The following is a 72,089-nucleotide window of genomic DNA, read 5'->3' as shown; positions in this document are numbered from 1 at the left end:
TGACGCCATGTCCAATGTGCTGGTAGACACTGGGTCATCGTTGAATGTATTGCCAAAGACCACTCTTGCAAAGTTATCATATCAGGGGCCTCCCATGAGGCAGAGTGGAGTAGTTGTGAAGGATTTCGATGGGTCTCGCAAAACTGTGATTGGTGAAGTTGATCTCCCAGTCAAAATCGGACCAAGTGATTTCCAGATTACCTTCCAGGTTATGGATATTCACCCATCGTATAGCTGTCTCCTAGGCAGACCGTGGATTCACGAGGCTGGCGCCGTGACATCCACCCTAAACCAAAAATTGAAATTTGTAAAGAATAAGAAGCTGGTGGTAGTAGGGGGAGAAAAGGCTCTCCTGGTAAGCCATTTGTCTTCCTTCTCTTATATAGATGCTGAGGATGAAGTTGGAACTCCGTTCCAAGCTTTATCAATTGCTGAACCTGTTGAGAAGAGAACTCCTTCATTTGCTTCCTACAAAGATGCAAAGTTGGCCATTGAGCATGGTGTAACTGCCGGTTTGGGGCAAATGATCAAGTTGGAACACAACAAGTCCCGGGCTGGCATAGGCTACTCTTTTGGGGTCTTCAACAAGCAAGGATTGTTCAAGAGTGGTGGATTTATCCACACCGGTCAAGACGAAGAGGCTGCTGACATTTTGGAAGAAGACGAAGAGGATTCTGGCAATTTCATCATCCCTAGAGGGGTCTGCAATAATTGGGTCGCTGTTGATATTCCGACAGTTATCCCTAAGTCAAAGTAATGTTCATTGTGTTTAAAAACCCTTCTCCCATGCCAGAAGGAGAAGTGATGACATTGTTGGCACATAAATACAATGATGTTTTCATTCAATAAATTCATGTTAAATGTTTGTTTTTCCAATTATGTTCCCTTTTTGCTTTTGCATGAAATTGGTGATCACATAAAACCCTAAAAATAAGAATAAAATCAATCTTTTCATCTACATAATGATTTTCCTTGTTTGAATTCTAAAGTTTCTTTTATATCCAAAATCATTATGCAGGTTAATCAAACCCATTGAACATAATGATCCAACACCATCTCCCAACTTTGAATTCCCTGTATTTGAGGCGGAAGAAGATGATGTTGAAGAGATTCCTGACGAGATTACCTGTCTACTTGAGCATGAAGAGAAGATCATTCAGCCGCATCTTGAGAATCTGGAAACAGTCAACTTGGGGTCTGAAGATTGTGTGCGAGAAGTGAAGATTGGGGCACTCCTGGAAGAGTCTGTTAAGAAGGGATCGATTGAGTTGCTACGAGAATATGTTGATGTTTTTGCCTGGTCATATGAAGACATGCATGGTCTAGATACAGATATTGTGCAACATTTCCTACCTTTGAAGCCCGAGTACGTGCCTGTGAAGCAGAAGCTCAGAAGAACTCATCCCGATATGGCAGTAAAGATCAAAGAGGAAGTTCAGAAGCAAATTGATGCGGGGTTTCTGGTGACTTCTACATATCCTCAATGGGTGGCCAATATTGTGCCCATGCCTAAGAAAGATGGAAAAGTCCGGATGTGTGTGGACTATAGAGACTTGAATAAAGCTAGCCCGAGAGATGATTTCCCTCTACCACATATTGATATGTTAGTAGATAATACAACTAAATTCAAGGTCTTCTCATTTATGGACGGATTTTTCGGATATAATCAAATCAAAATGGCACCCGAGGATATGGAGAAGACAACATTCATCACACCTTGGGGAACATTCTGTTATTGAGTGATGCCCTTCGGTTTGAAGAACGCCGGAGCCACGTATCAATGAGCTATGACTACCTTGTTTCATGATATGATGCACAAGGAGATCGAGGTATATGTTGATGATATGATTGCTAAGTCAAGAACGGAGGTTGAACATGTAGAGCACCTGTTGAAGCTTTTTCGGCGTTTAAGGAAGTACAAGCTTCGTCTAAATCCCAACAAGTGTACATTTGGGGTCCGTTCTGGCAAGCTTTTGGGCTTTATTGTCAGCGAAAGAGGTATTGAGGTTGATCCTGCCAAGGTCAAAGCAATACAAGAGATGCCTGCGCCCAAAATTGAGAAGTAAGTCCGAGGTTTTCTTGGCCGCTTGAATTATATTTCCAAGTTCATATCTCACATGACTTCCACATGTGCACCAATATTCAAGCTCCTCCGGAAAGATCAGTCTCATGATTGGACCGAGGATTGCCAAAAAGCTTTTGACAACATTAAAGAGTATTTGTCTGAACCTCCGATTCTGACCCCGCCTGTTGAAGGAAGACCATTGATTATGTATCTGACAGTCCTTGAAGACTCAATGGGTTGTGTCCTTGGTCAGCAAGATGAACCAGGAAAGAAAGAATCTACTATCTACTACCTGAGTAAGAAGTTTACTGATTGTGAGTCTCGATACTCAATGCTTGAGAAGACATGTTGTGCTTTGGCTTGGGCTGCTAAGCACTTACGCAAGTATATGTTGAATCATACGACTTGGTTGATATCCAAAATGGATCCAATCAAGTATATCTTCGAGAAGCCTGCTTTAACTAGAAGAATTGCCCGTTGGCAGATGTTGTTATCTGAGTATGACATCGAGTATCGAGCTTAGAAGGCGATAAAAGGTAGCATCTTGGCTGACCACTTGGCACATCAACCAATTGAGGATTATCAGTCAGTTCAGTATGACTTCCCAGATGAGGAGATTCTGTATTTGAAAATGAAAGATTGCGATGAGCCTACGCTCGATGAAGGGCCAGAGCCTGGTTCCAGATGGAGTATGGTGTTTGATGGCGCTGTAAATCAGTATGGAAATGGTATTGGAGCAGTGATTATCACTCCTTAGGACACATATTTTCCTTTTACAGCATGGCTAACTTTTAAATGCACGAATAATATGGCTGAGTATGAGGCCTGTATTATGGGATTCGAAGAATGTATTGATCTTAGGATCAAACATCTTGATGTTTATGGTGATTCGGCCCTCCTTGTTAATCAGATTAAGGGTGAATGGGAAACGAATCAGCCTGGCCTCATTCCATATAGGGATTATGCGAGGAGGATTTCAACGTTCTTTACTGAGGTTGACTTCCATCATATTCCTCGAGATGAGAATCGGATGGCAGACGCTCTCGCTACACTTGCTTCAATGATTGTGGTCAGACTTTGGAATGAAGTCCCCAATATCACTGTGATGCGCTTGGATAGACCAACTCATGTATTTGCAGTAGAGGAGGTGCAAGATGATAAGCTGTGGTATTATGATATCAAATGTTTCCTTCAGAGCCAGATTTACCCGCCTGGGGCATCTGTGAAAGATAGGAAGACTTTGAGGAGATTGTCAGACAGTTTCTACCTCAATGGCGATGTGCTTTATAAGAGAAACCTTAACATGGTGCTGCTCATATGCGTGGATAGACACAAAGCAGACCTGTTAATGACTGAGGTCCATGAGGGTTCATTTGGTACACATTCCAATGGACATGCCATGGCTAGAAAGATGTTGAGAGCAGACTATTATTGGCTGACAATGGAGTTTGACTGTTGCAAATATGTGAAGAAATGCCATAAGTGTCAGATCTATGCGGATAAGATTCATATTCCTCCGACACTTCTGAATGTGATTTCCTCACCATGGCCCTTCTCCATGTGGGGAATCGACATGATTGGCATGATAGAACCAAAAACGTCCAACGACCACAGATTTATTCTCGTAGCAATTGATTACTTCACCAAATGGGTCGAAGCGGCGTCGTATGCAAACGTGACCAGGCAGGTGGTCGTGAAATTTATCAAGAATCAACTCATATACCGGTATGGTGTGCCAGATAAGATCATTACTGATAATGGATCAAACTTGAACAACAGAATGATGAAAGAGCTGTGTAGCGAGTTCAAGATCGCACATCATAATTCTTCTCCTTACAGACCCAAGATGAATGGGGCTATTGAAGTTGCTAATAAGAATATCAAGAAAATTATCCAGAAGATGGTTGTTACGTACAAAGATTGGCATGCGATGCTGCCATTTGCTTTGCATGGCTATCGTACATCTGTCCGCACTTCAACAGGGGCAACCCCTTTCTCCCTTGTTTATGGCATGGAGGCTGTGCTCCCAGTAGAGGTGGAGATCCCATCAATGAGAGTTTTGATGGAAGCCAAGTTGACTGATGCTGAATGGGTTCAGAGTCGCTATGACCAGCTGAATTTGAAAGAAGAGAAGAGATTGACTGCCATGTGCCATGGTCAGTTATGTCAGCAAAGGATGAAGAAAGCTTTTGATAAGAAGGTCAAGCCTCGCGTGTTCCGAGAGGGGGACCTTGTGCTCAAGAAAGTCTTGTCTTTTGCGCCCGATTCTAGGGGCAAGTGGACTCCAAACTATGAAGGTCCATATGTTGTTAAGAGAGCTTTTTCAGGAGGTGCTTTGATACTTACAACTATGGATGGGGAGGATTTCACTCGTCTTGTGAATTCAGATGCAGTCAAGAAATACTTCGCCTAAAGATAAAAACAGAATAGCTCGCTAAGTTGAAAACCCGAAAGGGCAGCTTAGGCAAAAAATGAGCGTCTCGGTGGGTTGAAAACCCGAAAGGGAGATCCAGGTAAAAATTAGAGACATAAAAAAAAATTGTATCCCGCTAGATTGAGTACCTCACCCTGGGGCAATCTAGGCAAAAAAAGGGATTTGGCAAGTAACTGCACCCTGACAAGACTTTGTTCTACAAGCTGTCATCCGTCAGAGATTCTCGCTCAGTCATCATCAACTAAAACTTCAAATAAATCAGATTCAGAATTGGTGGAGAAATGGTCATTATGTTCAATGTAGCCATTTTCCAATATATATCACCAATTTCAAAATTGTAAAGATCTATGGAGTCTTGCCATTTGCAGACTACCATTCCATCAAATAAATTTTGAGCCTTTATCCAATTATTTACACTCTTGTTTGTTTCTATTCAACAAATGTTTTGCATGTTTTAATTGAGAAATATCATTGTTTAAAGTTTTCATAATTTGCTTTTAAACAAAGTGAACATTCACAATGATGAAGGGATACTGGGGATGTCTTCAGTGCTCTCCCAAGGATGGTAAGATTCTCGACAGGGAAAGACATTTGTTCATACTCCTGGCATGTTGGTATCCTCTTCCTTCGAAACTTTTTTGTGGTTTCCTCTCCCGAGCAGAAGATATGCAACTCCCTTTCCTCCTCAGCATATGAGACCCTGGGTAGGGATAATATTTGGTTGACCCTTGGAAGCTTCTGGTTGGTGTTTTATCCCCACAAGGATCCATCATCTCCTATAATAGTTTCTTCAGTGAAGTCGCCATGGTCATGTTTTCAACTGGAATGACTGGTGTTCATTCCCCTGCAGAGATCTTTGTTGTCCTGGCATTCTCTCTTGAGATATAGTACCGGATGTTTGTGTATTGTTCGTTGGACCTGTTTGTGTTAGAAATGTCTGTTTGTCAGCAGTCATCATACATAGACCATGCATATATGCATAGTGATAACATTCAAATATTCATGTCGCATTATTTGCCATATATCTTTGGTGATTATCTCTTGTTTGAGGGTATTATGTTTCCCCAAGCAGATGTTGGTGATTGATCTTTCCATATAGAGTCAGCCCCATAAGCAGAAAGTGTTTATCCTTTCCTCCATAGTCCCCATCGAGTTATGACCTCGTGGATGATGGTTGTTTCTGTTTCCTCCCAACACATATATTAGGATGGAATTCCCCATTGAGTTATATCCTCATAGGGACAAGCCTTGTTTCATCGTGCCTATCTAGTTTGATCCTAGATTGGCCTCTTGTGTCTGCTTCCTGCACTTCCCCATGGTCTAGATGAATAGTCGCTCATTAACCAGTAATTATCCATCTTTTCCCCTGCGGAGTCTGTGGCTTTCTACCCTCATACTAGTATTATAAGCCCCATTTCCTTGGTTTTCTACCCTCATACCGGTAGTTGTAAACCCTGTTTTATCCCTTGGCAGAGTTAACCTTTCTGTTCATCCTAACCGATAACGGTTACTTTTCCATGGTTTTCTACCCAGTATCCGGTAGATGTAATCCCTTCCTTGACGGTTATCTTTATCCAATATTCGGTACTGATATTCTTTCACCCCTTTTTTGAGCATATCTCCCAGTAACCGGTGATATGTCTCCTGGATCGTTGTCTTTGTCAATGTATCCCCAGTGAGTCATCTCTCATTTACCCTTTGTTGGTAATGATGGTTTCTCCCCTGGATTGGTCATCATTATATACCTAGTATTCGGTATCCCGATGCCCTTGCTTTTCAGTCGATTTATCCTTTATTAACCCAGTAACCGGTTGTGGATAATCTTCCATGCGAGTATGCTATCTACGTTCTGACGGTAATAGATAGTATATCTCATGCACTCTTTGGTCGAAGTCTTTTGCTCTTCCCTAGTCGAGTAAGATTCGTATCCCTTTTATGGAATCGAATGTCCATCCTATAATCGAGTTTGCTTTTAGCCCTCTTTTGGATGATGAGTGTCTTGGTAATTTTTCCCAATTCACGCTCTGGTCGGTCACCTATTATATGCCCAGTAACCGGTATCCCTGGTGTTCCTTCCTCCCTGCTCCCTATACTGACTTTTTGTCCCTTGCGGAGTCAGATTTTCCTGAGTTGAAGTATACCTTTCTAGGTCTTCCTTAGATGATTTCAGATGTTTGATATCTCTCACCTTTACGCTGGTTTTAGATGTTCATTCTTCCCGAGCATGTTGTTCTCCCACCCTTATACCGGTGTTTAGATCACATGTCTCTTTGAGCTTATTACCCAATAACCGGTAATACCTCATCCCGTTGCTTCCCTAGAGGAGTCTTGTTTGGGTGTTTCCCTAGCAAAGTCCCTTAGTGGATTCTCCCAGCCTGAGTCCGAATTTTTATCCGAAGTATCCATTACGGATAATTTTTGCTGTATCAACATATTCCCCCAATACATGCATCTTTGAGTCAGCTCGAGTCTTTCCATTGATTTATTTCATGGATTTCCTTCGTGTCTCTCAGCAAGTTTCAAGTCGTGACCTGCTCACGCATTTTTATCCCTTTACTCCCCAATAAAGTCCCTAGAGTCTTTGTATGTTACTCCATTGGATTTTCAATTATTCATGATTACGTTCTTTCTTTGTGGACACATATCCCCACAGAGTGTTACCGTTTGCATACATACATTTGCATCATGAGGTCTCTTAGGGACCAAAATTCGTCTCTTTATTATTATTTAAGCCCATTCTACCTCGTCGAGATGAAGATTTTAACCTTCACTTCCCCGGCTAGAATGACCTTAAATAGGGGCATCTGTAAGACCCCAATTTTGGCCCTAAGATCCCTCATGGCATCATAACATTGTCTTTGCCAAGCCTCAAGGATCATGAGCATCTTGGCTTCTTCCCTTTGGGTGGGACCCCTTGTGAGTGGTTTGATATCACCAAGCATGCTTGAATTGTATATCATTGCTTTTCTCATTTTACTTACTAACCAAAAACACAAAAATATGTCACTAACATCTTTTGTTTGTAGCTTGAGCAGTCACAAGATCTAAAAAGCTTCTAGGTGATCCTTTGTGAAATAATATGGCCATAAGAAGATGAAAGCAAGCATGGAAATGGTTCCCAAAGCTCTCATCCATCAAATATGCCTCCCTAGTATCTCAATTCATCATTTTGATCAAAGCAAGTCAAAGGGTTTGAGGTTGTGTCCCAAGGAAACCCTAATTCATCTATGTACCAAGTGTGCCTTGCTCATGAAGCAACCCCAGCCCATGGTAAAAAACAATCAAGGGAAGTTCTTTAATTCATCATTTCATGCATATTTGAACTTATTTGAGTGTCCTCAATCATCAATTCATCAAGATATGAGTTGTGGACTTGAGAAGTTGATCAGTCAATTCATCTTACTATTTTGAAATGCACTGAGACCTAACTTTTTATGTGTTGGTCAAATGGATATGATCCTAAGAGAAACAATGTTCTTAAGGACAATATGAACAACTTTCATGTTCATCAAAATTGGATTAGAAGCATGGAAGGTCATCATCCATTCCAGGATATTATAGGTCATTTTGACTGAAACCCTAATTTTAGGTCAACCTCCCAAGAACATAACTCATTCATTTTTTATGATTTTGAGGTGGAACCAAATGAATTGGAAAGATTATTGTGTCTACGTAAAATGTTATGTTGAAAAGAATTTCAAAATCTCAAAATAAATACATGTGATAATGAAAAACATTATAGGTCACTTTGGGCCAAATGCATTGAAATGTAAAAAAGTCCAACTTCAAGTGCCCATAATGTCTTCATAAAAAATCCAAATGATGTAAAATTTAAATCCAAATTTATTGACTTGAAAAGATCTAAAACTTTGATGTTTGAGGTTTTTCCATTTGAAGCTTGCATCATCAAAACAGAAGGGCTTGAAGTTGGTTCATTTTGACAAATTTCTCAAAGGCATATTTTGTGCATTGAACTTCATGGCCTGTTTTCATAAATTTCCACACTCCAAATGAGTTTTTGTTCAACATAACATTTGTTCCTCATGTCAATAACTTTCCAACCATTACCCACATGCCTATGTTTCAATTTTTCAAGTGGCATTTTCGAAGAGGTGAAGTTTTGTGATCAATTATGCATTTCATGTTAAATTTCCATGCACAAGCCATTGCCTTGCAAACTGCACGTCCATTTCAATTTGTTTGATCATCAACATGCAAATGAAATTGAGTTTGGGCCTCACATATGCCTGTACAGGCCCATGCGTGGAGGACCCAACTTCATGCACATGAGTTTGATCACCCTTGCCTTGCATTTCCATCTATAAATAGAAGCACCATTTCATTCAATTGGAAACCTGAAGGCGCCTGAAATGCTGCAAGATTGAAATCAATAACCATACTCAAAGGAATTTTCACTTTCTTCTTAAAAATTCAGATCTGAATTTCAACTACCTTGGTTGATTTTCAGACCTACAATTCCTTGGCCTCGCTTCATCTTCATCACTAGATCCTACTGCAAGCATTAGTTGAGGAGAATCGTGCTCTCAAGATCTGCATTTCAGAGGTGGATATCAGAACTTATTTGCTTCGAAACTCTTCATTTATAGCTTGTTTCTTGTGCCCTTTTGCTTGGCTGAAGTCCTCTCATCAGAGGCAACTTGACTGTGCTTTTAATTTCACAAATCCATTAAGTTCCAATTGAACACCATATTTTTCAACCTCTGATTTCTCTTACAATGGAGATCTAGAGTGAAAATAGATGGTACAGGGGTGATGTACATCACCCTAGCTTTCCAATGATATGAGGATCGTCCCCTTTGGTTGAGATTTTATGACCTGCAACTTTGGCCGGAAAATAAAAGCTCGCCGGAGAAGACGGTGGTGTACACCACCGTCCGTTTGCCAGGTTGAATATGGGCCCTTGGATCTGATTCCCAGATCTAATCTCCACCCTCCAATGATATGACTTATTTTAATTCAGTGTGTGGTTTCATTGACTTGAGCCTTTGGTACGCGCGTGCTTCATGACCATCAGATTGGACTCGTCAATTAATGAGGTTCCATCCAAGCGCTGTGGTTTTTTCTGATTTTTATAATTTCCATTTTATTTCTTTTATTTCATTTAACTTCAAAAATTCATAACTCTTTCATTTTAATTCCAAAAAATATGGGACCAATTGCATTATTTCTCTTTTTAACTCTAGTTTTTAAAAATGATTTTTAATATTTTTTATTTTATCATTTGATATTTTTGTGAATTTTCTCTTTTCTGGTTATTTTTAATTCATTTTAAATAGTTTTTGATATTCAAAAAATACAAAAATATTTTCCTAACCTCTTTGAATGATGATGGATCTATGAAAATATTCTCATCAATTTTTTAATTGATTTGAGATTTATTTGAGATTTTAGTTCAATTAGGTTATTTTTTATTCATTTTTAATTGATTAAAAATAGTTTTTGACTTTTAAAAATGCTGAAATTTTTTTGTCAAACTTTGTTTGACCTTGTTAAACTTGGGATAATTCACTTGGACTTTTCAAAGTTGATTTGAAGTGAATTTGAAGTTTGACCTTTCTTTAATATTTTAATTCAAGTTTATTTTTAAATATTAAAAATGCCAAAAATATTTTGTTTATTTCTTGACTTCCAATCTTCATCCCAATTCTGTTTTTGATTGTTTGACCATGATCCTCAATGTCTTTGGTCAACTCTTAATAGATTGGTACATTCCATTTCATTTCATGCACTTTTTAATTCTTCATCTCCATTATTCATCTTCTTCTTCTTCTTTTCTTTTGGATCAATGAGTTAAAGGTTGATAAGTTAGCATTAGGGAGGCTTAATCTTCCTTGATTCAAATCCAATTCATCTTGATCAATTGATCAAGTGAATGGTTTTGCATTAAGGATAGATTGCTTCCTAAATCATGCAAAGGACTTAAACCAATACAAGATCATTTCTTTTCTTCTTTTTTGGCATGGCAAGTTGTTGGAACTTGGTTCACTAATCAAGACTTCTAACTTGTGTTGTTGCCTATATTATTATTGACCGGCCTCAGATAGTTGTGACTTTTACATAAGTTCAATTACGATTGCTTAAGATAGCGCTAAATTTGCCTTATGGCACACTAACTACTAACATTAACCATTGAATATTAACATTAAATTCTTGCTCTTTACTTTTATGCAATTTAATATTCTTGCACATATTATTCATTTGCTTTTCCCTTTTCTCACTCGAGCACTTGTTTATGTTAATGCAATTTGCCTTTTGCTCACTTGAGCATATAATTGTGTACATATTATTGTGCTTGCGTTTTGTTTTGGTTGTTGTGAACCAATTGCAAAAATGGACAAAAGGACTTAGATGATTAGGATATTACCCAAGCTAATGGAGTTTGAAGAGTAACTAGGCCTCATGCCTTTAGAGTGCTTAAAATGTCAAAGAGCAACTAGGCCTCATGCCTTTAGAATGCTTAAAGCTTGAAGATGAACATTGAAAGGATTAAATTCTAAACTCCCTCTTGTCCATTCTTTGATTGCATTATGGAACTTTTTAATGTGTGTGTTCTTGTGCTAGGGATTCCAACATTGAGCCAAATTGAGGAACCATTGCCATGAGCCTCTAAGAGAGAGAGATCTAAAAGCCATTGGAAGATTCCTAGGAGCTTGTTGTGATTGTGTGCTTGATGGCTTGAATGTTTTTTTGTCTTGCTTGCATATTCCAAAGGATGGGAGCTACTTGGATCATCACTATGATCTCAAGAGAGAAACCCCATTTGTGGTCTTGTTCTCTTATCCCTTACCTCTTGTATGATTAGGACTTTAGCCATTCTTCTTCTTCCCTCCACTCTAACCCAAGCCAAAACTTTTGTGCAAACATTTAACATTTGTTTTCAAACATTAGAAACCTAAGCCTTATGCTTTTGATTTTCAAATTTTCTTTTCATAACACTTTGTTTGAATTGAACCTTTAAATCAACTTTGACCATATTTTGTAAATACTTTTCATTGGTAAATATAACTCATTCAAATAATTTTGTGGGTTCAACGGCCACTTCCTTAATCAAAACCTTTCATAACCTTTAGCTATTAGGTTTGAGTTATCCTTGAGGTAGATGTAATACTCACCTATATCCTTAGTGATGGACAATGAGTCTTCCATGCTTATTATAGGGTCAACCCCTCACTAGCATGTTGAAGCTATCCTCACATGGTGGATTTGTGGTTTTAGGTTGAGTTTTCTCCCTTGGAAAACAAAAGACCTTAAGGCTTTTGGACCAACCAATCCACCAACTCATTTTGAGATTTTTACCCCGAACTACGAGGTTTTGATCCTAATCTTTTTTAAGATGGTACGTAGGCAATGAGTTTATCCATCCAAACACAAAATGTAAATAAACTTGTATATTCTCTTCTCATCTCTTCAATCATGTTTGCACAAATAAATTTTACAAAATACCAACCTTACAACAAATGTGAAAAGGGCTCCCTAGGAGTACCTAGGATGTTTTGGGTGCTTAAAACCTTCCCATTGCATAACCAACCCCCTTACCCAGATCTCTGACATTTTTACTAGTTTTTGATTCGATACAACTTTTAGGTTTTTGTTCGCTTTCTAACCATTCCTTTGGATAAATAGAAGTGCGGTGGCGACTCGACTTGTATGGTTTACCTTGGATTTAGTCAATGTCTCTAATGGTAACGAATACCCCGCTACAGATCCTCTTCATACCTTTAAGATGCAGGTGGCCCAATCTTTGATGCCATATCTTCACTTCTTCCTCTTTGGCTAAGGTACACTTTGAAGAGTAACCAGTTTCTTGAGAACTCCATATGTAGCAGTTGTCTTTGGACCTAACTCCTTTCATGATCACTTCATTTTCCTTGTTAGTAATCAGATATTCAGTTCTAGTGAAGTTTACATTCAGACCTTGATCACACATTTGACGGATGCTTATTAGATTAGCAGTTAATCCCTTAATAAGTAGGACATTGTCAAGGTCAGGAACTCCACGGAAATCCAGCTTACCCATTCCCTTTATTTCACCCTTTTCTCCATCACCAAAGGTAACATAACTCATGGCATGAGGATGAAGGTCAGTTAGCCGGTTTTTGTTTCCAGTCATGTGTCTGGAACAACCACTGTCAAAGTACCAATCTTCTTTGGCTGAAACTCTGAAGGAAGTGTGAGCTATTAGACTTGTAACATTTGTCTTAGGAACCCATTGCTTTTTGTTGACAGGCCTGTGAGGTTTGGGTCTTGATTGATATTGAGTATGATCAGGGCTAGGATAGCCATATAGCTTATAGCAGAAGGGCTTCAGGTGGCCAAATTTTCCACAGTAATGGCATCTCCATCTTTGATGCTTCCCTTTCTGTTGTCTTCCCTTCTGATGTTATGACATGTGATGTGACATCTCAGGTTTGTTTTTAACATGGCTGCACTTAGGTTTGGATTTTGGTTTGCAAATAGTGTAGCTGCACTCAGCCTTAGATTCATTGAATCCAATGCCAGATTTGTCCCCTGTTATTTGACCAGTCTGGAGAATCTTGTCTAAGATGTCAGATCCATTGTTAAGCATTCTTACATACTTGGTCATCTCATCTAGTTTGGAATTTAATAGTACTGCTTCAGTCTTTAACTTGGAGATGGTTTCCACATATTCTTCCTTTTCATTTTCTAGCTGAGCTATCACTTTCTTCTGGCTTTCAACTTGTCTGCACACTCCTGCACTTTTGTGGCACAACTCTTTGTAGGTAGTGGCCAACTCTTCAAAGGTTACTTCATCATCACTTGACTCTTCATCAGTACCCCATCTTCCTGTCAATGCAGTCACATGATTTACAGCTTCTTCTGTTTCACTTCCATCACACCAAGAGGCAGCAAGACTCCTCTTTTGTTTCTTGAGGTAGGTCCCACATTCAGTTTTAATATGATCATACCCATTACACTCATAACACTGAACTTCTTTGGGCTTTTCTTCAGACCTTGTTCTTCTACCAAAACTGTTGGATTTACTGATGTCAGATGTGATGTTCTTGACATTAGATCTCTTATCAATCTTTTTCATAAGTCTGTTGAACTGTCTTCCCAGCATTGCTACCTCTTTTGCCAGATCTTCATCAATATCTTGACCACTTTCCTCATCTTCGTCTTCAGTGTTTGACATGAAGGCTATGCTCTTGGCTTTCTTTTCAGATCCATCACATATTCCCATCTCAAATGTTTGAAGGGATCCAGTTAACTCATCAACTCTCATATTTGAAATGTCTTGAGATTCTTCTATGGCTGTTACTTTCATAACAAATCTCTTAGGGAATGATCTGAGTATTTTCCTTACTAACTTTTCATCTGACATCTTCTCTCCCAAAGTTCCAGAGGCATTGGCAATTTCAAGGATACTCATGTGAAGTTCATGAATATTTTCATCTTCTTTCATCCTTAAGTTTTCAAACTTGGTGGTGAGCAGCTGTAGTCTAGACATTTTCACTCTAGAAGTGCCTTCATGAGTAGTTTTGAGAATGTCCCAAGCATCTTTAGCCACTTCACAGTTGTTTACTAATCTGAAGATGTTCTTGTCTACTCCATGGAAGATGACATTCAATGCTTTAGAATTTCCAAGGGCTAGGTCATCCTCCTCCTTGGACCATTGTTCTTCAGGCTTCTTATCAGCAGTGGCTTCTCCTTCCTTAGTAATTACTGGATGTTCCCAGCCTGTTAACACAGTCTTCCAAGCCTTATTATCAAGAGTTTTTAGGAAGGCTACCATTCTAGGTTTCCAGTAGTCATAGTTAGATCCATCCAAAATTGGTGGCCTGTGAATAGATCCTCCATCTCTCTCCATTGTACCATAAAGTGTTGTCCCTAGATCTCACCCAAAACCAGAGTAAGATGCCTGCTCTGATACCAATTGAAATTATGGTATCAGATATGAGATGTCGAAGGTAATGCCACGACATTAATATCTGAGTAACACAAACACAAGAAAGATATAGAATGGTAATGCAAAAGACACAAGCAATTGTTAACCCAGTTCAGTACAACTCACCTACGTCTGGGGGCTACCAAGCCAGGAAGGAAATCCACTAATAGAATCAGTTCAAAGACTCTCCGTACACTTCAACAAGTTACAGTCTTTCTCACCTAATCTCTACCCATGCAATTTCTACCTAAGCACTCTTAGATATGAGAACCCACTCACTCCCCCTCAATCACACCTGTGATTTTAAACAATAATTCCTTGTGAAAAGAAGACACTTTTCAATAACACACACTTGATTTTACTTCACAGTTTCAATCAAGTAGACACACACTTGATCTTGCTTAACAACTTTGATCAAGTAGACACACACTTGATCTTGCTTCACAGCTTTGATCAAGTAGACACACACTCTTGCTTACAAGCTTAGAGTGACAAATTACAACCATAAACCAGACCAATTCAATCATCTATGGATGACTTGAATGGCTTACAAGTCTCACGACTAAACAAGACACAAACCCTTGCTCTCTCTCAATATTTCGCTCAGTATTGGTTGTGTTGTGAAATCAGGTTTTCCAAGTCCCTTTTTATAGAAGCTTTCAGTTGGGCTTGGACATCTTGAAAACCCTAAAACTATTTTCCAATTAAATCTTTTCATAACAGCTGGTTAGATCTCCTTGGAAAACAAGTAAATCAGGTTGTAATCAATGATTGAATGCACCTGTAAATCAGATCTTCAATCATACATAGATTGCCATTAAATGCGCAATCACATAACACCAGACATTCATACTGAATGTTCTATGTACAGGATGTCATGACATCGGGTCTGACATCCTAGAACAATCCTGAATAATTCCATAATTCCTTTTATAATTTCCAGCAGGTACATAGGATATCTTATGTTAAGACATCACACACAACATCTTGTGAACACCCTTTGTTTTACCAAAATTGCTGCCAACACTTAGAACCAACAATTTTGATCAAAATCCTTAAGGTCTTTTGTTATCAAAGGGAGAAAACTCAATCTAAACCAACAACCCAGCATGTGAGGAAGGCTTCAACATGCTAGTGAGGGGTTAACCCTATAAGAAGCATCGAAGGCTTATAATCCAACACTAAGGATGAGGTGAGATTTACATCAACCACTATGATAACTCAAACCTATGACTAATGTTTTTGAAAAGGTTTTAACAAGTGGCCATTGGAACCACAAAACAACTTGAAATGGGTTATATTTACAAGTTAAGTTTATTTACAAAATGAGGTCAAAGTTGAATTAAAGTTTATTTACAAATGAGTATTTATGAAAATGGTTTTGAAAAGTCAAAGGCCTAAGGCCTAGGTTTCTAATTTGAAATAAAGTCAAAGTTTTGAAAATGATTTTGGCTTGGTTAGAGGGGGGAGAAGAGAGAAGGGCTATTCCTAAAGCATACAAAGATAAGAGGGGAGAGGTAACCCGTGGAGTTCCTTTTCTTGGAGTCATAGAGATGACTCAAGATTCTCCTTTCCTTTGGATTTAGCACACAAATAAGCAATCCATAGTTGAATTCAAGCTCCTAGGATCTCCATTTGGCTTGGCTCTTAACTTGGCTACTCATGACAATGGTCCTCTTTTCACAATCTTAAGATGAGGTTCCTATCACACAAAAACACACATCAAAAGAGCTCACAACATAATAAATGGAATGGACAAAGAATAAGTTTGAGGAGAAGTCCTTTGAGGTCAACTTTGAATTTTAGAATTCTAAAGGCATGAGGCCTAGTTGCTCTTCAACATATTTTGCATTCTAAAGGCATGAGGCCTAGTTGCTCTTAAACTCCTTTAAGCATGGGTAAATCCTAATTCTAAGTCCTTTCTCCTTTTGCATTTTTGGTTCATATCAAAACTAACACAAAACAACACAAAATAGCAATATATTTATCTACAATAATGGGCTCAAATGAGCAAAAGAAAAATGACATAAACATAAAATATGTACTCAAGTGAGCAAAGATGAAAATCAAGATGAATAATGAGCAAGAAATAAATGACATTAAAAGTAAATGACAAGAAAGTAAAAGCTCAAATTAAAGTTAGTAGTTATTAGAGTTATGTTAGCTTGTCATAAGACAATGTAGCACTATGTTAAGCAATCGTAAGTGGACTAATGTAGTAGTCACACCTATCTGAGGCCAGTCAATAAAAATATAGGCAAAGAACACAAGTTAGAGGTCATGACTAGTAAGCCAAGCTCCATAAACTTGCCATGCCAAACAAAAGGGGAATGGCCTTGTATTGACTTTTGGTTATTTTCTTGACCAAGAAGTAACCTATCTTTGACACAAAATAACTCACTTGATCATGGATCAAGTTGAGTTTGGTTTGGATCAAAGAAGGTTAAACTCCCATTTGTCAAGACCAACCTCAAGACTTTAACTCATTGGCCATTGAGGGAAAGAAAGGGATGAAGATGAAAGGGGGTAAGAAGACAACAACCAATCCCAATTGATCAAGGGATAACTCATCCTTGATCAAATTCATTCATCTTTCTAGGTGATGATCCTTAAGGATTTTCAAACCACAAGATCCAATGAATTTGATCAAAGCTGAATCAATTCAACCTTAATCAATACCAAACAGAAGAGAAATGAATATAATAAGTCAAGAAGTCAATGATATTTTTTTGGTATTTTTTGAATTAAAAGAAAATACAAATAAAAAATAAACAAACAAAGTTGAACCTCAAATTCAATTCAAAACAACTTCAATGAGTCCAATTAAATTCTCATAGGTTCAACATAGTCAAAAAAACTTTGACTAATTTTCTCACATATTTTTAAAATCAGAAAGTAATTAAAACCAATTAAAAACAACAAAAAAATAGCATATTATGAATTAAAATCTCAAATAATGTCAAAACAAACAAGAAATTATTCAGACTATTTTTCATTAACTTATCATGATCCATAAATGCTATGAAAATATTTTTGTATTTTTTAAAAGTCAGAAAGTATTTTAAAATGAATTAAAATCATTTAAAACCAATTATTTCATAAAAAATATCAAATGAAGTCACAAAAATAATTAAAAATCATAATATGAAACTAGATTTCTCATGAAAATTTTTAGAATTGGTCCCATATTTTTCTGACCTCAAATGAATTTTTAATGAATTATTGAAAATAAAATGAATTAATAGAAAATAAAAAGAAAATGAAATAAGCAAAAAAGCCTGAGCCACTAGATCCAATTCATTAATTGATGTGACACTGATGCATGACCTGCATCTGAGGATACACGGTGGACTCAAGTTAAACGCGCAACACAACGAATTAAAACAAGTAATTAAAACGAATGATCAAGATTAGATCGTGGGAGAGAGATCCAAAGGCCATGAGCAACACACGTGGTGGTGGTGGTGGAAACCACCGTCTTCTCCAGTCAACCACACAAACTCCGACCAAATTTGCAGAGAAATGAACCTTAATGAAAATGAAAAACAAGGACATGGAAATGAAGCTCGTGTGATGTAGATCATCATTGTACCATTGGATCTCTTTCATTCTTCCTATATTGAGAGAAAGATGAAGGAGAAAATCATGGTGTCCACACGGATTGTTCATGAAATGGCAAATTGAATGCATCAAAAGCTTGCCTCAAGTATGAAGACTTCAGAGAACCACCAAAACACAAGAAAACTACATTGAATTAGGAGTTTCAGATCCAAAAAGTTTGAGTTGATACCTTCAAATTGATGAGTTTCTGGCCACGAATTCTTCAAGTTCTTTGCTCCTCTTTGACCTCTGGATGTATGGAAGATGATTGGCTAAGGAATCTAGCTTTGAAACTCAGCTAATGTTACTGAATTTCAAGCTCGAAAATCTGAAAAATTATGAGTGATTCCTTTGGTGAGGGTTATGGTTTCAGGGCAGCAACATATGGGATCTCCAAAAGGTTGTGAAATGAAGCTCATGAGGCTCTTATTTATAGCTGAATGCAGCTGAGTTCACACTTTGCTCATGTGCATGGGATTTGAATTTTTGGATGCATGGGCCTTTATGGACGTGTGAGAGGCCTATGAATGGCTAAAGAAGCTTGCTGAGTTCACATGAAAGGCATTTGGTCGTGCACATTGGATGGTACATGCGTGCAATCCAAGTTTCAACATAAAATATCAAGAATGCACCTAGATGAAAATAAATTCGAATCTCCCAAATGGTAGAACCCAAGGACTATTGTGAGTAATGGTTGGAAAGCTCTTGAAATAAGGAACAAAAGGCATGTTGGGAAAAAAATCATTTGGCATGTGCAAATTGATCAAAACTGGATGGGAAAATTCAAGTACAAAACATGTTCAAATCATTTTGAAAAAGTCACCCAAAACTAAGCTTGATCAAACCCCTCTGTCTTCATGATACAAACTTCAAATGAAAAAATCTACAACATAAAAGTTGTAGATATTTTCAAGATGGTCAATCTAGACTCAAAGTTTGCATCATTTAAATTTTCTATGACAAAGTTATGGGCATTTGAAGTTGGGTAGTTTTTCAAATTCAATGAATTAGTTCCAAGATGACCTATAATGTTTTGGATTATCACATGCATTTATTTTAGGTTTATGAAGTTTTTTCCAACATAACATTTGAAGTAGACATCTCGAGATTTCCAATGCCTTTGGTCTCACCCAAAAATAATAAATATTTAGGAATTTATGCCCTTGGTAAGTTGACCCAAAATTAGGGTTTCAGTCAAAATGATCTATAATGTTTTGAAATGAATGATTACCTTACAAGCTTCAAATGTATTTTTGATGAACATAAACGTTTATAATATGGTTCTTAGGAACATGTTTTTTTGGGGTCATATTCATTTGACAAACACATCAAAAGTTATAGCTCATTGATCCTCAGCTTAGTCAGATGACTTGACTGGTCAACTTTTCAAAGTCAAACTTCCAATATTGATGAATAAATGATGGAGGGGCCTAAAATAGGCTCAAATATGAATAAAATGATAAATGAAATAACTTACCTTGATTAAATTTGATCATAGGTTGAGATTGCTTCATGGGCAAGGCACAATCAAAGCACAATGAAATTAGGGTTTCCTTGGGAAACAATCTTCAAGCCCTTTGGGTTATCTTGATCAAATTGGAAAATTGAGATACTTGGGAAACATATATGATGATTAGGAACTTTGTGGACCATTGTCATGCTTTTTCTCATCTTCATCTAGCCATTGCATTGGGCTTAGGAGCCTCCTAGGAGCATTGTGGAGCACATGATCACTTGAGCTTCAAACCAAAAAGAGTTAGTGACATATTTTTGTGCTTTTGGTTAGTAATCAAATAAGAAATGAAATAATATACAATAAAGCATGCTTGGTGATCTCAAACCACTCAAACAAGTCCTAACCCTAGGGTTAAGGAGCCAAACATGCTATGATCCTTGAGGCAATGCACTTGTGTAATAACATGATGCCATGAGGGATCTTAGGGTCAAAATTGGGGTCTTACGGATGCCCTTATTTAAGGTCATTCTAGCCGGAGATATGAAGGTTAAAATCTTTGTCTCGACGAGATAGAATGAGCTTAAATAATAGCAAAGAGACGAATTTTGGTCCTTAAGAGACCTCATGATGCAAATGTATGCATGCAAAATAAAATCTTCATGGTGAATAATTGCCACAAAGGAAAAGAAATTGGGAGAAACTGAAGATCCATAGGAGTAACACACTCACTTGGGAGACAGAGACTCTGGGGGAAATAAGGTAGAAATGCACGAGCAGGTCACGTCTTGAAAACTTGCTCGGAGACACGAAGGGATTCCACGAAAATAAATCGATGGAAAGACTCGAGCTGACGCAAAGATGCATGTATTGGGAAATATTCCAATACATCACAACTATCCATAAAGGATACATCAGATAAAAATCCGGACTCAGGCGGGGATGTCCACAAAGGACTCAGCTGAGGAAGAAACAACGAGATATTATCGGTTACTGGGTAATGAACTCAAAGAGAGACATGTTATCAAAACACCGGTTACTGGGTGAGAGAACAACACGCTCAGGGAGAAAGAATATCTAAGACCGGTATAAGGGTGAAAGATATCAATCATCTGAAACATCTGAGGAGGACCTAAAAGACACATCTCAACTCAGGAAAAATCTGACTCCACAGGGGACAAAAAGTCATAATAGGGAGCAGAAGGAAGGAACACCAGGATACCGGTTACTGGGCATATAATAGGTAACCAACCAGGCGTGAATTGGGGACATATCCAAGACACCCATCATCCGAAAGGAGGGCTGAAAAAAAAAGCAAACTCGACTTACATAATGGACATTCGATTCCACAAGGAAATACGAATCTTACTCGACTGGGGAAGAAAAAGACTTCGACTGAAGAGCGCATGAGATATATTATCTACTACCGTTATATGGGTAAAAACGTAGATAACATACTCGCATGGAAGGTTATCCGCAACTGGTTACTGGGTTAATAATGGATAAATTGACCGAAAAGAAAGGACATCGGGATACCGGTTACTGGGTATAAAATGATGACCAATCAGAAGGAGAAACAATCATTACTAAACAAGGGTAAATGAAAGATGACTCGCTAGGGATAAATTGCTTGGCAAAAGCAATTATCCAAGAGATATATCACCGGTTACTGGGTGGTATACTCAAAAACGAAGGAATATCAATACCGATTACTGGGTAAAGATAACCAACAAAGAGGGGATTACATCTGTCGGTTATTGGGTAGAAAACCACAGAAATAGGACTTACAACCACCGGTTACTGGGTAGAAGACCACAAAATCTATTGGGGAAAGGATGAACAATTACTGGTTACTGAGCAATTGAACAACTGAACCACAGGGAACTACAGGGGATAACAAGAGAGGAAATCAATCTAGGAACAAACTAGAAAGACACAATCAAACAAGACTCAACCCGATGAGGATATAACTCAGGGGAGTAATTCCATCCCGATACACACTTGGGAGGAAAATGAAACAATAATCATCCACGAGGACATAACTCAGTGGGAAAGAAAGAAGGAAAGATATACACTTTCTGCCTATGGGGCCGACTCTATATGGAGAGATCAGACACAGACATCTGCTTGGGGAAGAACATTTCACCAATAGCAGGAGATAACAAGCCAAGATATATGGCAAAGAATGCAATCATGAATATTTGAATGCTATGATTATGCATGTATATGCATGATTTGTGTATGATTAATGCTGACAAACAGACATATCTAACACAAACAGGTCCAGGAATCACGAACAAACACTCGGCAAATGTCTCGACAAGAAGGGAGAAGTCTAATAGAGAACTCAGCCTGGGAATAACCCGAGAAGGATGAAAATAAATCATCAGGGATATCAAACCCTATCCCAAAGCTACACTCGCTGAGGATACAAAGAATATGTTTTCAGGAGCAGCGAAAGAAGAGAATTAAACAGAGAACTCAACTCTGATGGGGATTATCTCTGGAACAAGAGTAAACAAGGGAAGACTTTAACCACAACTAGGAATAGGAAAAGTCGAAGCTTCTAACTGCAGGAGATAACACTCTGCACGGGAGAAGTCTTCCAGGAGAAAACAAATCCTGACATAAGGAAGATGCAGAAAATCTGTCGGAGAGTTTCCATCAACTCTCTCGGGGACAGGTGGTTTAATAACAATAAGATCCGCTGGAGAAGAAGCTCTACTGGGGAACCGTATCAAGGAATGATGTAAAACTCTATGGGGAAAAAACACCAATAAGATGTACGTCAATCAAAACACTCCCTTCTATCTGCCGGAGAGGAAACTCTGCAAAAGGGAAAAATAACATTTTGCTCCACTAGGGAAGGAAATAAACATCTTCACCACCAGCTCTTAATGCTAGAAGAAGTCTTCAGACTCGGAGGAGATACAAACATCAAACTCTGATCTGGCAACCCTACTGGGGACAAGCTGTAAATGCTCTCAAGGGAACTACCCTGGCTGGGGAAATTGGAAATGAATCCTTCATCAACAAGCGACATACCGGGGATACCTCTTTTCAAAATAAATGAAGAGGGAAAAACTCCCTCCATTAATTGCACTAGGCAACTTCCTGTTGAGGAGACAATTATCTGGAAAGATAGCTCTGCAGGGAACACATGCCTACTCCGCTGGAGATTCTTACTCAGGCTGGGGAAAGACAATCTTCCTCACGAGTAGACAGTCGGGATAATGAGACAGGGAATATTCTCAACTTAAAGCATATCAACTTTTATCAATTTATAAGGGATTTTAGGTTAGTCCATACAAGGGATGACAACCATACAAATGATAAAACATAAATGTTAGTGCCTGACATAGAGGGATACACATCTCTAAAATATTGAGGCAAAAACTGGAAAAGAAGAGATCATCCAAAGATCAACCATATACCAATCATGGATTGCTAAAACTTCACGGGAGAAACAAGTATGCATACACAACAAACTATCGGGAATGTATTTGATGAACATCCAAAAGGGGAAAGCAATCCAATAAGACGGTTCAATCCACTGCCATCAAAGAGAACTTCTCATACCAGACTCTCTGGGAAGTTGATGAAGAGGATACAAGGATTAAGAATGCCTGAACAGGAACAAATGTCTTACCCTTTGGTGATCATACTATCCTTGGGAAAGCACTGAGGACATCCCACTTATCCTTTCAGTCATTGTAAATGTTCACTTTGTTTAAAACAGTTTATTTATGAAACCTTTATTTGTTTAAAACACTGATATTCATCAATTAAAACATGCAAACGTTTGTTAAACAGAAACAAATAAGAGTGCAAAGAATTGGATAAAGGCTCAAATTCATTTAAGAGAATGGTAGTCCGCAAATGGCGAGACTCTATGGATCTTTACAAATTTGAAATTGGTGATATACATGGAAAAGGGCTACATTGAACATAATGACCGTTTCTCCACCAACTCTGAATCCACTTTATTTGAAACTTCAGTTGACAACGACTGAGCGAGAATCTTTGACGGACGACAATTGTAGAACAAAGTCTTGTCACGATGCAGTTACTTGCCAAATCCCTAATTTTTTCCTAGATTGCCCCTAGGTGAGGTACTCAATCTAGCGGGATATATATTCATTTTTTTATGTCTCTAACTTTTGCCTGGATCGCCCTTTCGGGTTTTCAATCCACCGAGACGCTCATTTTTGCCTAAGCCGCCCTTTCGGGTTTTCAACTTAACGAGCTATTCTTTTTTATTTTTATTTTTTTAGGCGAAGTATTTCTTGACTGTATCTGAATTCACAGGACGAGTGAAATCCTCTCCATCCATAGTTGTGAGCAACAGAGCACCGCCTGAAAAGGCTTTCTTAACAACGTATGGACCTTCATAGTTTGGATTCCACTTGCCCCTGGAATTGGGCGCCAAACACAAGACTTTCTTGAGTACGAGGTCACCTTCTCGGAACACATGGGGCTTGACCTTCTTATCAAAGGCTTTCTTCATCCTTTGTTGATATAACTGACCATGTCACATGGTAGTTAATCTCTCCTCTTCAATCAAATTCAATTGGTCATAACGACTCTGAACCCATTCAGCCTCAGTCAACTTGGCTTCCATCAAGACTCTTATTGATGGGATCTCGACCTCTACGGGGAGCACAACCTCCATGCCATATACAAGGGAGAAAGGGGTTGCCCCTGTTGAAGTGAGGACGGATGTACGATAGCCATGCAAAGCAAATGGCAACATCTCATGCCAATCTTTGTACGTAACAACCATCTTCTGAATAATCTTCTTGATGTTCTTGTTAGCAGCTTCAACAGCCCAATTCATCTTGGGTCTATAGGGAGAAGAATTATGATGTGCAATCTTGAACTCACTACATAGCTCTTTCATCATATTATTGTTCAAGTTAGATCCATTATCAGTAATGATCTTGTCTGGCAGACCAAATCAGCATATGAGTTGGTTCTTGATAAACCTCACAACCACCTGCCTGGTCACATTTGCATACGATGCCACTTCAACCCACTTGATGAAGTAATCAATGGCTACGAGAATAAAACGGTGACCGTTCGACGCCTTAGGCTCAACCATGCCAATCATGTCAATTACCCACATGGAGAAAGGCCATGGTGAGGAAATAACATTCAGAAGTGTCGGGGGAACATGAATCTTATCCGCATAAATCTGACACTTGTGGCATTTCTTCACAAACTTGCAACAGTCAGACTCCATTGTCAGCCAATAGTAGCCTGCTCTCAACATCTTTTTCGCCATGACATGTACATTGGAATGAGTACCAAATGAACTCTCATGGACTTCAGTCATCAACAGGTCTGCTTCATGTCTATCCATGCATCTGAGCAGGACCATGTCAAAATTCCTCTTGTAAAGCACATCACCATTAAGGTAGAAACTGCCAGATAATCTCCTCAAAGTCTTCTTATCTTTAACAGATGCCCCGTGTGGGTAAGTCTGACTTTGGAGAAAGCACTTGATATCATAATACCATGGCTTATCATCTTTCACCTCCTTAACTGCAAACACGTAAGTTGGTCTATCCAAGTGCATCACGGTAATATTTGGGACTTCATTCCAATAATTGACAACAATCATTGAAGCAAGCATAACGAGAGCATCCGCCATCTGATTTTCATCTCGAGGAATATGATGAAAGTCAACTTTAGTAAAGAAAGTTGAAATCCTCCTCGCATAATCTCTATATGGGATGAGGTCAGGCTGATTCGTCTCCCATTCAGCCTTAATCTGATTAACAACAAGGGCCGAGTCACCATAAACATCAAGATGTTTGATCCTAAGATCAATACATTCTTCCAAACCCATAATACAGGCCTCATACTCCGCCATATTATTTGTGCATTTGAAAGTTAGCCTTGCTATAAAAGGAAAATGTGTGCCTTGAGGAGTAATAATCAATGCCCCAATACCATTTCCATATTGATTGACAATGCCATCGAAAACCATACCCCATCGAGAACCAGGCTCTGGCCCTTCCTCAAGCAATGGTTCATCACGATCTTTCATTTTCAAATACAGAATCTCCTCATCAGGGAAGTCGTATTGCATAGACTGATAATCTTCAAGTGGTTGATGCGCCAAATGGCCAGCCAAGATACTACCTTTAATAGCTTTTTGAGCTCGATACTCAATATCATACTCAGATAACAGCATCTTCCAACGGGCAATTCTCCCAATTAAAGTAAGCTTCTCAAATATATACTTGATCGGATCCATTTTAGATATCAACCAAGTTGTATGATTCAACATATACTGGCGTAAACGCTTAGCATCCCAAGCCAAAGCACAACATGTCTTCTCAAGCATTGAGTACCGAGACTCACAGTCGGTGAACTTCTTACTCAAGTAGTATATTGCATATTCTTTCTTTCCTGATTTATCTTGCTGACCAAGGACACAACCCATGGAATCATCAAGCACAATCAAGTACATAATCAATGGTCTCCCTTCAACAGGCGGAGACAGAATCAGAGGCTCGGACAGATACTCTTTAATACTATCAAAGGCCTTTTGGCAATCCTCGGTCCAATCTTGGCGCTGATCTTTCTGGAGGAGCTTGCATATAGGCACATATGTGGCAATCATGTAGGATATAAATCTCGAAATGTAATTCAAGCGGCCAAGAAAACCTCGGACTTGCTTCTCAGTTTTGGGCGCAGGCATCTCTTGTATTACTTTGACCTTGGCAGGATCAACTTCAATACCCCTCTCGCTGATAATAAAGCCCAATAACTTGTCGGAACGGACTCCAAATATACACTTGTTTGGATTCAAGAGGAGTTTGTACTTCCTCAAACGCTAGAAAAGCTTCAACAAGTGTTCTACATGTTCAACTTCCATTTTCGACTTCGCAATCATATCGTTAACATACACCTCGATCTCCTTGTGTATCATGTCATGAAACAAGGTAGTCATAGCTTGTTGATACGTAGCTCCGACGTTCTTCAAACCGAAGGGCATCACTCGATAACAGAATGTTCCCCAAGGTGTGATGAATGTTGTCTTCTCCATATCCTCGGGTGCCATTTTAATCTGATTATAACCGGAAATCCATCGATAAATGAAAAGACATTGAATTTTGCCGTATTGTCTACCAACATATCAATGTGTGGTAAAGGAAAATCATCTTTTGGACTAGCTTTATTCAAGTCACGGTAATCCACGCACATTCGGACTTTTCCATCTTTTTTAGGCACAGGCACAATATTGGCCACCCATTGAGGATATGTAGAAGTTACCAGAAACCTCACATCAATTTGGTTCTGAACTTCTTCTTTAATCTTCACTGCCATATCAGGATGAGTTCTTCTGAGCTTTTGCTTCACGGGCACACACTCAGGCTTCAACGACAAGAAATGTTGCACGATATCAGTATTTAGACCAGGCATGTCTTCATACGACCAGTAAAAGACGTCGACATATTCTCGTAGCAACTCAGTCAACCCCTTCTTAACAGACTCTTCAAGGAGTGCCCCAATCTCCACTTCACGAATGCAGTCTTTAGACCCCAAGTCGAATGTTTCCAGATTCTCAAGATGTGGCTGAATGATCTTCTCCTCGTACTCAAGCAGACGGGTAATCTCATCAGGAATCTCTTCAACATTTTCTTCTTCTGCCTCAAATACAGGGAACTCAAAGTTGGGAGGTGGTGTTGGATCATTATGTTCAATGGGTTTGGTCAACATTGTAGCAACCTGAAAAATACAGTGTGCGAAAAAACAACCGGCGAAAGAAAATGACAGAAGAGTCGCCACCGTGCGTTATTCTTCCCAAATGAGGGAAAGGAAACGCTCGAAGTAAAGGAAAGGACAAGACGGGGTCTCGCAACCAAATCTTGGGTTCGGGAGTCGGTTATGCGAAGGGAAGGTATTAGCACCCCTACGCATCCGTAGTACTCTACGGGATCCACTTTTATAGTTCTTGTCTAAAGGGTGTGGGTTTATCTAATGTGTTATTTACTAAAAAAAAGGGTTAAATGAAAATGACTCGCGCGGATGTCGCATCCACTGCATACGTATCTCATCTGAATATGAGAATCAGAGTCTTCGTAGCTCGGCTACCTAGGGGTTAAGGGTAATTGTGTGCTCGCTAAGACATCACGTCTTATGCCTACGTATCTCATCTGGAATGAGAATCAGAGCAAGCCGTAGTTCGGCTAACTATGGGGTTATGGATTGGGTTTTGGACGAACGACGTCACTACGCAATCTACCGGATGCTCGACCTTTGGAGACTTACTCGCCTGTAGTAGAAGGAGTTAACGTGTTGCTTTGGGTTTTAGGGTTTGGGATGCTCAAGGGCAAAAAGGAAGTCCTTGACGAAGGAACCGCGCTACCTGCGGGGATACGAACACATACAAAACAAACATGTATAAAGTAAATGTGCCAACAAGGGGCTCAGAAGTAAATAAACAAAAGAAAACAAATGCCTCCTATCGAGGTCTTTCAGCTAAGAAAGCGATAAAATGCGGAAAAGAGGTAAAAGTACCACACGGATAAAGATCCGAAGTAACAACAATTAAAGGAGTAAGAAACCCAGGGATCTCCCAAGCTAATGCCATTAAAGAAAGGAGAGTCAGTACATGTAACCGGAATGAACCTCCAGGGGATATCCCACAAATAAAGTGGGAAAACCACGCAAACCATCTCTGCAAGAGTCTGTGAGCCCTCACAAAAACTCAACAAAAGGGTTAGTGAAACACGATAAGCATTTTTTTCATGGATAACAGTATGGTTTCAGAAACCTCAAACCCTGTGGCATACATTTCAGAAATCATGTGATTAAACATTCAAGGCATAGGTTTCACCCATTCATGCATAATTAAACCCGTGGGCAAAAACATAACAAAATTCATCCATCATACCTCATACATTCAGATGATCCAAATTAAGAGCATAAAATCATGGGAATGAGGCAAACCTGATGGGAGAGACCAGTTGAAATCAAATGGCACGGTTGGATTTGCAAGGCAATGTTAGCGTTTGCGTGAGATGAAAGTGTGTGAGTCAGATTGAATTTTTCAGAGTTGCCTGGGGGTTGCTCTGAGTTCTCTGTCAGGTTTCTCTCCAGGTTTTGTCAAGGGTTTTGTTTCAAGGAAACCTCAGAGTATTTTGCTTCTCTTCCTTTTTTTGTCTGATCTCCCTCTTTTATAACCTGATTTTCATGGCTTTGTGGGCTCAAATGAGAGAGGTACAAGTCCAAGTTTTTTCTATTATATTTTATTTATTTTTTTATTATTATTTTTATTTATTTATTTAAATTTTGGAAAAAATTATTATTATTATTTTTTAAATTTTTCGTTTTTTTTTATTTTATTTTATTTTTCGTTTTTTTTTTAGGGTTGATTGACATGATGAAATGCAATATGAAATGCTAAATGAATGCATGAATGAGGAGGGGAAATTTTGGGGTGTTACAAACATGCATAATGATTTTGAGTATAAAAGAGATTTCTGAATTCAAACAAGGCAAATCATTATGCAGATGAAAAATTGATTTTATTCTCTTTTTTAGGGTTTTATGGTGATCACCAATTTCATGCGAAAATCAAAAATGGAAAATAATTTGGAAAACAAACATTTAACATGCGATTATTGAATGAATATCATTGTATTAATCAATTATGCCAACAATGTCTTCACTTCTCCTTTTGGCATGGGAGAAAGGTTTTAAACAGGAATGAATATATTACGTTGACTTATGGATAACTGTTGGAACATCAACATCGACCCAGTTATTGCAGATCCCTCCAGGTATGACAAAGTTGCCGAGGTCTTCCTCTTCATCTTCTTCAATGATGGTAGCAGCTTCTTGATCTCTATCGGTGTGGATGAAACCTCTACTCTGAAACAACCCAAGATCATTAGAAACACCGGAAGAATACCCTATATATACCAGCCCAGGATTTATTATCTTCCACCTTTATCATTTTCCCCAAACCATTAGTTGCGCCATGCTCGATGGCTAACTTCGCATCATTGTAGGAGACAAATGAAGAAAGTCCTTTCCTAGAAGGCTCAGCAATAGACGAGGCTTGGAATGGAGTTCCAACCTCATCCTCAACATCGATGTAGGAAAAGGAAGATAAATGGCTGACCAAGAGAGCTTTCTCTCCCCCTATCACCACCAACTTCTTGTTCTTGACGAACTTCAACTTTTGGTGTAGGGTGGATGTCACGACACCTGCCTCGTGAATCCATGGTCTACCAAGTAAACAACTGTATGATGGATATATGTCCATAACTTGGAAAGTGATATGGAAATCACTAGGTCCAATCTTGATTGGGAGGTCTAATTCACCGATCACGGTCTTACGCGATCCATCAAAAGCTTTTACTACCACTCCACTCTGCCTCATGGGAGGTCCCTGATATGAAAGTTTGGCAAGAGTGGACTTTGGAAATACATTAAGGGATTACCATGTGTCCACCAACACATTGGACAGGGCATCGTCTTTATAGTTCATAGAGATATGTAAGGCCAAATTGTGGTCTTTTCCCTCCTCGGGAAGATCATCATCGCAGAAGCTCAAACTGTTGTAGGCAATTATATATGCAACAATGCTATCAAATTGTTCAATTGTGGCATCGTGATCCATATATGCCATGTCCATCACCCTTTGGAACGCTTCACGGTGTGGCTCTGAATTCATCAACAAAGATAGAACATATATCTTTGATGGAGTTTGAAGCAACTGCTCCACAACATTGTACTCGCTCCTCTTGATGAGCCTCAGCATCTCATCACCATCTTCTCTCAATATGCCAAACTGACCAACTAGGATATGAACTTTATCAGCTTTGACAACAACAGGGTCAACACCCTTCACAACAGGAATATAATGATTTGAAGAAGAAGTCCCCACGGGACTGACAGAACTAACAACATCTCTCTTCACGATGTTTTCATGGGATTTCGGCTGAGCCGAGAAAACACAACCACTACGGGTCACTCCACTTACGTCGAATATGCTTACAACAGAGGTTGAGAGAAATGGCACCTCCTTACCATCTTCTAGCATAATGGCATTGTAACGGTACGAGACCGCTTTATTTTACACATACGGGACAGGGCCCGCTGGCTTAATCACAAGAGTTGGCACCACCTTCTTTTTGCTGCCATCATATTTAATGATAACATGATCATGAATTTTGAACACAGGGGTAATAACATCAACTTCATCCTGTAAGACCCCAATTTTGTCCCTAAGATCCCTCATGGCATCATATCATATCATTGCATTGCCTCAAGGATCATTGGACACCTTGCCTCCTTCCCTATGGGTGGGATATCTTTTTGAGAGTGATTCTTGATTACCAAGCATGTTTTTATTTGTATATCATTGCTTTTCTTTTAATCACTAACCAAAAGTACAAAAATATGTCATCTAACCTTTGTCTTGCAGTTGAAGCAATAACAGGTCAAGGCAATTAAAGGAATTCATTGAGCAATAGATGATGGTCATTCTTGAGATTTGGACCTCATGATCATTCACAAGAGTTCATATGAACTATGTTGTCATTTGGAAGCAAAATCCTAAGTGGTAGAGGCTTGAATTTCATCAGAACACTTCCAAGTCATCTGAAGACCTAGAAAGTCAACTGCAAAGTCAACTGTGGATTTGGAGGTGGGAAGTGATTAGAAATACTTCATTCATGTTCAAACAAGTCTCATTTGACATTTCAAACACTCACATTGAAGAATTTGAGGTCCAGTCAAAAATTTTCCAAAATAGAAAGTGACCCATAATTTGAACTTTCCAAAAATGGAAAGATTTTGGACCAACTTCAACTCAATATTACATCATCAAACAAGCTTCAAATGAAATTTTGTTGAATATGAAAGTTGTATATCTTTCTCTCCCATTTCCAAAATGTCCAAGATCATGAGCATATGATGGGTGGTTGAGGAGATATGATCCAATCATTGCCAAATATGCATGGGACTTCAAATGAGCATAACTTTTCAACCAAAGCTCCAAAATGAGTGGTTCTTTTTGCAATATTCTCCTCTTGACCTCTAATTTCCAAATCATGCATCACATTACATGAATTGTCATCATATAATCATTTGTTAATCCATGGTTTTTTTGGAGGGAAATTACAAAATTCAAAAATGGTGCATTGTATGGACTTTTTGCCATTGCCATTGGTTTTAAAAAATGATTTTAAGTGAAAATGATGAAGCAAGTGGCACTGTTCACGTGCAATTGCTACATGCACCATGCAACTTTTGGTTTTTTGCAAAAACACCTCATTTCACTTAACCAAGTTAATTAGGGATTAACAAAGTGATTAGGGCTTCATATAAATACCTAAACCCTAACAGAATTGAAGGGGATTAATCATTTTTCACACTCCAAGATCCAAAATTCTCTCTCACTTCAAATTTTTGTCTCATTCGTAATTCAATTTTCTTCCAAATACCATGGCATTTTGACTTCATATTCCTGTTCCTGAGCTTGGATTTAGTGGAGATCAAGTGTTGTTTTGCTGAATTCGTGCAAGAAGAGTGCAGTTCATGTTCATGAAGATGCAAATGGAGTTTCTGTTTTGAGCTAGATCTAGAGCCATTCAAGCTTCAATTGCTTTATCAAACTTCATTTCAAGTATTGTGGAGTAGATTTGAACACTTCCAGGCTGTGGATCGTGGCATTTCAAAGGCTCTGCACTTCAAGAGGTCATAATTCGCATCTCTTAATTTTGAAATCCATTGCTATGTTGTTGTAGATCTTGTTGTCCTGATGAATCTGAGCTTTGAATCGTGTAATTTGGTGTCCTATTGACTGAGTTAGGGTAGATTAAAGTTTCATGCATGAATATTATTTTGTTCGATTTGATCTTAATACATGAAATTAGGCTTAGCTATTCATTGATTCATGATCTCCATTGAACGTACGACATGTTGATGTATTTCATTATGATTTCTGGAGAAATTTGCTGGAAAGTGCATGAGCTTCATGTACTATTCATCTTCTTTGTGAGGAAGAAGATGAAGATTATGAGTTTTCTAGGATTTGCTACGAACCTGCCATGGATTAGCTACGGTTTTCATGATTAGCCACGATTCTATGGTTTTGCATGCGTGTACTAGGGTTTGTTGATGATTGGTCCATGTAATTGCTTGGTGTGCATTTTGGTTGGTTCACATTGCTTTGACCCGTGCCACTCAGCATTGACTGCTGATTCAGATGCCACGTGATTTAGTGAAACGGTGTGTTTAGCACCTTGGCGCGCCACACATTCAAATTCGTACAGGATTCGATCCTTGGCTGAGGCGTTTTTTTAAATGTTATTTCATTTTCATACTTTCCCTCCTATTTTCACATATCATGTCCATTTTGATTTTCAATTTTTTCCTCAATTTAAAAAAAATCATAACAATTTGAAAATTGATCCAAAAAATACCTGGTTTTTTGAATAGTGATCCTTGAGATGTCTATTTTTTAATGATCATGATTTCCCAAATTGTGCTTGGCTGGATTTTATTTGGTGCTAGGTTGATTGATCATATGTCTAATTGTGACCTTGCCTTGCTTATCACTTTGTGAAATGCTTGTCTTTAATCTAATGAATGTGAAATTTTGCATGATGAATCTAGACACATTGCTGGACATTTTGGTTTTGGTTTGACATTTTTCTCAATTACCATTTCTGTTTTATGCATGTGCTAACTTGGTGTGACAATTTGTGTCACACCTTTTGATTTCCAACTTGTGCCATTTAATTTCCATGCCAAATGATGTTGGATGCTTCTGATTTTTTGTATGTTGATCATGTTAGATGTCTTGAATGAGCATGATTTTTTCCAAATTTATTTGAACCATTTCTGTTTTGATTTGAATTTTTCATTCATGATGATCACATATGAGCTTTGAGATTGCCTTTGACTTCACTTGATCATAAAATGCATTTGGTGAATGATTTTGATGTGAGCCTTTTTAGGACTTGTTAATATGAGGTTGAAGTTACTTTGTGTTAAATTTCAGCTCCTGTTCTGAATTTTCTTCACCTTTGACCCTAGGCTTTGACCTAGTGGTTTGTTGCTTACATGTGAGCTTTGATTTCAGGTTTAAGCATCCAAATGCCATGGTTAATGATGCTTCATTACTTGAACATTGATATTTGCTTTTGATTGTTAACACTTGATGTTTTGTAGGTTGAGGACAACTCACTTGAGTTTGCCTTATGGTTTATGCCTTGTACATTGGGATTGATTGTTTGATATTAGTTGTTATCTGTTTATCTGTACAGTTAAACTGATGTGTTTAGTTGTTTCCACAGGTACCTAAGTTGCTTTAAGTTCATTTTGAACTTTGCTTTGCTTGGTTGCTTAACCACTTAGGTATAATACCTCTTCTTCATGTAGTCTGGAAGACCTACTGTTATTAGTAGGCACCTGTCTGAAGCCCTCCTTAAGAGGCAATGTTTGTGCTTGTTTAATTTTGTGCCAAGCAGGTAAAGTCCTCTTAAGAGGCAATTGGCAGATAAAAGAGATGTGTAATCCATCTCCTGCTATTCAGTGTGTCATTCACCTTGCTCACACCATGTGTTGATGCATTGTGAATAATAACCCAAGATCTTATAGAGTCCATCTTTTGTGGAGAAGAGTTCCTACTTTCTGAACTCCCACACCTTCTATTGTTTAAAGCTCTCCCAGGCCAGGGATAAGAGCTATGAGGCATAACCCTCATCTCCATTTCATCTGCTTCACCCTAACTCTCAATGTTAGGGTTAAGAGCTCAAAATACCCCATTCCAGTTGGCTGTAAAGCCTAACCTTGCTTGAGCCTAATTGATTGTGTATAGTGTGTGCTAATTGAATGATTGTTGGCTTGTTTGCCCATATGTGCATAATTGTTTGTGTGTGCCTCAGTGCATTGCTTTCATCTTTGAACATTAATTGTATATCATTTCATGATCTTTGTTCATATCTTTGTGACATCTTTGTTTTTCCATTGAGGAGTCAATTGTAAGTCCATTTATTGGCGGTTGTTTCCTATGAGCTAGAAGGAGTTGGGACTAAGACCATTGATTGGCATCCCATTTCCTTGGAGTCGAGTGTAAGACCATTTATTGGCAACTTGTTTCCTCTTGCTTATTGCATTTGTTTTTCTTGTTGTATGTGAGGAGTCAATTGTAAGTCCATTTATTGGCAGTTGTTTCCTATGATCATTCCTCGGAGATTGGTATAAGTCCAGTGATTGGCATCCGGTATCCAGTTTTTTGTTTTGTGAGATTGGTGTAAGTCCATTGATTGGCATCCGGGATCCATCTTTGTTGGCTTTGCCTGATACTTTGTTTATCTATTATTTGCTTATTGCCTTTTCCAAAGGAATCACTTGGATCATCTACATATGATCTCAAGAGGTGAATATCTAAGAAGTTTTACTTCCTCACCCTCCCATCCTTTTGTTTCTTTAAACCTCCATTTGCATGTTAACCCAAACTTGAAAACTATTGTGCAAACATTTTCATTTCTTTTCAAATTAGAAACCTAGGCCTTAAGCCTCTGATTTTTCAAACTTCATTTTTCATAATACTTCTTTTGAATTGAATTCTAATCACACTTTAACCATCTTTTGTGAATAATCCTAATTGACTCATTTCACTCATTCAATTGTTTTGTGGCTCAAGTCCACTTTCTTGATAAGTTTTCATACATTAGCCATAGGTTTGATTTATCCTAGTTGGTTGATGTTAATCTCACCTTTTGTCCTTAGTGATTGAATTGTAAGACTTCCTTGCTTATTATAGGGTTAACCCCTCACTAGCAAGTTGAAGCTATTCTCACGTGGTGGACTTGTGGTTGTATAGGTTGAGTTTTCTCCCGTGGATACCGAAAGACCTTAGGGCTTTTGTTTTAAAATCAATTCACCCATATTTTGGAAATCTTTTAGCCGAACTACGGCGTTTTGATCCTTACCTTCCATGGAAAGGTACGTCGGCAACGGGTTCATCCGTTCAAACACAAAAAAATAATAACTTGTACATTCTTTTCTCATCCCTTCAATCATTTTTGCACAATAAATATTTCACAAACAAATAACGTTTCATACAACAAGTTGTGAAAACGGCTCCCTAGGAGTACCTAGGACGTTTTGGGTGCCTAACACCTTCCCATTGCGTAATTAACCCCTTACCCAAATCTCTGATCTTTTCATTAGTTTTCTCTGTGTAAAACGTCTTAGGCTTTTGTTCGCTTTTTAGCCATTCCTTTGGATAAATAAAAGTGCGGTGGCGACTCGATTCCTTGTATGCTTTGCTTTTGGTTTAATCAATAAATCATAAAGTGACGAATACACCGCTACACATCCTCATTACGATTTTGAAGTATCTCAATCATGCCTTGGTCTAGCATCTCTTGGATGTCTCTTCTTACTTTGCGGCATCCTCTTTCATTGATAGTGCACACATGGCATCTATCATGATCGTGCTCATAGTGACTGTGCTCACACAACAACCTATGCATTTCCACCAGGGACTACCTTATACCATTCACATAAAGGACTTTATATTTTCCAGGACAACCCTGGACCATGTTGACAGCTGCCTTCCCATGCTCGGGCAATGGGTTCTTCTTAACGTTCGGTCCTACATCCTCAAAGAATAGTATCCCACTCCTCACAAGGTCTTACACCTTGGTCTTTAACGGAAAGCAATTCTCCACATCATGTCCGGGAGCACCGGAATGATACACACAATGAAGTTCAGGCTTGTACCACCATTGAGGATTGGCTGGCACAGCAGGAGGATCACGTGGAGTTATCAACTTCCTATCAATCAAGGGAGGATATAATTTAGCATAGGTCATATGAATTGGGTCAAAAGTCACCCTCTTCCTCTCATAATTGCTGGTGCTGTTATTGTTATTGTTGCGAGGCTGGTAAGCCTGTTGTTGACGAGATTATTGTTGTGGTTGTTGAGCTTCTCTGAAAGCAGGTGCTATATGAGCCACCTGGTGTTGGTTGACGACAGGTCGCACTTCCTTCCTCCTCACAGAGGGTCTTCTTTTGCTATGGGAAGAAACAACATGAGTCTCCCCTTCCTTCTTCCTGGAAAATCCTCCATACTTCTTTGTCGAAGAATCATCACGGGATAGACGTCCTTCACGGACTCCCTCTTCTATCCTCATCCCCATATTTACCATTTCGGTAAAGTCCGAGGGAGCACTAGCAATCATGCGCTCATAATAGAAAGAGCTCAAAGTCTTCAAAAAGATCTTTGTCATCTCCTTCTCCTCCAACAGTGGCACTATCTGAGCTGCCAATTCCCTCCACCTTTGGGCATACTCCTTGAAGGTTTCCTTATCTTTTTGGGACATCGCCCTCAGCTAATCTCTGTATGGAGCCATGTCCACGTTGTATTTGTACTGTTTCACAAAAGCCTCTCCTAGATCATTGAAAGTGTGGATGCTTGCACTATTTAGCCCCATATATCAACGGAGCGCAGCACCTGTCAGGCTATCCTGGAAATAATGAATCAGTAGTTGATCATTATCTGTCTGGGTCGACATCTTGCGGGCATACATCACAAGATGACTGAGTTGACAGGAATTTCCCTTATACTTCTCAAAGTCAGGCACTTTGAATTTGATTGGGATTTGACATTGGGCACTAAGCACAGTTCATCAACACTCTTCCCAAACAGATCTTTTCCTCTCAGCGCTTTCAGTTCTTTGTGCAGCTCAAGGAATTGGTCCTACATCTCATCCATCTTTTCATAGACGTCCGGGCCCTCAGATGGCTCAGAGTGATAGATGGTGTCTTCTACACGCGACAAAGTACGCACAACGGGAGGTGGCACAAACATGACCGAGCTAGATGCCGACATGGAAGTAAAAATGGGAGCGAAACCCTCTGGCACAAAATTAGGTGGCATTCCCCAAGGGAATCCAGTAGGCAAATGCGGAGCGAAGTGGGCGGTGGCAGTAGGCACTGTAGAAGTAACCACTTCGGAAATGACAGTCCTCGCGGGAGGAGTTGCAGGAGTTGGAGAAGCTTGGCTCTGAGCAACAAGAACTAACTCCATCATGGCAGTCAGTCAGGCAATCTCCTCTTTCAAATCTCGATTCTCTTGCTTAAGGTGTTCCATGATCTTTGAATGATTGGCTCGAGTGTTGTACCGGTGCGTCAGCTTGTCTTCAAAATAAACGAAGAGCAAAGAGTTAGACCACTGTATCAAGAGCTCGGAACCAAAACCTGCTTATGCATATGATGCATGCAATGCTCGTGCATATGATTTGTTTTTAATCGGGGGAACTTTATAAAGATCTATTTGCAAATGTTTTGAAAATATTGAACTTTTTGAGACATATGTGGAATACTCATAGCAATATAATATTTGGAAACTTTTTACACCAAAGAAGTAGTACAGTCTCGGTAACCAAATACAATACAAGAGAAAAGGAGAATAAACATCCATTGGAGCCCTAGAAGTAATCATCAAAAGCCTTCAAGATCGGAAGATACGTCGCACGAAGCCTCTTCACTTCTCTCTCATAAGCTGCTTCCATGTCGGCCTTCTCCTTGGCAAGCTGATCATATCTCTTCTTCCAAAACCTAGATGAGTGAGGTAGGAGAGAAGTAACCACATCATCGGGTTCATCAATAACCTGATGCTCTAGAAACTCGATCATTGCATCCTTATCCTTGAGCTACTGAAGAAGCTCCTCACGCTCACGAACCCAAGCACGCGAACAGTCTTCGTCTCTCAACTCCTCTACTCCTTGATTAGGGAGGGTTGAAGGCCCAACCATAACCATAGGGGTAGGTCTCGGATACTCATATGACATGCGGTACTCGAGGGCTCTCTTCCTTACCCAAGAGGTGTAAGGCTCCAAAGCAACACAATTCTTCGAACCAAGCTCATTCCTCCCTTTCCTATGAACCTTGCACCAGGCAAGAACCATCCTATCCTTCAGGTTTTGGGGATCTTTACCCTCTTTAAAGAATAAGCCTTCCAACGAAATGTTGTTAGGTTTATCCTTTAAGGGGAACCCAAGCTGATGGCGAGCCAAAGCAGGATTGTAGTTAATTCCACCACATGTACCAAGAAGAGGTACATTGGAGAACTCACCACAAGAATCAATAATATTAACGCCATCATAAACACGATTATACCAAAAGATATCATCATTAGTGAGAAATAAGTGTCGCCCAACAGAGTCGGAACGAGATTAAGAGAAGAGAAAATCCTAATAGCGTTCACATCCACGAAGTTCTCGATGTTGGGAAATAACACTAGCCCATAGATGAGGAGTACAAATATGGCTTCAAAAGCTTCCTTACTCATGACCTTCCCAAACAAGGTAGCTTTGGCAATCAGAAAATCAGACGGGAGACCTTGAATTCCACCCTTGGTAGTCGTATTGGCAACAATGTCGGATACCTCCATCTGAAGCATGTCAGCAATCTCTTGAGAAGACAGAATCTTCTCCAAACCACTGAATGACAATCGATCGAGAACATGTATACCCACATGATAAGCGTACTCCTCTAATGTAGGCAAAATCTAGAAATCCGGAAAAGTGAAACACCGATACAGAGGATCGTAGAACTGCACCAACACACTTATCAGTCCCTCGTCCACCTTGGTAGAGAGAATAGCTAGAAGCTTCCCATGGCGACCTTTGAACTCCAAGGGCTCTAATACATAAGATGTCAGACACCTTAACTCTCTCAAGTTGGGTTGTCTGAAACTGTACTTCTTCGTATTCCTTCTTTGTTTATCCATGTCTGAAAATTTGCAAATAAACCTCTTAAGTTCCTTGTAAAAATCTTATTGTTGATGACATGAACGCGAATGAATGCATGGATGCATGGATGCAACAAACACACTCAAGGATCAAGCAAGTCACACCACACAAAGGTCACGGGATGGCTCAAGTCATATACAATATCAATCATCCATTTTGGTGGATTATGGTTTACACCTTATCAACACCCAAGTTCCATTAATTTTGAGGATATACGAAAACGGATCGACCGCGAATCACGGGTTTGTTGTGAGTCATAAGCATGGAGTCTCGGTTAAGAACCACCCAATGGGAGTGTACTATGGTTAAACCTGACAATCATGTTCTAAAAAGGTTCCCATAGTCATCATCCTATCTTTCGGATATTATCGGATAAAACGACTACTCGTCCTAAAAAAATATTCTCAAGAGGGACTCTTATGAGTGTAGTATCGCGTAACAATCGCATCAAGTGTTACACTTGAACGACCTTCGCACTACATCCTAAAATAGGCTAAGATGGGCTAGGTATCTAAGGTCCTTGGTCTCTAGGGTTCATATTGGAAAGAGTAATGCCTAACCACGACTACTTGTGTGACATTAGTCATCCCAATAAAACCTCCACCAAGTGAATGGACTTGCAAGTTAACTTGTTAAGGAATAACTCCACACAAGTCCACTCGAGTTCGGGTATATAACTCATCTCACAAGAAACCACCAAGCATACAAACAATTAATATATCAAGCAATTCATACATTACAAACAATACATTCATCCCAAATTTTCACAAAAATATACAACAAATAAATATAAACATACAACAGCAAAAAGTAGGCGAAACCCACGGGGCTTGTCTCTGATAACACTGAAATTTATCGTATTTTCGACTCCGATTTCACATGCATTCTAGTTGTTTTATTATCATTTTGTTGTGTTATTGCTATGTTTTTCTTTGTTTTCAGGTTTTTACTTTAATCGGAGCCCCGATCGAGAAAAGGAGTGAAAAAGAGCTAAAAACCCTAAAATTCAGCATTTTGTACTTGTGGCCTACCCCATGGCTGGCGCCATAGACCCTCCCATGACGTGTCCAAGCTCAACTTCCCTCAACTTCCACGTTCCCCACTACTTCCACTAAGGCGCCTTAGATTGGCCTAGTGGCGGGCGCCATGGCCTTGTGGCGGGCGCCACAAGAGGAAAAGTTTTCCCTCTTATTTTCAAGTTGAAGGGCATCCTTGTCATTTCCATCTTTTTACTTGCTTATAAATAGAAACTCGAAATCACTTTTACAATCATCCAAACTTAGAACAGAGGCAAACTCAGAGCAACTTTGTTTCACTTAGACATATATTCAGTATTTTAAAGTGGTAATCGCTTCGCATTGGAGTGTTACCACAATTGTGTAATCAAGTTTGTGATAGAGTCTGTAATCGAGTTTGGATCACTTTGGAAGGAAGTTAATCCTGCCGCCATTTTCATTTCCGCTTTGCAATTTATTCAACCCTCCGATTGGAGCAGGTTTTTATTACTTGTCTTTATCTTATTTATTTTCCCGCACTCGCTTTAAATTATTTATTTCCTCGCACTCGCTTTAAATTATTTATTTCCTCGCACTCGCTTTACTTTCATTTATTTCCTCGCACTCGCTTTAAATTATTTATTTCCTCGCACTCGCTTTACTTTCATTTATTTCCTCGCACTCGCTTTACTTTCATTGATTTCCTCGCACTCGCTTTAAATTATTTATTTTCCGCACTCGCTTTAAATTATTTATTTTCCGCACTCGCACTACTTTTATTTACTTTCTGCACTCGCACTACTTTTATTTAAATTAATGCACTTTTACTTTACCATGTCTAACTAAATCTATAAGGTTAGAATGTAAGAATCGTAATTAAACCGATAATCCGTACAATTGTTCGTAGAAACACTTAAGGGCTATTTTAACTTTCAACTTAAGTTTTCCCACACTTCAATTCCGTTGGGTAAGATCGAAAGCCGTCCAACGTCTATCTAAACTTAATTGTTTTTAACTATTTCAAAAACAGCGAAAGCGCTTTGTTTAGTTTATTAGGAGTTTTTAACTTAAGAAGAAAAGAGATTTTAAAACTATTTTCGGACGCATTTATAAGTTTAGAGTCTGGTTCGTGAGAACCTCTTTTGGTTAAGAAATCCAGGTTATAATACTTTTCAACTTAGTCAAGATACTATATTTCTTAAAAATAGGTTTACTACTCTAACGCAATGCGCGCCTTTTTATAAGTGACAATAAGAGGGTTTGATTAGGGAGTACAACTCGGTTCTGAATACGCGAAAGCGATAGTTCCTGTTAAATTAGTTTTTTTCAAAGTAGGAAACATTGCCTATAAGTAATTCTATTAGCAAGTACTTGGATTATTAATTGATTACGTGAATTACATTCGACCCTGTCTTTATTAATTAATCTTTATTCAACACTTTACTTTTCATTGCACACTCCAAAAAAACACCTATGTCGATTGCCTTTGATAAACACCATAACAACAGATAACGATAGATTGACACTTGGTCTCTGTGGATTCGACAATCTTTTATATTACTCTAACGCGTTCGTATACTTGCGAAAAGCACCGCATCAAGTTTTTGGCGCCGTTACCGGGGACCAATTTTGTCAAATTTCATTTTCATGTTGTTATATCGTTTAGACTTAGGCTATTTCCCGCCGGTCAATGCGAAGAACTCGCAGCACCGGAAGTTTAAGCTTAGTATACCCTCTGGCGGAACCTGAATGTTACGCTCGCGCATGTTTATTCTTTCATAGAATTAAGAGAGCTATGGCCGAAGATCAAAACCAAAGACCTCTTAAAGATTTCGCTCAACCATCAAATGAAGAACCTAGTTCTAGTATAGTAAACCCAACCATCCCAGCTAATAATTTTGAACTTAAACCATCCCTGTTGCAACTAGTGCAACAGAGACAATTCGCAGGTCTCGCTACTGAGAACCCAAACCAACATTTAAAAATATTTCTTCAATTAGCAGACACTTTTAAAACCAATGGAGCTTCTCCTGAGGCAATACGTTTAAGATTATTTCCCTTTTCCCTCAGAGATAAAGCCCTATCATGGTTAGATTCCCTTCCACCCAATTCCATTACGACTTGGGATAACCTTAGAAGAGTTTTTCTTGTTAGATATTTTTCCCCCGAGTAAGACCGCCATTCTTCGAAACCATATAACTAGATTTACCCAAAACCAAGGAGAATCACTGTTCGAAGCTTGGGAGAGATATAAAGAGTTGTTACGAGCATGCCCATATCATGGTTTAGAAAATTGGTTAATCATTCAAACCTTCTATAATGGACTTCACTATAACACAAAGAAGACCATCGACGCTGCCGCAGGCGGTGTTCTGATGAACAAACCTTATCCTGAAGCTAGTGCCCTTATCGAAGATATGGCTCAGAACCATCAATCATGGGGAGTCGAACGAGCGACAGTTGAGAAGAAGGAAGCCCAAGGAGGAGTGCATGAACTAAGCTCTATAGACATGATACAAGCTAAAATGGACGCATTAGCCCTCAAAGTCGAGCATATGTGCATAAACCCGAATACTGTAGCAGCAGTTTCGTCGGATTATGAGATATGTGGAACCAAAGGACACCAATCTGCAGAATGCAGTCTATTAAACGAAACCCACTATGAGCAAGTGAACTACACCCAAGGGAACCCATACTCAAATACCTATAACCCTGGATGGAGGAATCACCCGAACTTCTCCTATAAAAACAATAACCCTATCCAAAATAATGCACCTCCGAGACCTAGTTATCAAGCCCCTAGATCAAATCAACCTATGCAACCTGTACCACCAAAGCCGAGCCTTGAGAAAATTATGGAAAATTTTATCACCTCTCAAACCCAACAAAACAAGGAGTTCATGAACCAAAACATTCATGTTAACGAATTGATTACTCAGTTAGGAACCAAGGTTGACCAAATAGTTACTCATACTAAGATGCTTGAAACCCATATCTCTCAGGTAGCTTTAAACCAAGCCCCTCAGACTACTCCTGGAGGACAATTCCATGGACAACCTCAACAAAATCCGAGAGGACAAGCCAATGCCATTACCTTACAAAGTGGGAACGCTTATGATGAGCCACCAAACCCTAGATTGAGTGAATCCGAAACTTCTAAGGAATGTACCAAGCCCCCGAACGAAGTAAAGGAACCAGAGGAATCTGAAAACCAGGAAGGTCGAGAAAAAAGAGAAGAACCTAAATATAAAACTTACGTACCACCCCCGCCCTATAAACCACCTATACCATATCCGCAAAGACTCAAACAAACCCAGCTCAATAAACAGTATAAAAAATTTATTAAAGTCATAGAAAAACTTCATGTAGAAATCCCTTTTACAGAAGCCATCACCCAAATACCTTCTTATGCAAAGTTTCTCAAAGACATCCTTACCAACAAACGTAGACTTGACGATCCGAAGCCTTTGGAATGTAATGCTATTTCCGAGGATAAATTAGCGAAAAAAGATAAAGATCCTGGAAATTTCTCCATTCCTTGCCTTTTGGGTAATCATGTCATCGAAAAAGCTTTTCTAGACTTAGGAGCTAGTGTGAGCCTAATGCCTTTAGCAGTTTGTGAGAGGTTAAACTTAGGAGAATTACAGCCCACTAAGATGTCACTTCAGTTAGCTGATAGATATGTTAAATATCCGATAGGCATTTTAGAAGATGTTCCTGTTAGGATAGGTCAGATATTTATCCCTACTGATTTTGTTGTCATGGACATCAAAGAGGACAATGATATACCAATCCTTCTAGGTAGACCATTCTTATCGACTGCAGGAGCCATAATAGATGTCAAGAAAGGAAAGTTGACATTTGAGGTAGGTGACGAGAAAATAGAATTTATACTTTTGAAATTTCTTATGGCACCTGTGATGGGAGACTCGTGTTATGCCTTAGATATCATTGATGAATGTGTTAGAGAATTAGAACAAAAAGAAATTATAAAGATAATTAAGTTACCATCAACTCTCATAAGGGAAGATGATGACTTTAAGAAACCCTACATCGATGATAACCTTTACGAATGTTTATCACTTACCCCAGATCTTATGCCATGCCCTAAGAAACCGACCTTAGAACTTAAGGAACTGCCTAAGAACCTGAGATATGAGTTCCTCGATGAAGAGATGAATCGTCCAGTAATAGTCAGTGCTACCTTGAGCCAAGAGGAAACGAACCAACTTTTAGACGTTTTATGAAGATATCCCTCAGCCTTAGGATATAATATCTCTGACCTGAAAGGTATAAGTCCATCCGTATGCATGCATCGGATTTCACTCGAAGAAGATTCAAAACCCTCCAGGGAACATCAGAGAAGAATAAACCCTATAATGAGTGATGTTGTTAAGAAGGAAGTTCTTAAGTTACTTGAGGCAGGTATCACTACCAGATCTCGGATAGTAAGTGGGTGAGCCCTGTGCATGTAGTACCTAAAAAGGGAGGCATCACAGTCGTGCAAAATGATAAAGGCGAACATGTTGCAAAACTTTTAGAAGGAGGATGGTGGATGTGTATAGATTATAGAAAATTAAATAAAGCAACTAGGAAGGATCATTTCCCTTTACCATTTATAGACCAGATGTTGGAGCGTCTAGCCAGACACTCTTACTTCTGTTATCTAGATGGATACTCTGGATTCTTCCAAATACCTATCCACCCCGAAGATCAAGAAAAAACTACCTTTATATGCCCTTATGGAACTTTTGCCTACAGACGAATGCCATTCGGCCTCTGTAATACCCCAGCTACTTTCCAACGCTGCATGATGTCAATCTTTACAGATTACCTAGATGGTATCATGGAAGTGTTTATGGATGATTTCTCGGTTTGCGGATTTGATTTCCATTATTGTCTTGCTAACCTTGAGAAAATCTTGGAGAGATGCGTGGAGGTGAACCTCGTGCTGAACTGGGAAAAATGTCATTTCATGGTGACCGAAGGAATAGTTTTAGGACATATAGTTTCCGAAAAAGGTATAGAGGTAGATAAAGCTAAAATAGAAGTTATAGAAAACCTAAAACCAACAAAAACCATCAGAGAAGTCCGAAGCTTTCTTGGACACGCTGGATTCTACCGGCGTTTTATTGAGGACTTCTCCAAAATAACTAAACCTTTAACTGGACTTTAATTGAAAGATGCTGAATTCATTTTCGATAAAAAATGTAATGACGCATTTAATCTTTTAAAGCAAGCATTAATCTCAGCAACCATTATGAAACCGCCTGATTGGTCGGAACCTTTTGAGATAATGTGCGATGCTAGTGATTATGCAGTTGGAGCCGTTCTAGGACAAAGGAAAGATAAAAAATTACATGCCATTTATTATGCCAGTAGAACCCTAGATGCTGCCCAACTTAACTATGCAACAACTGAAAAAGAATTACTCGCTGTAGTTTTCGCTATAGACAAATTTAGATCTTATCTAGTAGGAGAAAAAATTATAGTTTACACCGATCGTGCTGCCATTCGTTACCTATTAAGTAAAAAAGATGCCAAGCCCAGGTTACTCCGATGGATTCTATTACTACAAGAGTTTGATTTAGACATCAGAGATAAAAAAGGCACTGAAAATGTAGTAGCCGATCACCTTTCTAGGCTAGAACATCTAAAACCTGAACTAGTACCCATAAATGATGATTTCGCCTATGATAGACTGATCTCTAGAGTAGAGACCATTGAAGATAATAACCTAGATCCTCATGAGCACCCCCAAAATTCCTTAGCAATAAGTAACGTACGCTGGTATGTAGACTTCGTTAATTACCTAGCTGGTGATATAGTACCCCCTGATCTTGACTACCACCGCAAGAAGAAATTCTTCCACGACGTGAGAAACTTCTATTGGGACAAATCGCTTCTTTTCAAAAGGGGTAAAGATGGCATTTTTCGCCGTTGCGTTCCAGAAGAAGAGGTAAATAGTATTATCGAGCATTCTCATTCTGCACCCTATGGTGGACATGCGAGCACCTCTAAGACATACGCCAAGATTCTTCAAGCTAGCCTATTCTGGCCTACCATGTGGCGTGATGTCTATGCTTGCATTGTCAAATGTGATAGATGCCAACGCACTGGAAACATTTCAAGGCGTGATGAAATGCCTCTAAGAAACATTCAGGAAGTAGAACTCTTTGATGTATGGGGTATAGATTTCATGGGACCTTTCCCACCATCCTTAGGAAATAGGTATATCTTAGTAGCTGTAGACTATGTGTGTAAGTGGATTGAAGCTATAGCTGCACCCACAAACGACACTAGGGTAGTAATCAAACTATTTAAAAACTATATATTCCCTAGATTTGGAACACCACGTTTAGTCATAAGCGATGGAGGATCACACTTTATATCGAGAATATTTGACAAACTTTTAAGAAAATATGGAGTTAGGCATAGAGTAGCAACACCATACCACCCACAGACTAGTGGCCAAGTAGAAGTATCTAATAGGGAGATAAAACAAATCCTAGAGAAAACTGTTTCTATTTCTAGGAGAGACTGGTCTCAGAAGCTTCAAGAAGCATTATGGGCCTATAGAACCGCTTTCAAAACCCCTATAGGAACTACTCCTTATCAACTAGTTTATGGAAAATCCTGTCACTTACCTTTCGAACTAGAGCATAAGGCCTATTGGGCCATTAAAACTTTGAATTTAGATTACCTAGCCGCTGGAGAAAGCGTACCATAGACATTTATAAATTAGAAGAACTTAGGCAATCGGCCTACGAGAATGCAAAAATATATAAAGAGAGGACAAAAGCCTATCACGACAAAAGAATAATAAAGAAAAATTTCAATATAGGCGATCCTGTTCTCCTTTTTAACTCTAGGTTACGACTCTTCCCTGGAAAGCTACGTTCAAGATGGACTGGTCCTTTCGAAGTATCCAAGATTCTGAGATCCGGAGCCGTAGAAATCAAGAACGATACTTGTAGTCCATTCGTTGTAAATGGACAAAGACTGAAGCTCTACGAAGGAGGAGACATTCCCGCATACTACTCAAGCCACACTTTGATTGATCCACCAATTCCTACTACTACAGGTGTATAAATTCTAATCGTCAAGCTAATGACGTTAAACAAGCGCTGCGTGGGAGGCAACCCATGGTTTTTCTATCATTTTACTTTTTCGCATTTATTTTATTTTTATTTTATTTTATCATATTTTTCATTGAGACTAAAATTTGAATGGTTTGTACTTTCAGGATCACTTTCTTAACTTTTACATGATGCAGAATTTCGATGACATGCACGTGGCCTATAGAGATAATGCTCAGAGAGAGCGCTATATCGCTCTGTATCAGTGCCCTATGGAACCCACACGTTATCCTGATCAGCATTGTATGGAGGCACTGGGTATCGAGCCGAGTATCCGATTCCTTAGCCACCAGCTTCACTGGGACGAGTTTGCTGATGACTTGAGTAACACCTACAGGAACCTGACTTTGGAGTTCCTGAGTTCATTCGACTATGACCCATACTCTGGACCAGATGGGTATGCTGCTTTCAGGTTTTTTGGAGTTGAGTACTCTTTCAGCCAGAAAGAGTTCGGCGACCTACTGGGCTTCCAGACCACTCCTGATGCTATCCCGGAGACACTTATGGGATATTTTCTGGTTAAGGAGGTTGAGAAGTTTTAGAGTGATATCTCAGGCGGCGGAAGCCAGGATCCATCTACGCAGCTGTCTCATGTCATACATAACGCCGCCTTCAGATACTTTCAGATGATATTAGCACATTCCTTCCTGGGAAGGCCGAATGTAGAGACACTATTGAGTGAAGAGGAGATCTTCCTATTATTTTGTGCATCCCAGTCTCGCCCAGTAGCATGTGGGAACTTCTTGTTATATAGTCTCAGCGGTATCTCCAGATCTACCGAAGGAGTCATCCATGTGGGCAGAATCATCACGCAGATTGTTGTCGCTTTAGGTCTGTCTCGCAAGCTGTCACATCTCCGGATCTACTGTGGGTACACTACCATGGACATCGACTTCTATTTGACCAGAGGGTTGATGAGGAGAGCCTCTTTCCACCCATGTCAGTTCCGATTACTGGTCGACAGCGAGGCTATCCACTATTTCACACTGCCAGATCCTATGATGACCAGTGTGCATGATCCAGCGAATTGGAGTTATGCTCTAGAGGGCCAGGGAGAGACCGTCGAGGAGCCGAGATCACCAGCCATTGCTGAATACACGCCTACACCACCATCTCCCAGAATCACTGTTTTCTCTAATAATCTTTCATTGTAGACCCCCGACATCCGCACTCAGATTAATGAGTGTCGTAGAGAGATCGTAGCGCTTAGACAGGAGGTGGCTGACCTCACTTTACAAATGGGAGTGTCTGATCTCACCCATGCTACTGAAGCCGACTGTCTATATCAGGAGATCGCAGAGCTCAAGCAGGAGGTAGCCACGCTCTGTGGAGCCTCTCAGGGAGACGACATCCCCACTACATGATCTTACCATTTCATCTTATTTTATCTTTTTCTTTTATATATTTCTCGTATTTACATAACTCATTTTATATTATCGCATTTTGGAATATTATATAAACTATGTCTATACATTGATATTTCTACTTATATATATATATATATATATGTCTTATGTTTGTTTTATTTGCATTTTAATTTCTCAGTTATTTATTTATTTATTAGTCTAATATTTAATTTTTGTTTCAGTTTCATTTTTATTTTTGTTTTTACTTTTATAAAATTATGCAAGTCAATGATGCTAGGAAAATCACAAAACAAATGCTATCCGGACCCCTCAAAGCCAAAAGACAAGAGAAACCCAAGCCAAAGGACCAAAATCCGGCCCAGCCAGATTTTGCCTTGTGGCGCCCGCCATAGACCCTGTGGCGCCCGCCACAGCGTCTGTAAAAGGTCGGGGCAAAACCCCTTTCTTCACCATTTTTACACCTTACAACCTTCCAAACCCATTTTTTCACCTTGGAAAAACATCCTTGAACCCACAAAAAGCTCATACTTTTCTAACCACCACACCGTACGAATCATTTTTCCGATTTCCATTTCCATTTTCATCCGTCAGATTTCGTAAAAATCCAACCTTTTCACATTCCACTTCATCTTCTTCATCACTTTTCAAGAGCTTTCAAATGGAGTTTAACGGATTCATTCTTCGAGGAGGGAAACCGGGGGATAGACATAGAAAAATCATCGAACGGTTGCAAAATCAGGAGATCCTCCCGACAAGGTATGTTGATGAAAACTGTCTCTACACTTTAGGTATCTATCATAGCATATTTCATTTATTAGATAACTTAGGTTTGCATAATTTATTTTCCAACAAAGAACCCACCTATGAGCGGTTGACAATTGAATTTTTGAGTTCCTTAATTTATATTGTCAACCCTAACACTGCTAGCACAGTTGGTACTGTCAGATTTAGAATGTTTGCTGTTGAATACGAATTCAGTACCGACGAACTAGCCAGCTTGTTAGGAATCCCTCATGGGGACGGTGCTATTTGTGAGGCCCCTTTGGATTCAGAATGGTCTGTTGAGGTATTTTCCTTCTGGGAGCGTTTATCAAACACTTCCATAAACTCTTTTGAAGGAGTTCTTGCCTCAACTATCCATAACCCGACCATCAGAGTTTTTAGATATCTGTTGGCATGCACTATTTTTGGCCGGAAGAATCCAAATAAGGTTAATGCTAGAGAGCTTCTATTTTTACAAGGAAGCCTCACAAATAGACGTATTAATTCGGTCACGTTCATGCTTTCTCATATGACTTTAACTTTGAATAAAGCGGAACCGATTTCTTTTGGTGGATTGATTACATCTATTGCTCGGGCGCTTAACCTGAACAATGAGATGGCTACCCTAGACCCTTTACCTCCTCGCACAATTAACCTAAAATTTCTGAGAGACATGAAATTGTGCCGTTTGAGGAGAGAAGGAGGCTATATGCTTATGGTTCATGGTGTAGCCATCCCATCTGTTGTTTTACCGTGCACTAGACGTACAAACGTACGAGATGAAAGGAATTGGACCTACGCTTTAGATGCCCCACCTGTTTTGGGTCCTCTTCCTCTTAACATTCCTGATGAGGCGGGACATGACACTGATGATGAATATGATCGGAGAGAAAGATCTCCCGTACCCCATGTGTCCCCCCATCATCCTTCACCACCACACACCGCACCATCTTCTTCTTCTGCAGGTACCACTCCTGGCTTTTATATTACGGAGGAGATGTGGCGTGACCACATGGCTAGAGAGCAGAGGCATGACGACCTACTTTCTACCATCCAACAACAGCTGGCGAATAACATGAGCTTCATGCAAGAGTCGCAGCGGAGGACAGACAAGTCCTATGACACTGTTCTACAATCCCTGCAGACAATCACAAATACACAAGCCCGTCAGCAACACTACCACCAGAGACACATGACACTCATTGAAGCCACTCAAGGTTCCATTATGGGTAACCTTCGAGAGGTGAGGACCGCTCAGGATGCCCTGCAGGCGAGGATGGATCAGAGAGACCGTCGTCGTACCCGATCCCGTCGTCCACCTCAGGATGGCGAGTGCACTAGTGGTCAGCAATAAGTTGTCAGGTAACTCTTCCCTTATCTTATTTCGAAACATTGGGGACAATGTTCGATTTAAGTGTGGGAGGAGACTCTATCGTCTTTTCTTTATTACCTTTCTCGTTTTTTTCCCTTTATCGCTTTTTCTTTGCTGTTTTTAGATAGTTTATTTATTGTTATTTCCTTTTAGTTGTTTATTTTGCTTTTTAAGTATAATGCATGAGTCTGACGAGTCACCAAATATAGTAGATCTTTAGTACAATCCTACCTCCCCATACCTTTAGCCCCACCGAAATTTTTTTGCAAAAGAAAATAGTGTTATTCCGAAAGTTTTCAGGCTTTAAAGACATGTTTTGAGTAAGGATGCGGTGACTTGGGAGAACTTTGCGAAACATCAGTATTATTTTAGCACCATAGACTTCGTAAATATAGGAACCACTCCCGAAACCCCATATACCATGGCCTTAATCATCATTTCCGTATAAGTCCTCAGTAGTGTATCTCAGTAGTCAGCTCCGGCCTATGCATCCTCTACGTAGGGGACCGATGCAAATAAGTGAATGATCCAGAAAAACAAAAAAAATAAAAGAAAGCAAAAAGGCAAATCCGGTATAGGTGACCCTCACAAAGTCATTTAAACCAAAGAATTGTAAAAATTTGCTACCAAAAGAAAAAGAAAAAGAAAAAGAAAAACTTACCCACTGTTAGTTGTTTCAGAAGTATCTGGCACTGAACTCGGTAGGGCGGATTACGATCCGATCCCCCACAACTACAGTTGGGTCCAATAAAAGGGTTTACACATATTTATGTGCCGGAAATCCCATGCTCAGATCATAATCACTAACATGCCACTCTACTATGAAGCATGTACGGATAACGGGCTTAATGTGATTGCGCCTGAATGAAAAGGACACAAAAAGAAATGAAGAGGCAGGCCTAGGTATTGTGGGATAATATGGGTTGGTTAATATAGGAATGAAGTTTATGTCCGTATTTGCGGATTAGTGTCATCATGATACCCTTAGTTCACTCAATTAGTACATATCCATGCATCCCGACTTGAACTTAGAATTTTTACCTGAAGCACTCGTTTACAAAATTTTTCTTTTATGAGCTTTTTAATGTTTTGCTTGAGGACAAACAAAGGTTTAAATATGGGAGAGTTTGATAACACTGAAATTTACCGTATTTTTGACTCCGATTTCACATGCATTCTAGTTGTTTTATTATTATTTTGTTGTGTTATTGCTATGTTTTCCTTTGTTTTCAGGTTTTTACTTTAATCGGAGCCTCGATCGAGAAAAGGAGTGAAAAAGAGCTAAAAACCCTAAAATTCAGCATTTTGTACTTGTGGCCTATCCCATGGCTGGCGCCATAGACCCTGCCATGACGTGTCCAAGCTCAACTTCCCTCAACTGCCACGTTCCCCACTACTTCCACTAAGGCGCCTCAAATTGGCCTTATGGCGGGCGCCATGACCTTGTGGCGGGCGCCATGGCCTTGTGGCGGGCGCCACAAGAGGAAAAGTTTTTCCTCCCATTTTCAAGTTGAAGGGCATCCTTGTCATTTCCATCTTTTTACTTGCTGTAAGACCCCAATTTTGTCCCTAAGATCCCTCATGGCATCATAACATTGCATTTGCATTGCCTCAAGGATCATAGGCATCTTGGTTCCCTTTGCCTTTGGGTGGAACTTCTTGAGAGTGGTTTGAGATCACCAAGCATGCTTTAATTGTATATCATTTCTTTTCTTATTTTGTTTACTAACCAAAAGCACAAATATGTCACTAACATCCTTTGTTTGTAGCTTAAGCAATCACAAGGTCAAAAGCTTCAAGGAGATCATTGGTACAAAGATATGGCCAAGTGAAGATGATAGCAAGCATGGTAATGGTTCCCAAAGCTCTCATCCATCAAATATGCCTCCCTAGCATATCAATTCATCATTTTGATCAAAGCAAGTCAAAGGGTTTGAGGTTTGTTCCCCAAGGAAACCCTAGTTCATCAGATCATCCACAATGCCTTGCTCTTGAAGCAACCTTAGCCCATGATCAAATACAATCAAGGGAAGTTATTTAATTCATCATTTCATGCATATTTGAACTTATTTGAGTGTCCTCAATAATCAATTCATCCAGATATGAGTTGTGGACTTGAGAAGTTGATTAGTCAATTCATCTGACTATTTTGAAATGCACTGAGACCTAACTTTTTATGTGTTGGTCAAATGGAAATGATCCCAAAATCAAAAATGTTCTTAAGGACAATATGAACAACTTTCATGTTCATAAAAAAATTATTTGAAGCTTGGGAGGTCATCTCCCATTCCATTACATTATAGGTCATTTTGACTGAAATCCTAATTTTAGGTCAACTTCCCAAGGACATAACTCATTCATTTTTTATGATTATGAGGTGGGATCAAATGCATTGGAAAGTGTAAGATATCTAATTCAAATGTTATGTTGAACAAAATTTCAAAATATCAAAGGAAATACATGTGATAATGCATGACATTATAGGTCCTTTTGAGATAAATGCATTAAAAGGCAAAAAAGTCCAACTTCAAGTGCCCATAACTCTTTCATCAAAAATACAAATGATGCAAAATTTAAGTCCATTTTGATCACCTTGAAGAGATCTATAACTTTGACGTTGGAGGTTTTTTCATTTGAGGCTTGCATCATCAAAGCAGAAGGACTTGAACATTGGCCAAATTTAGAAACTTTGCCTTTACATGTTTTGCACCTTGCACTTTAAACTCAAAATTCACCAATTTCCACACTTCAAATGGATTTTTTCCCAACATAACAATTGTTCCTCACGTCAAAACCTTTCCAACCATTACTCACATGCTCATGTTTGGATTTGGCAAAGAGCATTTTCAAAGAGGGGAAGTTTTTGGTTCAATTATGCATAACATATCAAAACTCCATGCACAAGCCAATTCACTCCAAGCTACGCATCCAAATCATCTCACATTCATTTCATATTGCATTTGGCATTGAATTTGAGCCTTTTGCATGATCATGCAAGCCCATGCAATGAATATCCAATTCCATGCACACGGATTGAATCACACTTGCCTTGCCTTTCCCTCTATAAATAGAAGCCTTACTCCTTTCAAATTTGATCGATGAATCAACCTGAAATGCTGCTGAATTGAAAACCTAACCTCTCACCAAAGGAGCTATTTCACTTTTCTTCAAATTTTTCAGATCTAAAATTCAACTACATCTGGTTGAATCTCTGGATCTAAAGCTCCTAGACCTCTCTCTCATACTCCATTGATCTTCTGTTTGGCCAAAGGAAGCAAGGAAACAAGCTCAAATCTCCAAAATTCAAGGTTGTTCTTCAACTGGTTTTTTCTTCGACCCTCACCAATTATTGATCTATTTACTTGGATTTTGTGTTGGCTGAAGTCCTCTTCATAGAGGCAATTGTTTTGTGTGCTCAATTACTGAAATCCATGAAGTTCACTTGAACATCACAGAATTTCCATCTCTGATTTCTCTCAATATAGAGATCTAGAGTGGAATTGAGTGGTACAGGGATGATGTACACCATCCCAACTTTCCAACAATGTATGGATCGTGTATTTTGGTTAAGCTTTTGAAACCTGCAAATGTCACCAGAATCTTCATGCTCACCGGAGAAGAAGGTGGCTCCGGTGGCCGTCCCTTTGCCAGATTCGTTGTGGACCATTGGATCTGATCTCCAGTTTATATCCCAGCCCTTGGATCTTATGACTTTTAATAATGCCATGTGTAGCGCATTGACTTGGACCTATGGTGGAAGCGCGGTTTTGGAGCGTATGATCTGCCAGCTCAATTAATGAGCTCAGATCTAACGCTCCTTGTTTTTTTGAATTTCTTATTTTCTGATTTTATTTCTTTTATTTCCATTATTTTCAAAAATTCATATCTTCTTCATTTTAAATCCAAAAATTATGGGACCAATTGCATTCTTCTCCAAATAAATTCTAGTTTCTTAGTTTGATTTTTAATATTTTTTATGTCAACATTTGATATTTTTTGTGAATTTTCTCTTTTCTGGTTATTTTTAATTTATTTTAAATAGTTTTTGATTTTCAAAAAATACAAAAATATTTTCCTAACCTATTTGAAGGATGATGAATCTATGAAAAATATTCTCATCAATTTTTTAATTGATTTGAGATTTATTTGAGATTTTAGTTCAATTAGGTTATTTTTATTCATTTTTAATTGATTAAAAATAGTTTCTGACTTTTAAAAATGCTGAAATTTTTTGTCAAACTTTGTTTGACCTTGTTGAACTTGGGATAAATCACTTGGACCTCTCAAGGTTGATTGGAAGTGATTTTGAAGTTTGACCTTTCTTTTATTTTTAATTCAAGTTTATTTTAATATTAAAAAATGCCAAAAATATTTTGCTTATTTGTTTGACCTCCAATCTTCATCTCATTTCTGATTTCTCATTGTTTGACTTTGACTTTCAATGTCATTTGGTCAATACACATGGATTGGTACATTTCATTTCACCTTATGCACTTTATTCTTTCCATTTTCCTTTTCCATTATTCATCTCTTTCTTCTTCTTCTTTTTTTCTTTTTTTTTTTGATTGATCAATGAGTTGAAGGTTGATAAGTTAGCATTGATTAGGGAGGCTTAATCTTCCTTGATTCAAATCTAATTCATCTTGATCAATTGATCAAATGAATGGCTTTGCATTAAGGATAGGTTGTTTCCTAAATTGTGCAAAGGACTTAAACCAATACAAGATCAATTCTCTTCTTCTTTTTGGCATGGCAAGTTGTTGGAACTTGGTTCACTAATCAATACTTCTAACTTGTGTTGTTGCCTACATTATTATTGACCGGCCTCAGATAGTTGTGACTTCTACATAAGTCCAATTACGATTGCTTAACATAGCGCTAAATTTGCCTTAGGACACACTAACTACTAACACTAACCATTAACAATTAACATTTACCTTTGCTCTTTACTTTTAATGCAATTTACTATTCTTGCACATATTATCCATTTGCTTTTCCCTTTTGCTCACTTGAGCACATGTTTATGTTAATGCCATTTGCCTTTTGCTCACTTGAGCACATAATTGTGTATATACTATTATGCTTGTCTTTTGTTTTGATTGTTGTGAACCAAATGCAAAGAATTGGACAAAATGGACTTAGATCTTAGGACTTTCCCTATGCAAATTTGGAGTCAAAGAGCAACTAGGCATTGAGCCTTTAGAATGCTTAAGCTTGAAGATGAACATTGAAAGGATCATATTCTAAACTCCCTCTTGTCCATTCTTTGATTATGTTATAGAACCTTTTGATGTGTGTTTTCTTTGTGCTAGGAGTTCCAACTTGAGCTTAATTGAGGAACCATTACCATGAGCTTCTAAGAGAAAGGGACCCAAGATACATTGAGGAGCTTTCCAAGAGTTCATTTGATTTGTTGATTGCTTGAGTTTATGCTTATGTGATTGCTTATTCCAAAGGATGGGAGCTACTTGGATCATCAATATGATCTCAAGAGAGGAACTCCATTTGTGGTTTTACATCTTATTCCTTACCTCTTGTATGTTTAGGGCTTTAGCCATTCTTCTTCTTCCCTCCACTCTAACCCAAGCCAAAACTTTTGTGCAAACATCTAACACTTGTTTTCAACATTAGAAACCTAAGCCTTATGCTTTTGATTTTCAAACTTTCTTTTCATAATACTTATTTTGAATTGAATCTTTAAGTCAACTTTGACCACTTTGTATATACTTCTAATTGGTAAATATAACCCATTCAAATGTGTTTTTGTGGTTTCAATGGCCACCTTCTAATCAAAACTTTTTCATAACCTTTAGTTGTTAGGTTTGAGTTATCTTTGTGGTAGATGTAATACTCACCTATATCCTTAGTGATGGACAATGAGTCTTCCATGCTTATTATAGGGTTAACCCCTCATTAGCATGTTGAAGCTATCCTCACATGGTGGATTTGTGGTTTTAGGTTGAGTTTTCTCCCTTTGATAACAAAAGACCTTAAGGCTTTTGGACCAATCAATTCACCAACTCATTTTGAGATTTTTACCCTGAACTACGAGGTTTTGATCCTAATCTTCTTTAAGATGGTACGTAGGCAATGGGTTTATCCATCCAAACAGAAAATGTAAATAACTTGTACATTCTCTTCTCGTCTCCTCAATCATGTTTGCACAAACAAATTTTCACAAAACACCAACCTTACAACAAGTATGAAAAGGGCTCCCTAGGATTACCTAGGATGTTTTGGGTGCCTAACACCTTCCCATTGCATAACCAACCCCCTTACCCAGATCTCTGTTTCTCTTTTACTAGTTTTTGATTTGATAAAACTTTTAGGTTTTTGTTCGCTTTCTAACCATTCCTTTGGATAAATAGAAGTGCGGTGGCGACTCGACTTGTATGATTTACCTTGGATTTAGTCAATATCTCTAATGGTAACGAATACCCCGCTACAGAAAAGTGGCGACTCGACTTGTATGATTTACCTTGGATTTAGTCAATATCTCTAATGGTAACGAATACCCCGCTACTTTTCATACTTGTTGTATTGTATTGTATTGTTTTGTGACATATTTTTGTGCAATTTGGGATTACTGTATTGTATGTAATGATTGATTTGCTTGATATTAATTCCTTGTATGGTTGGTGATCTTTGTGAGATGAGTCCTATACCCGGACTCGAGTGCACTTAGGATAGGAGAATGGCGTAGTCTTGTTGACTTGTGTGGAGTTATTCCTTAGGAAGTTGAGTTGCAAGTCCATTCACTTGGTGGAGGTCATGTTGGGATTAATAATGTCACACAAGTAGTTGTGGTTAGACATTACTCTTTCCAATATAGACCTTAGAAGCCAAGGACCTTGGTTTACCAAGCCCATCTTGGCCTATTCTTAGGATGTAGTGTGAAGGTCATTCAAATGTAAGATTTGATATGATTGTTACGCGATACTACACTCATAAGAGTCTCTCTTGAGAATATTTTTGGAATACGAGTAGTCGTTTATCCGATAATATCCGAAAGATGGGATGATGACTATGGGAACCTCTTATAGAACATGTTTGGCAGGTTTAAACCCTAGTACATTCCCTTTGGGTGGTTCTTAACCGAGACTCCATGATCGTGACTTGCAACAAACCCTTGATTCGTGGTTGATCCGTTCATGTATCCTTAATATCAATGGAACTTGGGTGTTGATAAGGTGTAAACCATAATCCACCAAAATGGATGATTGATATTAAGGATGATATGATCCATCCCATGAGCTTTGTTTGGTGTACTTTGCTTGATCCTTGAGTGTGATTGTTGCATTCATGCATTCATGCACCCATTTGCATCCATATCATCAATGATGAAGAAAATCTTCAAGGAACTTAAGAGGTCTATTTGCAAATTTTCAGACATGGAAAGACAAATCAGGAATACAAAGAAGTACAGTTTCAGACAACCAGATTTGAAAGAGTTAAGGAATCTAACATCCTATGTACTAGATCCCTTGGGTTTCAAGGCTCGTTTTGGGAAGCTTCTTCCTCTTCTGACGACTCAGGTGGACGAAGGATTGATGAGTGTATTGGTGTAGTTTTATGATCCCTTGTATCGTTGCTTCACGTTTCCTGATTTCCAGCTTTTGCCTACACTTGAGGAGTATGCCTACCTTGTGGGTATACCATTTCTAGACCAGTTTCCGTCCAGTGGCTTGGAGAGTGTTCCTACTTCTCAAGAGATAGCAGACATGTTGCACATAGACGAATCTCTGGTTGGTGCTCATATGACTACCAAAGGTTGAATTCAAGGTCTCCCTTCTGAGTTCTTCATTGCTCAAGATGCTATGTATGGGAAAGCCATGAGTGAAGATGCCTTTGAAGCCATATTTGTACTTCTCATATATGGGTTAGTGTTATTCCCCAACATCGACAAGTTTGTGGATGTGAATGCTATTAGGATTTTCTCTACTCTTAATCCCGTTCCGACTCTGTTGGGTGACACTTATTTTTCTTTGCATATGAGGAATGCAAAGGGTGGTGGCACCATTGTGTGTTGTTTGCCTCTGTTGTATAAGTGGTTTATTTCTCACTTACCGCAGACGGTCGCCTTCAAGAAGAACAAAAGATGTCTACGGTGGTCCACGAGACTCATGTCTCTCACTAATGATGATATCTTTTGGTACAACCGTGTGTATGATGGTGTGCAGATTATCGACTCTTGTGGTGAATTCTCCAATGTACCTCTTCTTCGTACATGTGGTGGGATTAACTACAACCCTGTTTTGGCACATCGTCAGCTTGGGTTCCCCCTAAAGGATAAACCTAATAACATTCTGTTAGAGGGTGTGTTCTTTTAGGAGGGTAAAGATCCCCAAGGCTTGAAGGGCAGAATGGTCCGCGCTTGGCGCAAGATTCATAGGAAAGGAAGGAAAGAGTTGGGTCCTAATAATTGTGTTGCTATGGAGCCTTACACTGCTTGGGTTAGGAAGAGAGCGTCTGAGTATCTCATGACTTACGAGTATCCAAGACCTACACCTTTGGTTGTGGCTGGGCCTTCAACCCTCCCTGACCAAGGAGTGGAGGAGTTGAGAGACGAAGACCGATCACGTGCTTGGATCCGTGAACGAGAAGAGTTGCTTCAGCAGATCAAGAAGAAGGATGCTTTGATAGAATTCCTCGAACATCAGGTTATTGATGATCCTGATGATGCATGGACTTCTCTACTTCCTCAGTCTTCCAGGTTTTGGAAAAGGAAGTACGACCGACTCGCCAAGGAGAAGGCAGATATGGAGGCAGCCTACGAGAGGGAGGTGAAGAGACTTCGTGCATCCTATCTTCCTGTGTCCCGAGCATTAGATGATTGTTTCTAGGGATCTATAGGATGATTAATTTCCTTTTCTTTTGTATATGGTTACCAATGATGTACTTCTTTGGTGTAAAATATTTCCCAGATTTAATGTTCCCATATAAAAGTGTTTAATATTTCCAAAATTTGTAAATAGAACCCTAAAATTCCTTTGAAATAAAAAACAAATCATGTGCACAAGCATTGCATGCATCATGTGCATAAGCAAGTTTTGTTCCCGGCTTCTTGTCCTGTGGTCTAACTCTGTGTTCTTCATTTATTCAAGACAAGCTGACTCACCGGTACTACACCAGAGCCAACATTTCAAGACTGATGGATCATTTGGAATAAGAGAACTGCGAGTTGAAAGAGGAAGTGGCCAGATTAAGTGCCTTGATGGAGTCATTCATGGCTGCTCAGAGCCAGTCTTCTCCGACACCTTCAACTCCTCCCCAGAGGACAGTCATATCTGAGATTGTCTCCTCGACTGTGCCTGCGGCCAGTGCACACTTTGCTCCAACGGCCATGCCAACCGGATTCCCGTGGGGGATGCCTCCAAATTTCATGCCCGAGGGTCCTGCTCCCACCTTTGCTTCTATGCCGGCATCTAGCCCAGTCCTTGCTGTTCCTCCTCCTGTCGTGCATACTCTTCCCAGAGTAGACGACACCATCTATCATTCTGAGCTGTCTGAGGGCCCAGATGTCTATGAGAAGATGGACGCTATGAACGATCAATTTCTTGAGCTTCGTAAGGAATTGAAAACTCTTAGAAGAAAGGATCTTTTCGGCAAGTCTGCTGCCGAACTCTGCTTGGTTCCTAATGTGAAGATCCCTGTGAAATTCAAGGTCCCTGACTTTGAAAAATACAAGGGAAATACTTGCCCTCTCAGCCATCTGGTCATGTATGCCAGGAAAATGTCGACTCAGACCGACAATGACCAATTGCTCATCCATTACTTTCAGGACAGTTTGTCCGGTGCTGCTCTGCGTTGGTACATGGGTTTAGACAGTGCGAACATCCGATCCTTCAATGATCTTGGCGAGGCCTTCGTCAAGCAATACAAGTACAATGTGGATATGGCTCCCGATAGGGATCAATTGAGGGCCATGTCCCAGAAAGACAAGGAAACATTCAAAGAATACGCCCAGAGGTGGCGAGAGGTAGCAACACAGATCATGTCCCCGCTAGAAGAGAAAGAGATGACTAAGATCTTTTTGAAGACCTTGAGTTCTTTTTATTACGAGCGGATGATTGCTAGCGCTCATTCTGACTTCACCGAGATGGTGAATATGGGGATGCGTCTAGAAGAAGGGGTTAGAGAAGGGCGTTTGACAAGGGAAGAAGGCTCTTCTGCCAAACTTTATAGGGCGTTTGCAAAAAAGAAAGATGGAGAGGCACATGCTGTGACCTCCCATATGAAACCAAGAAGACCCTCTGTGAGGAGGAAGACCGTGCGTCCTGCCGGTAACCAGCACCAGGTGGCTCATATAGCACCTGTCTTCAGAGATAATCAACAGTACCAGCAACATAACAACAATCAGCAACCACATCCGCAATATCAACAACAACAGCACCGTCCGCAACAGCAGGCCTACCAGCCTCGAAACAGTAATCAAACCAGTACAAGTTACGAGAGGAAAGGGGTCACCTTCGATCCTATTCCGATGACGTATGCAGAGTTATATCCCTCTTTGATAGAGAGGAAGTTGATTACTCCGCAAGACCCACCGGCTATACCTACTAACCCCCAGTGGTGGTATAAGCCCGAATTACACTGTGTTTACCATTCTGGTGCTCCCGACCACGACGTGGAGAATTGCTACCCTTTGAAGACCAAAGTTTAAGACCTTGTGAGGTGTGGCATTCTGTGTTTCAAGGATGTAAGTCCTAAGGTGAAGAAGAACCTATTGCCCGAGCATGGGAAGTCTGTCAACATGGTCCAGGGCTGCCCTGGCAAGTACAAAGTCAAATACGTCAGTCATATTCGACAATCTCTGGTCGAGATGCATCGTTTGCTATGTGATTATAGTCATTATGAGCATGACCATGATAGATGCCGAGTCTGTTCTGTTAATCAAAGAGGTTGTCGCCAGGTGCGCAAAGATGTTCAAGAAATGCTGGATGAAGGAGTTATTGAGATCCTTCAAAACAGAAATGTTGACGAAGATGCTTATGAGGTCAACGTAATTTCTCTAGTATTCCGGATCCCCGAGCCTGTTATTATCAAGTATGATGGTAGCAAGCAGAAGGTTTCTCCCGCATTAACCATCAAACCAGTCGGACCGGTACCGTACTCTTCTGAAAAGGCGGTTCCCTATCGCTACAATGCTGTCGCAGTAGAAAATGGGAAAGAGGTGTCCTTGCCATCCTCATCTGTTGTTAACATTGCCGATGTTAGTGGTTTGACCCACAACGGTCGTGTATTTTCAGCACCTTCAAAGCCTCAAGCTAATGCTGATTCTGTTGAACGCCCGATTGGGAATGCTGTGAGCACTCCGAATCCGACACTTATTGTTAAGCCCTCCTCCACATTGAGAACTCCTGCTTCTGTTGGCCCAAGCGGCAATATGAAAGAAGACTGTGACAAGATGCTGAGGCTCATCAAGAGAAGCGAGTACAATGTTATAGACCAGCTTCTACAAACGCCATCCAAGATATTTGTGTTATCATTGCTTTTAAATTCAAAACCACACCGAGAGGCTCTGCAGAAGGTTTTGGATGTGGCATATGTGGATCACGATGTCACGATAGAACAATTCAATAGCATTGTTGCAAACATTACTGCTTGTAACAACTTGAGCTTTTGTGACTCTGATCTCCCCGAGGGAAGAGACCACAACTTGGCATTACATATATCTATGGGTTGCAAAGAAGACGCCATGTCCAATGTGCTGGTGGACATTGGGTCATCATTGAATGTATTGCCAAAATCCACTCTCTCAAAGCTGTCATATCAAGGGCCTCCCATGAGGCAGAGTGGAGTAGTTGTGAAGGCTTTCGATGGGTCTCGCAAAACTGTGATTGGGGAAGTTGATCTCCCAGTCAAGATCGGACCAAGTGATTTCCAGATTACCTTCCAGGTTATGGATATTCACCCATCGTATAGCTTCCTCCTAGGCAGACCATGGATTCACGAGGCAGGTGCCGTGACATCCACCCTACACCAGAAACTGAAATTTGTAAAGAATAAGAAGATAGTGGTGGTAGGGGGAGAAAGTCTCTCCTGTTTAGCCATTTGTCTTCCTTCTCATATATTGATGCTGAGGATGAAGTTGGAACTCCCTTCCAAGCTTTATCTATTGCTGAACCTATTGAGAAGAGAACTCCTTCATTTGCTTCCTACAAAGATGCAAAGTTGGCCATTGAGCGTGGTGCAACTGCTGGATTAGGGAAAATGATTGAGCTAGAAGACAACAAATCCCGGGCTGGCATAGGTTATTCATCTGGGGTTTCCAATACGCAAGGGCTGTTCAAGAGTGGAGGTTTCATCCACACTGGTCAAGACGAAGAAGTTGCTGCCGTTCTGGAAGAGGACGAAGAGGATTCTGGCAACTTCGTCATCCCTGGGGGGATCTGCAATAATGGGGTCGTTGTGGATATTCCAACAGTTATCCATAAGTCAAAGTAATGTTCATTGTGTTTAAAAACCCTCCTCCCATGCCAAAAGGAGGAGTGATGACATTGTTGGCGCATAAATACAATGATATTTTCATTCAATAGATTCATGTTAAATGTTTGTTTTTCCAATTATTTTCCCTTTTCGCTTTTTGCATGAAATTGCTGATCACATAAAACCTAAAAATAGAATAAAATCAATCTTTTCATCTGCATAATGATTTGCCTTGTTTGAATTCTAAAGCTTTTCATATCCAAAATCATTATGCAGGTTGATCAAACCCATTGAACATAATGACCCAACACCATCTCCCAACTTTGAATTCCCTGTATTTGAGGCAGAAGAAGATGATGTTGAAGAGATTCCAGACGAGATTACCCGTCTACTTGAGCATGAAGAGAAGATCATTCAGCCATATCTCGAGAATCTGGAAACAGTCAACTTGGGGTCTGAGGATTGTGTGCAAGAAGTGAAGATTGGGGCACTCCTGGAAGGATCTGTTAAGAAGGGGTTGATTGAATTCCTACGAGAATACGTCGATGTCTTTGCCTGGTCATATGAAGGCATGCCTGGTCTAGATACAGATATTGTGCAACATTTCCTACCTTTGAAACCTGAGTGCATGCTTATGAAGCAGAAGCTCAGAAGAACTCATCCTGATATGGCGGTAATGATCAAAGAGGAAGTTCAGAAGCAAATTGATGCGGGGTTTCTGGTGACTTCTACATATCCTCAATGGGTGGCCAATATCGTGCATGTGCCTAAGAAAGAAGGAAAAGTACAGATGTGTGTGGACTATAGAGACTTGAATAAAGCTAGTCCGAAAGATGATTTCCCTTTACCACACATTGATATGTTGGTAGACAATACATCTAAATTCAATGTCTTCTCATTTATGGACGGATTTTCCGGATATAATCAGATCAAGATAGCACCCGAGGATATGGAGAAGACAACATTCATCACACCTTAGGGAACATTCTGTTATCGAGTGATGCCCTTCGGTTTGAAGAACGCTGGAGCCACGTATCAACGAGCTATGACCACCTTGTTTCATGATATGATGCACAAGGAGATCGAGGTATATGTTGACGATATGATCGCTAAGTCAAGAACGGAAGTTGAACATGTAGAGCACTTGTTGAAGCTTTTTCAGCGTTTGAGAAAGTTTAAGCTTCGTCTGAATCCCAACAAGTGTACATTTGGAGTCCATTCCGGCAAGTTATTGGGCTTTATTGTTAGTGAAAGAGGTATTGAGGTTGATCCTGCAAAGGTCAAAGCAATACAAGAGATGGCTGCGCCCAAAACTGAGAAGCAAGTCCGAGGTTTTCTTGGCCGCTTGAATTATATTTCCAGATTCATATCCCACATGACTGCCACATGTGCGCTGATATTCAAGCTCCTCCGGAAAGATCAGTCCCACGATTGGACCGAGGATTATCAGAAAGCTTTCGACAGTATTAAAGAGTATCTGTCTGAGCCTCCGATTCTGTCTCCGCCCGTGGAAGGAAGACCATTGACTATGTATCTGACTGTTCTTGAAGACTCTATGGGTTGCGTCCTCGGTCAGCAAGACGAATCAGGAAAGAAAGAATATGTTATTTACTACCTGAGCAAGAAGTTCACCGATTGTGAGTCTCGATATTCAATGCTTGAGAAGACATGTTGTGCTTTGGCTTGGGCTGCTAAGCACCTATGCCAGTATATGTTAAATCATACGACGTGGTTGATATCCAGAATGGATCCAATCAAGTATATCTTTGAGAAGCCTGCTTTAACAGGGAGGATTTCCCGTTGGCAGATGTTGTTATCTGAGTATGATATTGAGTATAGAGCTCATAAGGCTATTAAAGGTAGTATCTTGGCTGACCACTTGGCACATCAGCCGATTGAGGATTATCAGTCAATTTAGTATGACTTCCCAGATGAGGAGATTCTGTATTTGAAAATGAAAGATTGCGATGAGCCTACACTCGATGAAGGGCCAAAGCCTGGTTCCAGATGGAGTATGGTGTTTGATGGCGCTGTAAATCAGTATGGAAATGGTATTGGGGCAGTGATTATTACTCCTCATGGCACACATATTCCTTTTACAACAAGGCTAACTTTCAAATGCACGAATAATATGGCTGAGTATGAGGCCTGTATTATGGGATTGGAGGAGTGCATTGATCTTAGGATCAAGCATCTTGATGTATATGGTGATTCGGGTCTCGTTGTTAATTAGATTAAGGGAGAATGGGAGACAAATCAGCCAGGCCTCATTCCATATAGGGATTATGCGAGGAGGATTTCAACGTTCTTTACTGAGGTTAACTTCCATCATATTCCTCGAGATGAGAATCGGATGGCAGACGCTCTTGCTACACTTGCTTCAATGATTGTGGTAAAACTTTGGAATGAATTCCCCAATATCACTGTGATGCGCTTGGACAGATCAACTAATGTATTTGCAATAGAAGAGGTGAAAGATGATAAGCCGTGGTATTATGATATCAAGTGTTTCCTTCAGAACCAGTCTTACCCGCCTGGGGCATCTGTGAAAGACAGGAAGACTCTGAGGAGATTATCAGGAAGTTTCTACCTCAATGGTGATGTGCTTTATAAGAGAAATTTTGACATGGTTCTGCTCAGATGCGTGGATAGACACGAAGCAGACCTGTTGATGACTGAGGTCCATGAGGGTTCATTTGGTACTCATTCCAATGGACATGCCATGGCTAGAAAGATATTGAGAGCAGGCTACTATTGGCTGATAATGGAGTCTGACTGCTACAAATATGTGAAGAAATGCCATAAGTGTCAGATTTATGTGGATAAGATTCATATTCCCCCGACACTTCTGAATGTGATTTCATCACCATGGCCCTTCTCCATGTAGGGAATTGACATGATTGGCATGATAGAGCCAAAAGCGTCTAATGGACACAAATTTATTCTCGTAGCAATTGATTACTTCACCAAGTGGGTTGAAGCGGCATCATATGCAAATGTGACTAGACAGGTGGTCGTGAAGTTTATCAAGAATCAACTCATATGCCGATATGGTGTGCCAGATAAGATCATTATTGATAATGGATCTAACCTGAACAACAAGATGATGAAAGAGCTGTGTAGTGAGTTCAAGATTGCGCATCACAACTCTTCTCCCTATAGACCCAAGATGAACAGGGCTGTTGAAGCTGCTAATAAGAATATCAAGAAGATTATCCAAAAGATGATTGTCACATACAAAGATTGGCATGAGATGTTGCCATTTGCTTTGCATGGATATCGTACATCTGTTCGCACTTCAACAGGGGCAACCCCTTTCTCTCTTGTTTATGGCATGAAGGCCGTGCTCCCGGTAGAGGTGGAGATCCCATCAATGAGAGTCTTGATGGAAGCCAAGTTGACTGATGCTGAATGGGTTCAGATTCGTTATGACCAGCTGAATTTGATAGAAGAGAAGAGATTGACCGCCATGTGCCACAGTCAATTATATCAGCAAAGAATGAAGAAAGCTTTTGATAAGAAGGTCAAGCCTCGTGTTTTCCGAGAGGGTGACCTTGTGCTCAAGAAAGTCTTGTCTTTCGCGCCCGATTCCAGGGGCAAGTGGACTCCAAACTATGAAGGTCCATATGTTGTTAAGAGAGCCTTTTCAGGCGGTGCTTTAATACTTACAACTATGGATGGGGAGGATTTCACTCGTCCTGTGAATTCAGATGCAGTCAAGAAATACTTCGCCTAAAAATAAAAACAGAATAGCTCGCTAAGTTGAAAACCCAAAAGGGCGGCTTAGGCAAAAATGAGCGTCTCGGTGGATGGAAAACCCGAAAGGGCGATCCAGGCAAAAGTTAGAGACATAAAAAATGAATATATGTATCCCGCTAGATTGAGTACCTCATCCTGGGGAAATTTAGGCAAAAATTAGGGATTTGGCAAGTAACTGCATCCTGACAAGACTTTGTTCTACAACTGTCATTCGTCAGAGATTCTTGCTCATTCGTCATCAACCGAAGCTTCAAATACATCGGATTCAGAATTGGTGGAGAAATGGTCATTATGTTCAATGTAGCCTTTTCCAATATATATCACCAATTTCAAATTTGTAAAGATCTATGGAGTCTTGCCATTTGCAGACTACCATTCCATCAAATAAAGTTGAGCCTTTATCCAATTATTTGCACTCTTATTTGTTTCTATTCAACAAATGTTTTACATGTTTTAATTGAAAAAATATCATTGTTTCGAATAATCGAATTTTTCATAATTTGTTTTTAAACAAAATGAACATTCACAATGACATAAGGATACTTAAGAGTTCTTCGGTGCTCTCCCAAGGATGGTATGATCCCCAGCAGGGTAAGACATTGGTCCATATTCCTGGCATGATTGTATCCTCTTCCTGCCAGAGCCTTTTGTGGTTTTTTTTCTACTAAGCGGAGTGTTTGGTAAGATATTCACCACTCTTCCCTTCAGTAGAGTAGCGACCTTTCCTTCTCAACAAGTGTGATCTTTGGTAGTACGGTATTTGGTGATGACCTTGGAAGCTTCCTGTTTAGTGGTTGTTCCCCATAGATCCCCCCACCTTATCGGATAGATTCCCCAATAGAGTTACTTATGTGGCAGATTTTATCTGTGCAATAACTCTTGTCCCCAGCTGAAATGACTGATGTTCATCCCCCTTCCGAGATCTTTGCTACCTGGTATCTCTTGCCCTCATCAGATTGGATACTCTCCGGTGAATCTGGCTTTCTCTCTTGAGATGTAGTACCAGATGTTTGTGTACTTATCCTTTGGAACTGTTTGTGTTAGAAATGTCTGTTTGTCAGCATTCATCATACATAAACCATGCCTGCGTGCATATAGTTTTCAAACATTCAGATATCCATGGTTGCATTCTTTGCCATATATCTTTGTTTGTAATCCCCTGCTATTGGGTAATATACTTCCCAAGCAGATGTCGGTGTCTGATCCCTCAATATAGAGTTAGCCCTTTAAGCAGAAAGTGTTTATCTTTCCTTCCATATTCCCGACCGAGTTATATTCTCGTGGATGATGGTTGTTTCTGTTTCTTCCCAACACATATATTGGGATGGATTTCCCTATTGAGCTATATCCTCACTAGGACGAGTTTTGATTCAGCTTGCCTCTTTAGTTTGATCCTAGATTGGCTTCTTGTGACTGTTTCCTGCGCTTCACTGTGGTATAAATGAATAATTGCTCAGTAATTAGTAATCATTCATCTTATCCCCGACGGAGTCTGTGGTTTTCTACCCTTATACCGGTAGTTGTAAACCCTATTTCATCCCCTTGCAGAGTTAACCTTTTGTTCATCCTAATCGATGACGGTTACTCTTCCGTGGTTTTCTACCTAGTATCCAGTAGATGTAATCCCCTAATTGACGGTTATCATTATCCAATATTCGGTGTTGATATTCCCTCATTCTTTTGGATAATTGCTCTGATCAAGCAGTTTATCCCCAACAAGTCATCTTTCATATACCGTTCGCCGGTACTGTTTATTGCTCCCCTTGAATGGTCATCATTATACACCTAGTTTCGGTATCCCGATGCCTTTTTCTCTCGGTCGATTTATCCTTTATTAACCCAGTAACCGGTTGTGGATAATCTTCCATGCGAGTATATTATCTACGTTATGACGGTAATAGATAATATATCTCATGCACTCTTTGGTCGAAGCCTTTTGTTCTTCCCCAGTTGAGTAAGATTCGTATCCCTTTGTGGAATCGAATGTCCATCCCATAATCGAGTTTGCTTTTAGCCCTCTTTTGGATGATGAGTGTTTTGGGAATATTCCCCAATTCACGCTTTGATGGATCACCTATTATATGCCCAGTAACCGGCATCCCTGGTGTTCCCTCCTTCTGCTCCCTATTATGACTTTTTATCCCCTGTGGAGTCAGATTTTCTTGAGTTGAAATATACCTTTTAGGTCTTCCTCAGATGATTTGGTTGATTGATATCTCTCACCCTTATACCGGTCTTAGATATTCATTCTCCCGGAGCATGTTTATCTCTCACCCTTATACCGGTGGGATCACATGATCTCTTTTTGAGCTTATTACCCAATAACCGGTAATACCTCATTTGTTTTTTCAGCTGAGTCCTTAGTGGACATCTCCACCTGAGTCCGAATTTTTATCTGAAGTATCCGTTGCGGATAATTTTGCTGTATTGGCATATTCCCCAATACATGCATCTTCAAGTCAGCTCGAGTCCTTCCATGGATTCATTTCATGGATTCTCTCCGTGTCTCTCAACAAGTTTTAAGTCGTGACCCGCTCACGCGTTTTCATCCCTTTACTCCCCAGTAGAGTCTCTGCCCCATAGAATAAATTATCCATAGGAATCGTCGGTTTCCTCCTGATCTTTGCCTTTGTGGACCTATCCCCACAGAGTTTTACCATTTGCATGCATACATCTGCATCATTAGGTCTCTTAGGGACCAAAATTCGTCTCTTTGTTATTATTTAAGCCCATTCTACCCCATTGAGACGAAGATTTTAACCTTCACTTCTTCGGCTAGAATGACCTTAAATAGGGGCATCTGTAAGACCCCAATTTTGTCCCTAAGATCCCTCATGGCATCATAACATTGCATTTGCATTGCCTCAAGGATCATAGGCATCTTGGTTCCCTTTGCCTTTGGATGGGACTTCTTGAGAGTTGTTTAAGATCACCAAGCATGCTTGAATTGTATATCATTGCTTTTCTTATTTTGTTTACTAACCAAAAGCACAAATATGTCACTAACATCCTTTGTTTGTAGCTTGAGCAATCACAAGGTCAAAAGCTTCAAGGAGATCATTGGTACAAAGATATGGCCAAGTGAAGATGATAGCAAGCATGGTAATGGTTCCCAAAGCTCTCATCCATCAAATATGCCTCCCTAGCATCTCAATTCATCATTTTGATCAAAGCAAGTCAAAGGTTTTGAGGTTTGTTCCCCAAGGAAACCCTAGTTCATCAGATCATCCATAATGCCTTGCTCTTGAAGCAACCTCAACCCATGATCAAATACAATCAAGGCAAGTTCTTTAATTCATAATTTCATGCATATTTGAACTTATTTGAGTGTCCTCAATCATCAATTCATCCAGATATGAGTTGTGGACTTGAGAAGTTGATCAGTCAATTCATCTGACTATTTTGAAATGCACTGAGACCTAATCTTTTATGTGTTGGTAAAATGGAGATGATCCAAAACTAAAAAATGTTCTTAAGGACAATATGAACAACTTTCATTTTCAACAAAAACTGATTTGAAGCTTTGAAGGTCATCTCCCATTCCAATACATTATAGGTCATTTTGACTGAAACCCTAATTTTGGGTCAACTTCCCAAGGACCTAAATCATTCATTTTTTATGATTTTGAGGTGGGATCAAATTCATTGGAAAGCTAAAGATGTCTACTTCAAATGTTCTGTTGAATAAAATTTCAAAATCTCAAAGGAAATACATGTGATAATGCAAGACATTATAGGTCCTTTTGAACCAAATGCATTAAAAGGGAAAAAAGTCCAAATTCAAGTGACCATAACTCTTTCATAAAAAATTCAAATGATGCAAACTTTAAGTTCATTTTGATTGTCTTGAAGAAATCTACAACTTTGATGTTGGAGGTTTTTTCATTTGAGGCTTGCATCATCAAAATAGAAGGGCTTGAACATTGGCCAAATTTAGAAACTTTGTCTTTACATGTTTTGCACCTTGCACTTTAAACTCAAAATTCACCAATTTCCACACTTCAAATGGATTTTTGCCCAACATAACAATTGTTCCTCATATCAAAACCTTTCCAACCATTACTCACATGCTCGTGTTTGGATTTGGCAAAGGGCATTTTCGAAGAGGGGAAGTTTTTGGTTCAATTATGCATAACATATAAAAACTCCATGCACAAGCGAATTCACTCCAAGCTACGCGTCCAAATCATCTCACGTTCATTTCAGATTGCATTTGGCATTGAATTTGGGACTTTTGCATGATCATGCAAGCCCATGCAATGAATATCCAATTCCATGCACACGGATTGAATCACACTTGCCTTGCCTTTCCCTCTATAAATAGAAGCCTTATTCCATTCAAATTTGATCGATGAATCAACCTGAAATGCTGCTGAACTGAAAACCTAACCTATCACCAAAGGAGCTATTTCACTTTTCTTCAAATATTTCAGATCTAAAATTCAACTACATCTGGTTGAATCTTTGGATCTAAAGCTCCTAGACCTCTCTCTCATACTCCATTGATCTTCTGTTTGGCCAAAGGAAGCAAGGAAGCAAGCTCAAATCTCCAGAATTCAAGGTTGTTCTTCAACTGGTTTTTTCTTCGAATCTCACCAATTATTGATCTATTTGCTTGGATTTTGTGTTGGCTGAAGTCCTCTTCATAGAGGCAATTGTTTTGTGTGCTCAATTATTGAAATCCATGAAGTTCACTTGAACATCACAGAATTTCCAACTCTGATTTCTCTCAATATAGAGATCTAGAGTGGAATTGAGTGGTACAGGGATGATGTACATCATCCCAGCTTTCCAACGATGTATGGATCGTGTATTTTGGTTAAGCTTTTGAAACCTGCAAATGTCACCGAAATCTTCATGCTCACCGGAGAAGAAGGTGGCTCTGGTGGCCGTCCCTTTGCCAGATGCGTTGTGGACCATTGGATCTGACCTCCAGTTTATATCCTAGCCCTTGGATTTTTTGACTTTTAATAATGCCATGTGTAGC

At 39.5% G+C, this 72,089-nt stretch overlaps 1 non-coding gene across 1 annotated transcript; it reads right to left on the bottom strand.

The window, feature by feature from the left end:
- Window positions 1-42,454: 42,454 nt before the first annotated feature.
- Window positions 42,455-42,561, bottom strand: LOC127109038 (small nucleolar RNA R71). Its single transcript, XR_007796524.1, has one exon. It is a non-coding gene; the product is annotated as a small nucleolar RNA R71 (small nucleolar RNA).
- Between the last annotated feature and the right edge of the window lie 29,528 nt (window positions 42,562-72,089).

The sequence above is a fragment of the Lathyrus oleraceus genome, chromosome 7 (assembly GCF_024323335.1).
Source record: "Lathyrus oleraceus cultivar Zhongwan6 chromosome 7, CAAS_Psat_ZW6_1.0, whole genome shotgun sequence".
NCBI classification, from domain to species: Eukaryota; Viridiplantae; Streptophyta; class Magnoliopsida; order Fabales; family Fabaceae; genus Lathyrus; species Lathyrus oleraceus.
Note: the sequence above shows the minus strand (reverse complement) of the source record. Positions and strands in the feature narration are given on the sequence as shown.